This window comes from Gavia stellata, chromosome 2, assembly GCF_030936135.1.
Source record: "Gavia stellata isolate bGavSte3 chromosome 2, bGavSte3.hap2, whole genome shotgun sequence".
NCBI classification, from domain to species: Eukaryota; Metazoa; Chordata; class Aves; order Gaviiformes; family Gaviidae; genus Gavia; species Gavia stellata.
This window is the reverse complement of record NC_082595.1, coordinates 74,042,610-74,114,378: the sequence shown is the minus strand read 5'-3', so window position 1 is coordinate 74,114,378 and position 71,769 is coordinate 74,042,610. Positions and strand designations below refer to the sequence as shown.

Genomic DNA, 71,769 nt, shown 5'->3' with positions numbered 1-71,769 from the left:
GCTGTGGTTTGTAGTTTTCTTTTTCGCTACACAGGCTGAGCAGAGAGCTGGTTCTTTCATACCCCTGAAGTCTATGGAGAAAATCTGAGCCTCGTGAGAACTTCAGCCAAAGGCTTTTAGGCAGCAGCTTCGGGGAGCCCTCCCTGCCACTGTGGCAGTGGCTGTTGGGGGCTACCCTCTGTACCGCACATCCCTTGGTGCCTGCCACGATCACCAGCGCCCACAGCACACTCATGGCTCTTTCATCTTCAGCTTCCTCTTGAGAAGCAGCCGTAAATCAACTTCCCTTTCAGCTACATCATTTGCAGTTTTTGGATTTGCATCCTAATCAGATACAATGTGATTTACCAGATTATTTTTCTAAGCATTCGGAGAGCTGCAAACAAAGCAGCATTTCTGGGTTTAGTACTCTAACCACTGTTTAATGATACGCTGTGCCTTTACTCCCCCCCCGCTCTACAGCTTTTCTCTTCCCAACACTGAGTTCTGATCTTCAGGGTGTATTTAAGCCCTACAAAACTTAGCAGATTGCAAAGCAGGTAACTGTGTATCTTGACAGCAATTGCATTACCAGTCCTGTTTTCTCTCCAGTTATTACTTATGGTACCTATGTCAGGCCTTCCCGTAGAGACCCTGATTGATATTGACGTTATTGATGACTGCGGTTTGGGAACTCTGCCTCTCTGTTGCGGTAGGGCATTTCGCTCTCAGATCGCACCAAATACTAATTATAATTTTTAGTGTATTGAATTTTAAATTACATAGATGGGAGCGGATTATTTAAATCACTTTGCCTTCGCTGTGGAAATAGGCTTCCTACGGCTAGCTTACATCCATCACTGGGGTGGATTTTGGGGAGACATCACAGTGTGGCCACAGTAACCCTGAGCAGGTGACTGATGGGGTGGTTGGGGATCACTCAGTGCACTCCAGCAGTTTCCACATAAGCTACAACCATCTTCGGTTGTTTCTTTCTTGTCACATTGCACAATGACAGACAGTAGGTTTTTTTGCCTGGACTATCGTTGCTAACAAAAAATCACAACAAAAAGCTCGCTGCTTCATAGAATCATAGAACAGTTTGGGTTGGAAGGGATTTTAAAGGTCATCTAGTCCAATCTCCCTGCAATGAGTAGGGACACCTTCAACTAGATCAGGTGGCTCAAAGCCCCATCCAACCTGACCTGGAATGTTTCCAGGGATGGGGCATCTACCACCTCTCTGGGCAACCTGTTCCAGAAGCTTCAGAAAGCTTCACTTAATCTGAAGAACAAAATTGATGGCATGATGTGAAAGTGTCGAGAACTGGTTTGGTTCTCATGTACTATGGATGTGAACCTAAGCACCAGCTGCTTTAACTGAAATATTAAAATAAATCCTAAATGCTTTCTGCTGTCAGGTGGCTTTGTAAAACACTCCTCATGCTTTAATCAAATTGTCCACAAGAGCTAAGCAGGTAGACAAAATCATGTCCGGCTAAGAGAAAGGGATCTGCTCAGATATACTTAAATATTGCATTATACTATTTTGGACTTAAATTACCTGACAGCATCTTTCTAAGTTAACATACCTTGGAAGGCACACATGTGTGAGCTTAACTCATTCTTACTATGTTAGAGCATTCATATATAATCTTTCACTCTGGTTGAGTGAGACACATCCTCAAGGAAGTTATATAATACTAAGGGGACATATTAAACATGAACCTATTTTTTATAATTAATAGTTGTGCCCCCATTACAGATGAGAAATGTTAAAATATGTTGATTAAATGCTCACCTATGTTAGGCAAGCATGTGAAGCAGCTGAAGAGCAATATAATCATAAACATAGGTGAATTAGGTGAATTCTTCATCCTAAGGGAACCAAGCCAGCCCTTCAAGGAACTGCAAAACCTGGGAAGTCTCACTGACAAAGGATCTGTGCACAGGCTGAGAGCAGTTACTGGTCCTCCATGCCTGGTGCTTCTTTCAGCTGAGCTGTGGTTTTGTTAAAGTGTCAAAGATGCATAGCATCAAAACAACTAAATATCACAACTAAGCCTTTTTAGATCACTCTGCTTTTTATACAGGACAATTGCAGGTTCTCTAGACAAGCAGTGATTCAATAGAAACATTAGCACAAGTCACACATGCATTCATAGTGCAATAAAGCTATTAGTGTACATCTGGGAAAGCATTGCTTTTATTATAAAGCAAACCTGTAAATGCATTTGCTTTGTGTGGGAGCTCCTCCCCTCCTCTTTCCATGAGACACAGAGGGGATGATGAAAATATCAAATGAAACACCTCGCAGTTTGAAAAGAGAAGGTATATTTCCCTGGCTTCTTGGTAGAAATGTAATTAGCTTTCCAAACCGCCACCTACATCCTCCGTGGGTAGCACAGAGGATGCAAAAACTTACAGTGCTCAAGTAGAACCGCAAAAGATGGCACCTTGGCCTGAAACAACGGCAATCCCCCTGGAACGCTTTGAGTAACACGTCAGCAAAGTCTGAAATCAAAGGCAGTTGCTTTCTGTGAGCTGATCTGAACATGGGGAGAATAATATCTTTTCAATGATGCTTCCCCAGGGGATACCTATATGGGAATTATAGCTATAACATGGTACAGTTTATTTAAAGGGCAGTGCTTTACTTAAAAGATGTGAGACCGTAACTCAGGAGTTACTCCTCACTGGCAGTTGGTTCTGAACTAATGATTTGGTTGTAGCAAGTTTAAAAGAGATGTTAATCTCTAACATGTCTAGGCTAGTAAAGCAGGAAAAGAGAATAAGCGTTGAAGTATAGAACATGCTCAAATGAAACATTATCATTAAAAAACTTTTTTAATCAAGTGTCCAGTGTAAATAAGTCTGCACTAAAACAGGCTGAATGGGCATTTCTGAAGCTTTCTGCATGTCTGAGAACTTAAAAAGATGGCTCCTGATTTGTGACATTACAGAGCTTCAGCTTTTGTTGTCTTAGATACTCCAATACGCCTGTGAGTCCTGGTCTCCACTGAAGTTAACTAGGGGAGATTTAATCACACACCTACATTTTTTTCTTCTACCTTAGATTCAGTTATTAGGTTTCCATTTTTCAGATTTCTTATTTCTCCTCCTTCATATGATGAAATGTAACACATATAGTTGTACTTGCACAGCCAGCAAACCCCAACTTTGATGCTTTAGCGATTGTGACAAACATGAGATGATGAAAAACTTCAGGATAAAATGCCTATCAGGGACCCCCAAATTGAAGTTCTCAGGACATTGCTTTATTTTGTGCTGTTAAATCTAGCTGAAAGAAAACAGGATCTTTGTTTCTTAAGACTTTGTTTCCTTCCACTATTTCTTTCCTATACTAAGCCGCAGATTGTAATCCTGTTTGTCATCACAATCTGTCGTGGGAATTATGATATGATGCCGTTCTCACTGACGGCAAAACTCGTTTTGACTTAGGAACACAGGCAACCACATTGTATAATCTCTTTCCTCAGTTTATATGATACAGAGTCAGCCCTAAGGTATCAAATGGGATAAAGAATAAAACATTCAGTTCTCAAATAAGGAAAAGAATTAGAAAGCAGAATGTTCTAGGTATAAGAAAAATAATGTCAAATTGATCTGTTTCTGTGTCAGGCATTTTTAAAACGTGTCAGCATCCCTTACTTACTGAAAGCTAGTTTATTCAGCAGGCTCAAGGTGTTTGAATACCTTATGTAAGGCTCTTCAGGCTTGAGACACACAAAAGCAGAGGTTATGAACAAATATTTCATCCTGGGGTCTATGCTTTCTGCATAAGATTGTGCAAACTGTCCTGCAGAAGCACGTGATCTGCAGTGGAGCAGGATCCCCCAGTCAGAGAGGCACCAGCGCTGCTCAGCGTGGCATCGCTCATTGCAATGCAAAGGGATGCTCTGGGAACTGAATGAATCACCAGGACCAGCCTTATGTCATTTGCTTTCTTGTCAGGGTGTGACTCCAGTTTTGATATCATTTCATCATGAAGAAGTCTTGACCTTATTCGATCCCAACTGCTGTTTTCCTCCACTGCCCTCTTGTTAAATCAATATTAGCACAGGCAGTGAAATTTGGCTTATGAATGTTGGCATCTAATCTTAATCTATTAAAAAATTGGAAAGAAAGAAATCAAAACATCAATAACTGTACAGAATCTTTCTTATAGACACAGAGGATCTTTATCAGAAAGGAAAGGTTATACAAGAAACAATATACAGGGTATCGGGTGCAACAGAATGAATTACACATTCCCCACTATGCTTTTTGTGCACCTGGAGCAAGGAATGTACTTTCAATCTGTTTCTATTTTACATTATGGAAATATGCAGCCTAAGAAGAATGTTACACAAAATCTGCATAGGTTGGGAGAGAAGATAAAGATCATTGTCTGAAAGACTGCTCACCTTCAGTTTCTCCATAGGTGCTGCCCGACAAAAAGATAAGCAGTCTCTATATCTACAAGTAGTCATACTTGCAAACTCTATACTTTCCTCGCCTCTTTTTGTGCATTGTGTCAATTGAAGGTACAGCCAGATCTGCTTGGAGAATTGCTGAGGTTATCAAAATACACTCTCAAGGTTTACAACGAGGAAGAGAAAAATTAAAGGTTTCATACTAACATCAGAGATAATGAGGGAAGAGATTCAGACAGCTCACATTCAGCTTCTTTTGTCCGCTGATCTCCGGAGAAAAGGCAGGTCATTCTCATATTGAAGAAATGCCGACAGGCGGAGTTAAAATTGAAACTCAGAAACCCTGCACTGAATGAAGGGAAGGTGAGTGAGCAGGAGAATAAGGTAAAATCAGCTCTGAGAGTCACCGTATCCGTGACATGGTTGGCAAGGGAGGTTCTCAAGGAGGAAAAAAGACAATGTCAGAAATGCTTCTGCACAAGGAAGTCTTGAAAGCAAAGGAAAAAAAGCCATATATATTTGAGCTACAAAGTACATTTTAACTACTTAACCTGTGAATGAGGATCTTGAGAATAGTGTGACTTTCCTACTCCCGGGATAATCATGCCAATAGATAGAAACTGCATTTATGCATCTGACAGCAACCTCCTGACATGGACTGCAGGCGGAAGTTTCAGTAGTAAGGCACTCACACCCAATGGCTCTGTCATCCTCCTGCCAGCCCAGTGCCTCTGTTCTTCCCCCTGGCCCCTTCTAGGTGTTTTTTCAATGCGTCCCCCTCCTTACACCCATTTCCCTGGCCGATGTAGCTGATGTGCAGAGAGGGCTTGGGCTCCTACTGTTCTCTCATGACCTGTTCGCCTCTGCAGATTCAGGAGATGATTTCCTCTATCTTATGGCCAGTGAATCCTGAAATACTTTTCTGGACAACAGAAAGAGTGTCTTCAGAAGAGTTAGAAACCTTCTCCCTCCCCTATCAGGATGGCCTGTTGCCTCCCAATTAGGCCATTTTCTGGGGAAGTTGAAGACCTAAGTTTCAATTCTTTGAGCCTGAGATAACAGTTAAACAGATATATCCTGGGGCAGAACTCAGCTGACATCTCCCAGCTGGTTTACAAGAATTACCAACCCCTCTTCAGCTGATAAATAAGGCAGATAAAATGGACATATCCCGCAGCAGTCCATGGTCCACCCTGCCTTATCCCTGAATTTAGCCCTCCAAAGGCAGTTATTTGTTTTTCTGCTCAGTTCAAGATATACAACTCTGTGGATACGAATAGGAAGTTCCTGTGCACATTACATCTACGGCATTTCTAATTGTAATATAATTTTGACTTTCAGGAAGGCTGGTCAGATGTGAAAATGTAAAGGGAACTGATCCTGATGATAACGATAAGGACAACTTACTAACAAAGGGGCGTTTGGTGTTTAGCTCATGTTCTCTGAGACAACGGCCTGATAATAAAAGGAAACAAAAGAAACGTGATGAATGATAGTGGGACTCCTAAGAGGAAGCAAAACACAGTTGCAAACCAAGATAGTGAAATAATAGGGACCCTTTAAAGCAGTCCGTGCTTTGCCGCAGAACCTACAAGACACAAAATTCACATAGGGCAAAAAGGCTGATTGCTAAACATTTATGCATTTGTAAACAAGATGTAGTTTGGAGTCAGGAAAAGGGTAAGGACTAGATGATGTCTTGACTGAACAGAACATTAATTGGGTCAACTGAGCCTTCAGTGCTCATAAAACTTCAAAGACTTATTTAAATAATATGCCTATCCTGTATTTCAAATGAAAAATAATCTTGGATGCAAGCATTTCCCTATTTTCAGATTTTGCAACACAAAATTTGCCACTTAGCAGTAGAACACAAAATGACAAGCACAAAAACTCAACAAGTGAATGTGGGTTTTTGGCATCCAGTTTGGATGAAATAGAAATAATAAAGAGTATCATGGCAAGTAACCAAACAAAGGCCTGATGTCTTCCAATGCAAATGGGTGCAGGTGCTTTAGTTTCCTTTTACAGAAATACTGACAATTTAGAAACCCCTTCAACCTTCTCTTTCTACATTGTAATCAAAGGCATAAGAAACAACAAGAACAAAAATCCCATTTTACCATATTTTTACTGCTGAGTTTAAACATGGCTTATTTCAAAAGTGAAACAAGATCCAACTTCATTGCTCAGTCTCATTAACTCTGAGTTAAATTTACTGCATTTCTGATGCATCACTGCACCAATGTGCAACGCACACATCCCCGCAGTGCTCCAAAGCTGGTTGCCCAAAACCCCTGGGGAAGCATCACAGACCCTCCAGCAGGCCCACAGGACCTCAGCTGCGCTGCCACTGGTAAGCCATCGCTCCACCACACCATTGCGCCCAAATCCTCTTCTTGTGAATGAGTTAAAGAGTTGATGGCTGCAATGCTGTTCCTCTCTGAGTACGCCCTGAGCAGAGCCCTCCTTCCCCAAGAGACCCAGGAGCTCCAAACATGTGCGGTCATGCGGCACTTCCACAGTATCAGGATGGACAATTCCTGTACGGTTCCTCTGCGTCCCCACCTGCCCATCTCAAACACCGGTCGGCAGTTAAAAAACCAAAACAAATAAAGTGAATTCTGAAAAGTGGAGCGTTACACAGCTCCTCGGATTGGGAGAAAGGTCTGCTGGGGCACCATGAGCAAGTGATTGGTCTGGCACAGAGATGCAATCCCTGTGCTGATATGGCCACCTGAAATTTCTAGGAAATGCTGGTAGGCCAATGTTAGCGTTTATTGATCAATATATGAACTCATGTATAACCATGCATATGCCTGTGTACATGTACCTTTTACATATCCGTGTAAAATGTAGATTGGCAAGACAGAAACTTGGACACAAGTAACTCTAGCCCCTCCAGGCTGTGGCAGGGGGGGCTGTAAAAAATCTGACCTACTCCATGTTGCTGGGGAATATCTGCAGATTTAAGTTCTAGTTACTTGGGGGTGTTGGGTTTTGTTGTTGGGGTTTTTTTAGCTATGGTAGGACCAGTCAGAGGCTTCTCAGCACAGATCCCCCCCTCCTTATCCCAAAGAAATTATTTCATGTATTCACACAAGAGATTCCACTCACGAGGTACAGAACAACAGAGTAAAATTACTTTCCTAAGTGAGAAGTGTGATCAACACTTGCTAGAAAACCTTTCAGGACCATTTGTAAAAATAGCTGAAGTTGTGCCATTTGTATTCGCGCTCTGAACTATTCCCAAGCTGAGACCAGATCTTTGTGTTTGCTCAGGCGTAAGGGGAAGTGTTAATGTTTACTGAATCAGAACGCTGTTGCTTAAGGAGCTTAATTAAATTTATCATTCCTGGCTTATGGTGTCTCAAGACAAGTCACAGAATGCACTGAGCTACCAGAAAAAGGCAGATAAGCACAACACCATTTTCTGTGTTTTCTGAGTAACCAACTGCGACAAGGGGAAGCATCGGTCTGAAAATAACCCTGTTACTGTTAACATTTTTTCTTACCAAATTCTCACTATAACAGAAGAATGCGAAAGTGGAAATAATTGACTTGCGCATTGAAAGGGATATATTTCATATGAGTTAAAGATGTTTATCTTCATTGAAATAACCAGACAGGGGGCTGCTGTGCTTCATTCAGTTAAGAAAGACTTGATGTTCATGTTTATTTTCCATTTACAAATGAGAGGCCCTGGGATATGATAACTTAGCTGGAACTGTTCATCTTGAAATTATCACTTGGAATCCGGCCCAGTTTGCTATAATCAAAGGTTATTATCTGATGGGTAGAAGTGGAGAAAATAATAACTCCTTTTTTCCTCCAACTTTGAAGTGACTTTGGTGAGAATGTAAGAACAGCTCCCCCCGGCTAGGCAGGGCACCTGTCCAGTTCAGTCTCCGACACTGGATGCTGAGAAGGCTGGGATGATTCTGCCTTATCTATGTCTGATACTTTTAAAACTTCTCTATGCTTTTGGTCTCTGTGGCACCCTGTGGCAATGAGTTTCTCAGTTTAATTACACATTATATGAAAAAGCATCTTCTGTTAATTTTAAGCCTGCTACATGGCAATTTTAGATGATGCTTCTAGATCTTAGGTTATGAGAAATAGCTGTTTACTATCTCTATATCGTTAATGATTTACAGATATCCAATAAAATTCTTTAAGTCAGTTTTTTTCTAAGCTGAAGAGTCCTGTAATGTTTCCTTCCCTTGACTAGCTGCTGTTTCCAGTCTCTGATCCTAATTGCTGTCTTTCTGTACCTTTTCTAGTTCTACTGTATCAATGGAGCAAAAGTCCATGCAATACTCAAGATACAGTTTCACCAATGGCTCATAGGGTGGTATAATCATGGGGTTTGTTTCATTTTGATATCTGCACTTAATGAGTTATTAATACCTTAAGCAACATCTAGTATATTGGTGAAGTGTGACTTCAACTTTTACAAGCCATGCTTACTCCCTCACATATAAAACATTTACCATTACTTTATTCTTTTATGACTCTCGTAATTTACTTTTGACTAGCTTCATCATTTGTAACCAGCTCCCTTCTTGAACTTGGGATGTTGGTGCCTTTTCCATTTTTGCAGGGGTGCTGGATTTGAATACCTTGGACTCACCACTACAGTTATTCCTCTGTAGAAATAGCTCCTCCAGACTGCTCAGGATTAAACGTAGAGTGGCGTTTCCTCTTGTGGATCATCTGACTAGCTCGGCCAAGAAGTAAAACTGTCTAAAACTGCCATCTCTGAATAATACCGTGCTCTGAACTTTTCCTAATCCCGCTGCAGACGGCTGAAGTCTCCCATTGCACCTCCCTGACCCTTGCAGCCTTAAATCTGAGGGTGTTTTGCAGCTGTTGTCACTACCTGTCAAGTCACTAGCAGCACAGCCTCGATCGTCAGGTGGATTTATCATGCTTAAGTTTCCCCATTGAACAGGTAAGCATTTTGTCAGAGCTTGCCAGGCAGGCTCCTGAGCTTGTCAGCAGAGAGGGACGGGCAATAGCAGAGCGGGGCTGGTTCCCCACCTGTTTGGCACCCTGCCTTGGGACGGGGTGGGCTGTCCTCTAGATAGGCTGGTCTGACCTCCAAATACAGGACAACTGGTTTTTTACTATTGTTCCTTCTCGACTAGGGAATTTCGACCCAAACTGATTTTACAGCGCATTTTCATTCTGTTACCCACTTGAAACTTAGCTTTCTTTTAACAAGGACTACTGCTCCTCTAATGGCATAATCTTCTCTTGTTATTCAGATGTATTTGTGCTCTACTCTGTTACAGCACCCCAATGATGATCTTCCAGCCGATGCCTACTATTACAAACATTTAAAATTAAATGTTCCAGTTCACTAATCTCCATCCTTAGACTCCCAGCACTCACCCAGAGCACTTTTATGTAGACTCTTGATCTAATTGCTTTTTGTATGCCCGATTTTCTTTGGATTGTTTGCACCAATCTTTGTTGCTTCCTATCTGGATTTTGTCATCTTCTCTTCTCTCAGGCACGCAGAGTGTTTTCAGTTTTACCCTTTTGATAATGAGTCACTTCGACTGGCATGCTCTCCTGCATCTGCCATCCTGTCCTCAATCCTCCATTTAAAAATGCTCCTACGGTCTTTTTTTAATCCTGCATGCTAGCAGACTCCTTCTGCTCCACATTGAAAGCTGGGGTTTTCTCAAATTCTGCGTTTGCCTTTATTCTGTTTACTGGAATGCTGGTTTATGGAAACAAAGACTCTTAAACACAATACTGGAGATGTTCAGGCAAAAGAAATCTTAACTGATAAATATGAATGTATGTAATGTCCTTATGGGAAACTTAATCATAGCAGTCCAATTCAACAAGAGAGCAGAGAGATGTGGTGAGTCTGTCCATCTCACTGTCAGACTTCCTCGACACAGCTGTTTGGTTAGGAGGAACTGCAAAACCTGTTCGTCCATAATTTATTTAAAATAGAGATGTGTGGTTTTCAATAAACAAACAAAATTCAAGTATTTCTCAGCCTGTTCACAGTTATATTACAAAAAAAAAAAGAAGCATGGACTCTCGCACACACAGAGATGAACCTTTTGAAGTAAATGATTTGTTGAAAATTATATCCTCAGTTCCAGTGTTCACTGAAGCATGCTATTAAGCTGAGCTAATTTCTTTTGTCTACCTCAGAAAGCCATTACCCAAACTGTCGCTATGGTTTGCACGCACAGCACAGAGGAGGACACAAAATCCGTGCCCTCCTCCTCCAGGGATTGCTCCCAGAAAGCTTATGCCGCCACTGCTCTCTGTCCTTGAGATCCATCCAGATTTGTCCTGCTACTTGGCCTGTGCTAGGGAATCCCCTGTCCGTGTAAAGCCCATGAAAATAACAAAGCCTTATGCCACGCATGCCTCTGCTCTTTCTCCACCGTCAGCCTTAGATACAAACTGAAAGGGTGTGCTGGGGAGGCTGAGACTGATGCCGTGCATAAATCCAAGCCTTTGCAGAGTATCCCCGATGCTTCCTCTCTCATTGCACTACGCCAAGGGCATCTTGGATGCAAGGGAGGATTAAGCCTGGTCAAGCCAGTACTTCCCAGGGATATTACCTCCCGCCCCCAAAGAAAATTTGGAATTCTCCAGAAGATTAAAGCTATTAGCATAAATGCTATTAGCATTTATGATATGATGACTGAGAGCAAAGAACTGAACTCCGTGTGGAGCTTCCTATATGTGTTGTGCATGCAGAAACCCTTGGGTATTTTACACAGAAATGTTGATTATAATTATAGTACTAGAACATCTTTATCTGCCAAAGTGTCTGCCTTGCACCTGCTCTCCTGCCATGGAAAGAGAGCGATCAGAGAGAACAGAGGCTGCAGCAGGAAAGGGAAGAAAAATAGTAACGTCTTTAGAAAAGCTCCATCAGTTTTTCTTCAAAAAAATGACTTGGCCTCAGTGTGGGGAAAAACAAGCACGGCTCCTCCACTGTTTCCTTGCTCATGGATATAAGCAATCTTGTGAAGGGCATCTCAGCTCTACAGTTCTTTGAAGAATTGAAATGAAAGGATGGATCCTCAGAAGCTGGTACTTTCTCTTTGTCTGGTTGAGCAGGCACACGTCTTGCAGTGTCGAGACACACTTGCTTTCCCTTCCACTGATGGGAACGTGTTTATTGGCACTGCGGCATCAGCTGAGAATCGACATGACTCCCTTGCAGTTCAAAGTAAAGTCGCTGCAGGTTTCAGAGGGAGCCAGGGCAGGCTTTAAAATGGCATTTCCTTTTGAGGCCATTGAATCCCTTCTAGATTGCCAGCTCGATGCCAGTCAACATGAGGGTTTTTTTCTGAAAAAAAAAGGCACCAGGTTTTCAGCCGTTACTAATAGAGATCCAAATTCAAAGAAAAAGAATTTGTTTCAACAAGGTGCTTAAGAATGTACATGTATAAAAGTTGCTTTAACAGAGCATTCGCTTAATATTTGTACAAATTAAGTCCAGCAATCCCTATTCATGTCCTCTGAAGCCTCTCAAAGTAAATCAGTAAATAAATAAATCCATCATCAAATATACATGTTCCAATGTATTTAAAATACTTATTTCAGACAAAAAGCTACTCGGTGCGCATGTCAAACAGTATTTTATTTTGGAGTGTTTGCCGAATGCTAATGTCACAGACAATATGAGTGATATCTTGCAGTGCTGAGATAATGAATACCCAAGGTAATAATTTACATGATGAGATCTGAATTTCAGCTGGAAAACACTCCGTACATTCTTTGCCTTTTAAATTATTTCTTCATAGTAGCAGCACCATTTTTAAAAATCTATATTTGTCAAAACTTATGTATTTAGGAAGAGATATCTGACAAAGTTTAGATTTGTTATGTGCCAGTTTCCAACTAGGTCATATATATTCAGGTAAAAGTGAATGTAATATATATTTAATAGATATATAAACATACCACATATATTTTCATGGTGTGTGTATATATATAAAAAATTATTTTTTTCTGTGAAGGTAAGAATATCTATAGTCTTCTATAGCATATATACATTTTATACATATTTTATATATATTCACACCATATAGATATATAATCTGTGAAGGTAAGAAAAAAACCAAGAATTTACAATGTCTAGTATAGCCATACAGTATTTCAACAACAACATAAAATTATACAATATGAACTGTTATTTTAGATAAAGAACTAGTTTAAGAAGACAGGAGGTACATGTAACGGAAAAATTTTAGACTTTTTTTTTATGCTTACGCTGCAGTAATGCCTGGAGGCCAGAGAGATACTTGGCTGACTAACAAAATGCTATTTATTTGGAGACTTCTGTTCCACAGAGTAAAGCCACATCAGTAACTTGGGAAGTGGGATCTGTGGAATTCTTAAAGCGTACTAATGAAAAAAATCTGTCAGGAGAAAATTTAAAAGATGAGACAAGAAAATTTACAATAATGTGATATCACACTGATTTGCTATTCTGTATTTCATATTGTAAATGCTAGGATGTACAAGAATGCAATGTGTGATAATGAAACTCTGGCTGCAGGTCAAAGAGGAAAGAAATCAATAAAATGTTGAGCAGAGGAAGCTGATAAAAATATTGAGGATGCAGCTTTAAAAACATTGTGATAGTGATCTTCAAATTCTTTAAAAATGACAAATTTATGTCCATCAGAGAAAATTTGCTATCATCTACTTTAAAATATTTCCCTGCAGCAATCTGAGTATATATATTCATGCCAAAACCAAACATTGCACCTCATAGTTTATCACCCAATATAAAATATATTTAAAATTTTGATCTATTTTATAGTGAATACTCTAATATCTTGAATATCAAGTTGGGGCATATAAAGACATGCACAGAAACTTGTGAGAGAAATTAAAAAGGGGAGGATCTTAGGCAAAATCTCCAGATGGAATAAACCAGAGACACATCTGTCTCACACTTCCAGACAATCATGTGTCAAAACAACATTATTAAGACTGTGAGCACCAGAAAGTTAGAAAAATGCCAGAATCATGGTTGTCTACACAACTTAAATTCCGTTCGTGTGCATACACGCATTATGGCAGTCAATGGCATCACCATCTTCTGTTTTTCACAAGTCCCTTCCCTCACTCAGTGCCCAGAATACATGATGACAATGTATTGAATTTGCTATTCAATATATCATTTGTTCTCTGTACAGCCTGCACACTCTGATGGTTCTCTTGCATAGCAAAAACTTATAGACAGGATTTCAAAATGCTGCTCTGATGAGTTTTCTGCAGTCCAGCATGGTGGCTGCAGGAATTCATGAACAGACTTCACAGACCCTTTAGGGATTGGGGGTGCCTTACAACTGCTGCCATTTTATACATAGGTAACTAAGGACACACACTGATGTTAAAAAGGCTCTTTAAGCCTGGCTGGCAAGTTTGAGACAATGATGATCTCATTTTTCCATAGCCTTGAATTATATAGTACTGCGTTTAAGGCATGATTCTCATTAACTTCAGCTGCAGTCATGAGCCTCAGATCTGTAGTGGCCAAGCTATTTAGGACACAAAAATGCAAGAGGGAATTTGCACTTACAAACCTGGGGCGGGGGGGGGGGGTGGTGGTGCTGGACTTAAACATCTCTACAAATCATACTGCAGACTCTCATATCAGACACACAAATAGGGAAACATGTCATTTGGATTCACATTACCTAGGTTGAGACATCTAACAGTTATTTTCAAGCTAAACTAGACATTTCTAAGGTAAACTAGTAATCTTTTAGAGTCAGTAGAGAGATACAGGCTGACAGAGAGCTTGTCATCTTGCCTGCCCTGTACATTTTAGACATCCTAGACATCTCACCTTATGATGAAATGAGTTGTCCTCTGAAGGTTCCTCTCTAACAGCAGCCTGAATTCACCATCTTTAACTTCGATGACTAACCATTAAACAAATTAGATGAGAAATAACTCATATGTGAACCTTACAGAATTATTTTTTTTCAGAAGTTTCAGAATTTTTGAGTGATTGACTTTGCAGTGTTAAAGTGTTCCCCATCACAGTCTGGAGGTGAATTCCTATGTTTGTACGAATGCAAACAGAACAACTGGAGGGGGAGGAAATAATCAGGTAATGCAATAGTAGCATCTGGAGAGGAAAACTTCAGGTCTATGAAGCAGGCTCTTGTCACTTGAGCTAACAGAGTAACTGTTAGTGGTACCGACTTGGAGCCTCCCTAGAAGGTGATGGGACCTTGCCAGCAGGTTTCTCAGGCTTTGCTGGGGCAGGGTCTCCCGAGGTCCATCCCAGGCTTTGGAAAGGTGTACACTGGGCCCACAACTCCTATACCTATTTTTTGACAAACTTGATTCCTCTCTCCCTTCCCCTCAAAGGTACTAATATCTTAGTCATGTCTCTTCCCAATTTTGGCTCTTCATCTCACTTCTTATCAACCAGTCCCAGATTCTACCCTCCAGACCTCTCTCCAGACCAGCTCTGGGACCACGACATCCAGGCCCAATGTCCTTCACTAGGAAGAACCTGTCTCGTGCCTTTTGACTGTTCTCCCAGTTTTTCCCCCATTTGTAGGCACTTGGAGCTCTTCTTGTCCTCAGTCCTTCACCCCAGTCTTCTTACCCCAGTAGTGCTATTTCTCTCTCCCAGTTTCTCCTGCCATACGTCTTTCACCCTTCACACAGAACCTATTCCTGTCTGACATCACCATGTTACTCTTTTCCAGTCCAAATTGTCCTTCCCATGCTCAATGCTTTCTTTTGCCAGCTCCTGTTCCAGCCATTCTTGCTTTGCTTCTGCATCTCCCCCTCTGACCTGTCCTGCCCCTTCCCTTCGCCTGTTCTCCACTGCCCGTTCGGGCATGGATGCAGTTTCTTTGCTCGAACGTAGCCCATTCTTCCCACATCCTCAAGCTATCCTTCCCCACATCTACTAGAGCTGATTTCTCCAGGATTCGCCCACAGGACTTAAACTCTTTGGTCAGCCAGCCGCAATGTCCCTCATGAGCTCAAGCCGTGGTCCCAGTGGTCCCCTGGACTCAGCTCACATGGATCTTCCTTGCCTCTCTCCACACCCAGCCTGGTTCCAGTGTCAGGGCTCTGGGTGCACCAACAGGCTCTGCCATTCAGATGCGTGAGCATTATCTTTGTGGGCAGCCTCTGCCAGAGGGAGAAGGGTGACCCACTCAGCATGGAGGAAGTTGCTGTGACACTGGAGCTTTTGCTCCAGGATTTGATTGTCTCGGTCTGTCTGTGGAACCGGGGGTGGCATGAGTGGGAGACGTGAGTCGGCCTTAAACGAGGCCCAGGAGCTCCTTCCAAAATCTGTGAATGGGCTCCCCTGTTTGGTGATGATAGAATGTGGGAGGCCACGGCGTGGAAAAATATGGTTGGAAGAGTCAGGCAGTCAGCAGTGCCACAGGCAACGCCGTGAAGTTGAAAAAGTGAGCTGTCTTGGTGAACAGGTCTACCAATACCAGAATGGCTGCATTTCCTTGTGAGAGGGAGGTCTACTGCGAAACCCATGGGCACGAGCTGCCACAGCTGGGCGGGTGTGGAGAGGGTCTCCAAGAGCCCCAGGGCCTTTGCAGAGGTTGTTGGTTGTTGTCACCCAGTCCCAATTCCCCTTCATCTCCTTTTCCAGGCTTAGTCTTCCACTGGGCTAATTAAACCTCCCCACTGCCTCCCCTGAACATCATTTCTAGTCCTGGTTCTCAATATCCCACAAACCCCAGCCTCAACCCCATTTCCCAGTGTGTGTCTGCCACCAAAGCACTTGTCCACTTCTTCCCTTCTCCTCTTCCTCCTCTTTCTGCCACCCTCCTCTTGCTGCAGCCCAGGTGTTTGGGCTATGCAAAGGCAGTGGAGGAGAGCAGAAGAAAAGCAAGTGCCTCCCAGTTTGGATAACTCACTTCATGACATACCCCAGGCTCCTGCAACACAAAGCTTGGGTTGCAAGGACAGCCCTGGTCAGTTCTGGATGAAATGAGTCCCAGGCAGAGTTAATTCTTCAAGGAATTTAGTAAGTAAATTCTTGAAAGTCTTTTTAGTGAGCGACTCAAACTCTCATTTTTATAGACCTGGAAATTGGCTGAATTTGAGTGGATTTTCAGAGAAAAAACAAAAGGCAAATACCTGGTACGATAGCAAGCTTCACGGTCCAAAACCATGCAGCACTCGTGTACTTGTTAAACTCCTCCCCAAAAAAGGCACTAGAAGTTTTTTATGTTGCCAGATGATGTTTCTACCATTTCTCCCTCAGTCTTGGAAATGGCTCAATGACTTGAGCTGTCTTATTTCAATCAGTTTTCTCCCAGACTAAGCCTGAACAAACCTACCATGGAAAAATTTAGTCCAAATAAAATTTGGAAAGTTATAAACCATGGAAAATGTGATTTTTAAGGGAACTGACAGGCAGCCTTAAAAAGAAGTTATTCCAATATTTACTTTTGGTACCTCTGCTATTTATCTGCATCTTCATTAAGGCAGGCAGACTACTACCAGCCTATTCCCTGTCTTCGATGCTACCATTAAGGATCACTGGGATGTGAGTATGCAATGAAGAAGTACTGAAATTCCGCCACGATGGAATTTGCATCCTCATAACATCAGTCACCAGAAGCCAGGGAGGAACCACAGGGCTAGGGGCTCTCTGTCAGCGTTTATCTCCGGGCGCCTGTGTAAGAGCTCTGACATCCCTGCAGTGCAGTACAAGATACCGTGTGTACTCCTCAGGGCTGGCAATGCTATCTTTAGGACTCACGTTGCCTTTCTCAGGTGCTTGTTTGTCAGAGGTACGGCTCACCCATCGCTGTTTCTTGCAATTCATTCCCTCCTGCCAGAGGTTAAATGCTGCACTATATACACCACCAGCTTAGCGGCATGCATGCTTTTTGAGAGTTGATGCTGTGCTGATGTCTTAGAGATACAGGGGAAAATGAAAAACAACCACTCTGCCTCCATGACTATCTTTGTAGCCAGGAAAGCAATAAATCTGAAGAAACAGGTAACTGAATGGAACATTGTGAGAGGAGAGGTGACACGTAATACCGACGACTGTATTACCAGTCAGAGGAGTCAGATCAGGACATTCCAATGATTATCTAATTTCTTCATCTCTTCTGTCAATAGCTGTTGGGCTAGAGCAACTTCATTTCATTTGGCTGCCTCTCACTTCTTTTTAGAGGCGAGAGGGCAAATCCTGCCAGTGCCATACTGCAGCACCGTGCACTCCCACTGCAGCAAACACTGTGACATTATGCTGCATTATGCTGAGCAAGGCAGACACTTCTGCTGAGCCCCGGCATTAATGATGTATCAGTGTTTCACTGACTCCCATTCTATTAAAAGAGGTTACAAGATTGGTGTTCAGCACTGATGTCCCTGTTTCTTATCTGCATGGAATTTAAAGTGCCCGTAACTCAACAGCAAATGATATTCTTATTTTTAAAAAGATCCCCGTAACTGGTGGCTGATCCCATTACACATTCTTAGTCCCTTAATGTGTCGCTTTCCCATGTGGATACATTATCCTTTACCATTTGCCAGCCTGGGCCTGGGAGCGGAGTGCAATGGGGGAGGGAAATGAGGAAGCCCAACCTTCTGTGTGGAGTCACACCTTGCCACATGGACATGGGGGGCCTCAAGCAGGTGTGCGTGTGCCACACACACAAACACAAATGTATTGCTTATTCCCCAGCAGGTACCAATGATCACCCAAATGTGCTCATGTCACCACAAAGTTTATAACGGCATCAGGGCCAGGATAAATCTGGCAAAGTTGGAGGTTTTGGGTCTTATTGACAGAGCAGACTACAGGGCTGTGCCCCTTCGAGTGAGGCCATTCGCTGTTGAATCCTCTAACCCCAGGTGATGGTGCTCCCCAAGTCACCAGGAACTAGGTTCCCAATAGCAAAAGAGGGAGAAAAGACGTGTGCTTTCCTGGAAATGCATCCCTCCTTTTCACAAAGTTTTCCTTCCAGCGTTCATGCAACCCTTCTTGTCCAGTTGAATAGAGGAAGGGGAAGAATAATTTTCTCCACAAAATGAAAGAATGACATTTAATACTATCACAGCCTAGACAAAATCCAGAGAGATAGGAAGAAGTGGGATGGATATCTCCATGAAAGAGCATTTCATCTTAGGCCTCCAAACATACCTCTCTGTAGGAAACACCGGGCACTTGGGCTTTAGTGGAATTACACTGTTTGAATATGTGCTGCATCTTTGTATATAAATAAGATGGAAAAAATACACAACAGCAATAGGACAAGCATGGTCTTTATTAACCAAGCAATAGTTTTATAGCCATTGGTAATGTGAATAGACTGATCTGCTGATTAAGTTCTGTTCTTTTTTTTTTTTAATAAGAAAACTTAACTTGTATTTATTTTATTTCTTAGGACCTAGTTTGGATCCTAAATTATTTACTGACAAAAAATTTTATTTTGTGGAAATGTTGAACCAAGCCCACTTTCAGGTACATTAATGATATCGAAAATACTGTATTAAAAACAAATAATGGTGAGGATAGAGGTTGGTAAAACCATCTGTGCTGTTCTTTGTTCTTTACAGACTGATGCTTTACTTTCAAATTATAGCAGAAAAAATGCCCCGTATATCATATCACAGCTAAAAAATGCTTGATGCCTCATAAGACACTACTGCAAAGTTTCCAGTAAAGTAATTATAATTGCATACAGATGAACATCTACCAAGGTTGTGCACATAAATTTCCTATGCAAACTTTGCATTTACTGGCAAGAAATGACCCATTTATGAGCTAATAGAACAAACATGTAAATAAATGACATATGCTTCTAGAGTCACTCTCTGTATGCAAATAGCAGGCATACACTTATTTTGCAAAACCCGGTCCTGAAATGCTGCCAAAATTGGAAGCATCAAGATGAAGCTAGGCTATAAAATACTCAAGATCAAATTTTGTCTGTTAATCAGTTTCCTCAGTCCAGTCTCAGTAAGCAGAGAAGCAGTTCCACATGTTTGACCTTGCCTTTCTCCCTAAAATAAAGTCCTAACAAGATCAAGTCAATTCTCTCCCTATATAAACTCATGCAGCAATAATCATACAATGTCCCTGTTTTACTAATAAATGAGAGCTATCACTGCCTTCAGAGAGGCTAATACGAAGCCAGCTGAGTGTCCTCTGTCCAGATATTCCCATGTCCAAGTGGGATTAGCACTGTCTTGTCAAATTTAGCTCTAAGCCATTTGTGAACACCTTCTTTGTTTATAGTAGCACACTCAAATCTGTGCAGACTTCTGTGTTTGCTCTTCTGTGTATCCTATTAACAGTGCATTACATTTCAAGATGTCTTACTGCAGAAAGCCACAAAAGCACTTTTAATCAATTTAAACGAAACCAAGTTAATTACTTCTATTCTGGATAAATACTGCTTGGTATACGTTCTGAGAAAACAAAACTGGTGTTTTAGTTCTACTGCTGTAAATCCAGAGTGACTGTACAAGAATTATTTGTACCGCATTTGAAATTGTTCAATTTCAATTATACAAAAAACCCTACGAAAATCAAACTGTGGATAAACAGAAATGAACCCTGTAAATTGCCCGCTATGACCTGCTTGGAAAGTGACATAAGGAAATAAAAAAAATCTATGATCTTGAGAGAAACTTTCAAGAAGCTGAAAACTGATGGAATATCTAGATATTTTTATTATTACCTAAGAGGGTAAATAAAACCATACAACATCATATTTCAGTTTTCATTCCACTATAATACTTACAGCAGTGTATTAGATCCTGACTCCCGGCCTTGCTTTACTAAAGGCAGTCGAGTTATATACATACAAAAAAGAACAACCTTCAGTTCAGGAGTTATACTTTTTTTTTAAAGTTGAAATACAAAAAAGCAGGAACTAAGGCACAGAAAGGAGAATATAATTTTAATTAGATGAGTCAAGAATGCATGAAGGGACTGTCTCTATCAAACTTCATGATGAATTCAGAACTATGCTTTCCTCTACTATATGCAAAAAAACCCATTTTTAGGCATGTTCTATCACTCCTATTTGACCAAATACTTGCTCTGCGGCTGTATGCAGCTCCTGCATACAGAGGTTTTAGCACAATTAAACCGTGGCTCAGACAGTAAGTTACCAATGCGCTGGTACTCTTGTTCTGTGCACAAACTGAAGAAGAAAAGATAGCCATGACAAAGAATCTTCTAGCCTTGATTTAACAATTTCTAGCCTATATTTCAAGGTCAGTGGGAAGATGGCAAAATGTTAGGGTTTTTTTGGTTTTTTTATAGTGTCAATCATAACAAGTTATTATTGCAAAGACAGACGTTTGTATTTCTCTCAATAAACAGAACTGCATTACTAAACTATAAAGCCAAGAAGAGTCATACAGTGTGAAAATATGCAGGGGAACAACAGCTGTTAGCCATTATTTTCTCCTTATCCTTTCAACACCTCTGTTTCAATTTGCTCTCTAATGGGTAAATCACACTTTCTCCCTAGGATATTTTCTCATTTCGGGCAGGTACTAAAAAGAATCCTGAGACAATTAAGAGTCGTTGGCCAAAGACACCCTTTCTTTTGTTGCTTCTACTGTAGACGTTGAAACTCATTTTTATGCTTTATCAGACAGATAAAGCTTATGTTGCGTTCTCTTAGTCCTTTTTCATTACTAATGTGATGGAGGATGTTTCTGCTTTTCTTCTTTAGACAATGAACCTAGCTTCTACTCTTTTATTTTCTTACACAGCCTGTGTTATATTTCTCAAAAGAGAAATACCAACTACAAAAAATATTTCTCTCACTTCATTTAGGCAAAAGAAGAATCTACCATCAGACAGCTTTTAAACATCTGTTTTACGCTTTACCTCATCTGACAAGGTTTCACAGTAGCCATTTGGAAACAGAGAAAAAATGGATACAATTTTGCTTACCATCAAGCTCAACTTACTGCACAAGCTACTTTGCTCTATTCTCCATTCCTTAACTGCAAGATGAATACTTACCTGGAGTTTGAGCCTTTTGTTCACTTTGATTTTAATTAATCTGACCCTAGGCCACAGTGACAATGAGGTGGGGAAAAATGCAAACAGCTACAAATATCACAGTGCAGTAAAATTACTCTGGAAATCTTACTCTTTTAAACATTTGGCTTAACCCTATTGTCCTACTAAGTTGGGTTTTTCACTGTGAAATACATTTTCCTTTAATAACTCCTAAAGTCCTAATAATTATAAATTTTTCTAAGCAGTCAAATGGCAGAAACCTCTGAAATGACAGAATACATCCACTGATGAAGTTGGAATGTGTCACAGCATGCACAAGTTTAAATGTGTACACTCTTCCATCTGTTTCTCTTTCGAAGTGAGATGTTGCTTTTCTTCAGAAAGGCAACTCAGTCTACATCTGGTTTTGACTTAAAGATCTGAAAAAATGCTATTAATCTAATGCTATTAATCTGATTACATTTCCCACACAGCTTCTAATACATAACATTTTTTACAACTGGTACTGCAGATACTACTTAGTGAAAATATTAGCTGAAAATATTGTAGAGAAGGCACAAGCAACCTTCTAGCTGCAGCTGTTCTTGGGCAGTGCTAAGGCAGACACACTCCTTATGGCTATGCTCAAAAAGGCAAAATATTATTCCAAAGAGTACAGTGCCTCAGTCTTTGTGGTGTCTCAGTAACGTGAGTCTTTAATGGGCCAATAAATCACCTGGGTTTGAAGCCCTCCTTCAGCATCTAGGGCAACTTCATCCTTCCAACGCTCCTAGCTTCCCCAGCGCTGATATTATTACTGTTTACTAGCACTTATCTACGATCACTGTTGTTTCTGTCCCCCTCACATGCATCAGTGATTGCAATCTCAGAAAGAAAAGGGGGGGAAAAAAAGGAAAATAAAAATAGAAAGAAAAATAAGCTCCCTTGGTACCGGGGAACATGGAAACGATACAAGTTTGGCATAAAGCCTTGCGCGTGTAGCAACAGCATCTGATGCTGGCAGAGGAATGAAGTGTCGGCACCACATGAAAAAGAATAAAGGAAGGTACGTTTCCTCGGTAAAAATACCCTATTTTAAAAAAAAAAAAAAGCCACTATGCTAAGATAGCAGTGTTGTCTTAGGGGGAATGTGTTACCGAGCGTATCGGGGGAGGGGTGGCGCGCGAGGAACCAAGGGCCCTTCTAAGGAGCGTCCTTTTCTCCACGAGCCCAGCGAGAAATCCCTTTGTGCCTGCGCACCCTGCGCACCCTGCGCGGGCGCCTCGGAAGCGCTCCCTGCTCACGGCAGCCGTGCTCCCGCCGCCGGGGAGGCGGGGAGCGGCGGGCGCTACCGGCCCGGCGGCGCTGGCCCTCCCTTCCCACAGGCCGTGTCTCGCCGCTTGAGGGGATGAAGGAACACGTTTTTAACAACAAAAGGCCGCGCCTGCGGTGGCTTGACCCCGCCGCCGGGGCGGGAGAGCGGCCCGGCCAGGGCCCCGGTGCTGCCTTGCCTCGCCCCGCGCCCGCCGCCCCGTTCCCACAGGGGCTGCCCCCCCGGGCAGCAGCCATGTGTCTGCTCAAGTGCGATTAACACCGACTTGCCAAGTCCCCCCCACCCCCCCCCCGGGGCCATTTGGGGCATGCACGCGTCCGCGCCCCGTGTTTACACAGCGGCGCCTTCGCGCGGAGCCTTTTTGTTGATGGCGCTGGCAAATGAGCCGGCGGAGGTGGGCGCCGCGGAGCGCAGCGGCCGCCGCCGGCTATAAAAGCCTCCGGGCCCAAGGCGGGCAGGCTGAGGCGCGCGGCCGCGGACCAGCGGAGGATGGAGGGAGGAGGGACGGGGTGCGGGTGCCGCCGCCCGCCCTCGGCAGCCCTGCCCCCGCAGGGGCACTCGCCCCTCGCCCCCTCCCGCTGCGGGGCGCGGCCCGGCCGTGCCCTAACGGTCCTGCCCTCGCCCCGCAGCTCCGCGCCCTTCTGGAGGCCCTGGGTGCCCGCGCCGGGCGAGGTGGGCCGGCGGAGCGGCACCGGCCCCGCCGCGGTGAGTGGGGCGGCGCAGCGGTGGGGGGCGGGCGGGGCGCGGCAGAGCGCCTGCCGCCGGCATCGCCGCGGTAACGTCTAGGGAGTCCCGGCGGGGTGGAGGCGGGGGCTGCTCGGGGTGCGGCCCCCCGAGGGCTGGGTGCCGTGCCGGCGGGCTGATCTCTGCTCTCTCCTCCCCAGCCTCACAGCCCCTGCGGGCAGGCGGAGGCCTCCCGAAAGCTGGCGCAGTACACGCACCCCGTCAGGTAAGTGGCTGTCCCAGGCCGCCGCTGGGTCCCGCGGGGGAGCTCCGGGCACCCGGCCCCCTCGCGGCCGGGAGGGAAGAGTCCTTTGCTCGGCAGTGTCGTGCCGGGCTGGCCACACGCTGGCTCCCCCGCCCCTTGTGATCCCACCCGTTTATTTATGTAGATATTAAAGTGCCTTCGGAGGGATTGAGCCATCTAAGTGCTTTTGAACTGACAGGTCCTTGGGCAAATGATTGCCAGCACTTGAGGACTTACCAGACCTCTAAGCTGCGATGCTGACATGCTTCTGTGGTGTGGGACTTAGGCACACAGTTATGTGGGTGTCTTTTGTGGTGGCAGAGTTGGCTGAAGCACCTTGCTACTCATTCCTGTGCCCAGGAGTAAAAAAACGGGAGGTGGGGGGGTAGATCCTAGGCTGTCTCGCTGTGCAAACCTCCAGTGTCCCCCTGGTGCAAGGGAGCAGGTGCAGGCATGGGAGAGAGTGGCAGGAGGAGAGGGTATGGACTGACTTAGCCAGCATTGCCAAGAAGAATGCTTGTGTAACTACTGCTTTAATGATGAAGGTAACGATAGTATCACGCTGTCAGTTCTGAAAAGGAAATAAAGAAAATAACCACAGTTGAATCTGTAGGACAGTCTGTATTCAGAAGTACTAGTAGGTGTTGCAAGGTGCTTAAAGTAATTGTACAGGTAGTTCTTCCAGACAAGATGCAGCTTTCGCCAAAATCTAGGCTCTGATCCTTCAAATACTGATGCACAGACCACCTAAGCAATTGCACAGGCCCTGACTTCACTGTGACTGCTCCAGTGCTTAGGTACGAGTGAATGCCCCAGGGAACAGCGGGAATGGAGAGAAGTCATAAAGCAAGTGTCAGTTGCTTTGTGCCACAAAGGAAGCAGTGCTCTCTTTTAACAGTAGCCTAGAAAGCACTTCTTGTAATTGCTAGAAAACCATCTAGTTCTGTTTCTTAACGTATAATTACAAACAATCTGTAGTCAGCATTTAATTATGTTGCAATGTGCTAGCCTCTTAGCTCTTGGGACTTCTATTGTCTGTTTCTTCCAGCTACTTCCAAACTGTAAGCAAAAGAGGATGCTAGTTGAAAAGGAACAGGAACTGTGGAGCATGTTAATTGGAATATATGATCTCACTAGCTGGTAGCCCTTGCTACATCATGATATTGTCAGTGATTTTTATGTTAATTTCTGGATACAGCACAGACTACTTTAAAATATAGACCCATGGGGTGCCTTCTGTAAGGAGTCTGTTAAATGATTCTTCTTGGAAAGACAGGGGTGAAATATCAAGGTCTGATCCCCTTAGACCTTTAACATTCCTTTCACTTTGAGATTTGTCTCAGACCATTGTAAACAATGACTTAGGTTGGGGACCTTCAGTAACAAAACTACTAACTTAATCCAAGTAAATTGGGGATCCTGTTTGACGCCCATTATATTACCTAGGAATAGTTCCAGTGAGGGCAGTACTACTTGGATCAGATCCGCAGGTAATACTGTTAATGAGGTACTGGAGTGGGAAGTTTCAGATGCAGTAGATCGTTGGCTTTAGAGTGGTTTTGCTGCAAAACTAGCACTTTAAGCGCATCTTTATCTCTTCAGATAAAAATACAGAATCCAGAGAATATTTTTTTATTTAAATGTAGAAAGCTATTGAGCATGTGAGGAAAAACTCTGTAGGATGCTTGTCTTAGCAGAATTTCACTGCTGTTTCTTGTCTGTCAGCCTCCAAGTAGAACATGTAATAACAATAAGCAAACCTATTGTATACTTGTTTCAGACTATTTTGGCCCAAATCAAGGTGCTATGATTACTTATATCAGGAAGCTGAAGCACTTCTGAAAAACTTTCCAGTTCAAGCTACAATTTCCTTTTATGAAGACTCGGATAGCGAAGATGATGAAGATGAACCGGAACAAGATTCAAGAATAGAATCAGATTGCTGATTCCAGGAAAGGCCAACACAACTTCTAAGACTTAATTTAAACTTAATATAAAAATGTATTATAGTATTTTTAAAGATAATTTATTTGTATGTAAGTTATTCTTAATAAAACTGAAGTGTTTTGTAATTTTTATCTGAGCCTTTTTCCTTTCTTCTATTCCTGTCCTGTTTTAGGCAGGAAAGGTATTGATTAGTATTTTTCATCTAAGGTCCTATTATTTGGTAGACCATAACTTGGACATCAATTTTAGGAGCAGAGAATGGATGCCTTGCTTTAAAGTGCTCTATAGTTATGTGATTTCCTCAAAGTTTGAGGACACCAGGAAAGCTTTTTTTATTGTGATTTAGGAGGCTCCAGGTGGAAGCATATCGAGGAATCATTGGATTAAGTGTTCTAATGTTGTGCCTGCTGTTACAATGGAGTTTCAAACATAGAAAAGAAACAGTATAGCTCTCTTCCAGATGGAGAGAAGGGTCCAAATTCTACTCTAGTATTTGCTTTTGAAGAAGGGGTTTGCCTTAAGTCACTCATGCTCTCTCATGCACATGAGCTGTGTTGTTATAGATACATACAGTATGAAACTATCAGTTTTGTTTGTAAAGTGGACATGAAGAAATGAGGAAAAAGGTCCAGTGTGAGTTGTCTTGATTGCGAGTTTGTTTTTGATAAGTAAAGTTTGGTATTGTGTGGCCAAAGCTCCTAAAGGAACAAAAAGATCTGAATTTTAACTCAAAGGCCGGTGCCTCTACCAGGCACAGTTTGTGTACATACCTGAACTTGTCCTTGCTCGTGTGTGTTGTTGTGGGCTGGGCTGGCTCAGTGTGTCAACTGTGTCCCTGGAGCGCTTACCCCATCGTATCTCCTCCCATGGGCCTGACACAGCTCGGCAGGAGGGAGCAGGTCTTCCCACACAGCCGTTCGCACCATTTTACTTTCGAACCGTGGGTGGCAGCAATAGCGCCCGTTACAATAACCTTCAGCCTCGAGCACCATACCTGGATGTAAAACCACCTTCAGTGCAACGGCAGACAAACTCGCAGGTGACACAAGGGGTCCTACGCGGTACCTGGTGCTGTCTCCTCAGCACCCACCCGCGCTGCCCTGGGGGAGCCCGCCCTGCAGTGGGACCCCCGCGAGCCCGAGATGGCAGCAGGGATGTCTAGTTCCAGGCGGTTTCCACCAACAGTCGCCCCGAGGCGGCGCGGCCGGGCCGGTGCCGGTAGGCCGCCGACGCGCCTTAACCTCCCCCGGGTGCGGGCCGGGGCCCCGCCCGCCGCCGCGCCTGCGCCCTGTGCCGGAGTGCTCCGCCCGCCCGCCGGGGCGCAGGCCGCGGCCCAGGCCGGGAGGATGCTGAACGTGCCGCCGCAGGCTTTCCCTGCGCCCAGCTCCCAGCAGCGGGTGGCTGCGGGCGGCCGCGCCAAGGTAGGGACAGCTCGGCCGTCGCCGCGGGGGTCAGTGGCAGCCGGCGCTGGGGCCTTCCTCGGCACCGCGGCCTGGGGCCCTGCGGGGCTGCTTACGCTCCGGCCGTGGGGCTGTCGGTGACTGTCGCTCGCGGAGGGCGCGGGTGCGGGCCGGGGCTACGGCCCGGTGGTGTCAGGCGCTCTCTCGCTTCGTTCCGGCCGGCTGCGTGGCCTGGCGCCTCTCGGCGGAGCCGCTGTGATTTCCCGTCGGCTCCCGGTTGCGGCTGGGGCAGGGTTGCCTCTGGCCGCTGCCCTGGAGAGGTCTTGTGCTCCAGCAACCGCCGAGGGGACGCGGCGGCGGTGGTGACAAGGCCCCCGGGCGAGGGGTGGCTCTGCGGCGTCGCTAAAAACTACTTCGTACTTCTCGTTTTAGAAGGCGGTGCTGACAGTGCTTCCTGCTCTGCCTTCCCAGGCTCTCAGGGTTCCTCCTGTGCAGAGACGGAGACTTTCAGCTTGAAATTAGTGCGAACAGCGTACGCTATGGGTCTTCATCTTTGGAGTGCTTTTGGGGGCACTTGGTGTCTGCAGACCTCACTTGGAAAGCAAACTCCTACTTATACTAAAGTAGCATCAAGTGGTGTGGGTCTATTTGCCCTTTAGTTTTCTTGCTTCTGGTTTTGCTGTGGTTTTGTAAGACCATGATTCTTTAACCCTGCTCACTGCTGTTAGAGTTTGGATCAAAGGGGTTCCCAGTCTGTGGTGCAGTTGAAAAGGAAGATGCTAGACACCTTGAAGATTTGGCTCTGCCTTTCAGGCAGGCCACGGATCCCCTGGTAAGCTAGAAGAGTTTGGTGCAAAATTTCTCTGGGTGAGATTTCCAATTGCTGTAGGGCTTGCAGAAAGCCTTTATGAATGCTGTGAAGGTGAAATTTCCTACCTTGTCCTACCTGGCCATGATTTTCAAATCTCTCTTTGTTGCTCGCATGTTTCCAGGCCATAACTCAAATGAGACTGATAAAAACTTTCTGCCATCACAGGAGGACTTGGTATCTACAGTTTGCTTCGGGAAGAGTTGACTAAATGTTTGTTGGCGTTCAATAATTCCTTTGCCTGCGTTACTATGTTAGGAAGCTTCCTTAAGGAGCCTTACTGTTGAGTAGGGCTTCGAAATATCAGTGAAGAATACAGGTTGTGTTATTTCTTGTTTTGCCCGAGTCCTTCTTGGGAGCTTAAAAAAGTGTATTGAATAGCTGTTTCTTCCTCTGGAGTTAGTAACACTTCTACACTTGTTATTTTTTAGGTACCTTTAAAACCAGGAAGGAGTCTTATGGATTGGATTCGACTAACTAAAAGTGGGAAGGACTTGACTGGTTTAAAAGGGAGGCTGATTGAAGTGACCGAAGATGAGCTTGCTAAGCACAACAAAAGGGAGGACTGCTGGATATGTATAAGAGGTTGGTTGCTGTGATGTCGCTTCAGCTTTTTTTTGTCTAGCTTCTCCTGTACTTAAAGAAGCAACAAACCCCAATCAAACAACAACAACAAATGCCATATCCCAAAACAAACTGTGCCATTTATGTTTAGGCCGGGTGTAATCTTGATGTAATAGGATGTAACTTTGTTCAAGTTAGAGGTTTTATGTAACAAAGCTTTTCTTTGCTTTCAAGCCTTTCTTAAGAAGTCTTCCAAGTGGGCATATTTTACCCCTATTTTATGATTGCATATGAAAATAACAAAACACAAGATTGTAAATGGTGCCTCAAACAACAAGGGCTTAGCAAGAATAAGGTATTGAAAATGCTGACATGTACTTACACTCCTCAGTCTTGGAGAGTTTATTATCCTTAGCAGTTGAATAGTTTTAGGGGTAGCTTTAAAGCATCTAGAGACATATAAATATTAAAAATGTTACTTAAATGTGTAGAATGGTCTTTGGGAAATAAGTGTGTAAGCCCATGTATTACTTCATAACATCTAGTAAGGCAAATGACAGTTGCCACATAGAGCAGTTGTAATCTGCATCTAGCATAACAAATATCTGTGGTAACTAAGCTATTCTATTTGTTATTTTTATGAAATTTTAGCTCAAAAAGTGAAAGTATTATATGTAATAAGTTAACAGTGTGTGAAAGGTGGTTTGGAGCAATAGCCCTGGCTAGAAGAGTATTTTCAGTGCTGAAGATAAAAGTTCCTAGTTGCCTTACAGAAAGGAGTAAAATGTTTACTCTCTAGTTTAATTATTTAGAGGCTAAAATACATTAATATCTCCTTAAATTTGTTATGCGATAACAGCACTTCCCATGAAGATAGATTAAGAAGATCAGAGTAGCTATTGTGACCTTTCTGTAGGAAGAGTGCTTCGTGTTAGTGGTAACAGTTAAGAATTTCTTTATGAGGGTGACTGTGTTTTTGTTGGGCGTTAAAGGGGATGAGAGTGAAAGTAACAGTAAAACATCATGCAGTACTGGCTTTTGAACAAAATAATAGGATTGTTAATGCTCTTTGTGCTGCTCTTGCACATACTGGCAAAACTATAGTGGGAGGAGAGCTGAAGAAAACTTACTTACTGTAGAGGTCTGTTCTTTTTTTCTCTCACAAAAAGGAACATCTACTACTGCAGACAGAATCACTGCTTAAAAACATTTGTTTTGGTTTTAATCTCTTTTTTCGCCCCCTTGATTGCATCTCTGAGTTTAGTTTTTACAAGAACTCTGTCATGCTGCTTCTGTATCTGTCTCTAAATTTTCCCATCTCAGCCTCTTCTTTGTTCTAGAACTACTGATGAAAAAAACTGCATAACTGAGAATCCTGGTAGATTATCTGTAGAGCTGATATGTGGACAGGTAGTAAAATAACACCGTTGTGGAAAAGCTAAATTAAGTCTTTGCTTTGGTAGTTAGACTAGCTCTATACAAAGAGCAGAAATTAATGAGAGGAATGCAAAATGGAAGAAGATTAGGAGCTAACTTTGTTCAAAGACCAGTATGGTGATTGTCAAAGAAAGCTGTCGTATAGGCCATAAATATATAAAGTGGGATGTCGGGGGGGTAAAAAAAGTGAGGGATATCTATATGAGATTTCTTTTGCTCCTGCAGGTTTGATGTTAAATTGAACATTTGGCTAATATTCAGGAAGTCCTAACTATGTAGATATTTAGTTATATTTTCTTGTGTGCAGTAATCAGTGCTGCACACAAGATGGCATAGTGCATACATCCATCAGAAGATCAGGTCAGTAAAATATGCAGAGATCCTTCCTTTGTTGTCTGGGATGGTTGTTCTTGCCAAGTAGGATTGTCCCAAGTATGTCTCCCCCCGGCCCAGTGCTGAATGCCTACCTCTCCTTCTGAAGTAATTAATGTACACTTCTTAATGTGTTAAAAGCTTCTTATGAAAGCAGTGGCACAGTTCCGCTTCTGGTAGCTTCCTGTTTTGATAATGTTATATATCTTTAAATATTCTGCTAGCTAAGCCTGCAATAGTCCTCTAAGCAACAATATGCCTGTAGTTAAATCTGTTTATAGCTGCATTCTCCAGGCTCTGATTACTCTTGTTGCATAGCAACAATAATTAGACTTCATCATTTCAGACCTATGAAGAAGCATTGTTTTATCTCCCTGGAAATGCTAAGAATTGTACTCGCGTAGAAGGAATGCTGAGCCCTTTTACTGGGACAAATCTGGTACCAGAGTTGTAAGCCTTTAATAAGCATAGGCTATGTTTAGTTTTTTATATTGCTGAATCTGAAAAATGAAAATGTTGTTGCCGATGGTAGCAGTTTTTCCTTATGGGAGACGGTTCGTTCCCATAGGCATTTTATTCCATAGGTGATGGGTGGTAGGGAAACAACTATGACAGCACTTCAGGAGTAACTTAATTGGAAGGGAGAGTGAAAACAATTCTGTGCGCTAACTGGCTCAATTTTATGTCTCTATTTAAACCAGCCTCTGGTTCTTTTACCCCCTAGCTAGGATACATCATATTCAACTTCAAGTGTTTATTTTGTTAAAGTCTTAACCCTGCAGGTTTCTCCAGACGTTCACTAGGACAAGTGGTATGGCACTGTAAAATTGGCCCCTCTGTGTAGTAAGATACATCTTGTGCTCTATATGGTTGTGTAACTTACCTTTCTGTTTTTGGAAAGTCATACAGTTTGTTCTGATCATGTCTACATTATGCTGTTCAATATGCAATAACCTTTCAGCTGATTTTGGAGATAGGAGTGGTTGTAGAAATGCTTCTCATGTTCCTTTATTCCATTTTCTGCAGGATTTGTATATAATGTCACACCATACATGGAGTATCATCCCGGTGGTGAGGATGAACTAATGAAAGCAGCAGGAACTGATGGTACAGATCTCTTTGATCAGGTGAGAACAACTGGCAGCGAATGACGCTTGCTCACTGAAAGGTATTTTGAAAAATGCATGTTTTCTGATTATTTTTAGGGCATTCCAGTGGAAGTGGTGATTTGAACTTTTTCAGGTCTAAGGAAAGGCAATGGGTTACTACTCAGAATGGCACTTAATGTGTGCTGAAAGAGGCATGTAGTTTAAACTTTGTACCAAAAAACAGTAATGAAAAAGTGACTTTATGTTGTTGGAATGATGCTGCAATTTGACCATTTTATTAAATTAATTTTTAGCTTTTAATTTTATTAAATTAATTTTAATTTTTGCTTGCAATAAAGCTAGCATCAACTTGAGATACCACCTTCTTAATAAATTACTACAATGGCTAATTGCTGTTGTTTGAGAGGCATTTTCTTCTCAGAACTTTCGCTTCTTGAAAAATGCTTGTAGTATTCTTTTGTCTATTAACTTGGCTGCTGCACTATCAGCAAACAAAGTACTAAGAAAAAGTGCTGGGCCTGTTATTAACTGATTGTGAACAAATCACAAGATGACAGTTGGTCACTTTTGTTTACCACTTTTTTAAATGTTTTGAAAAGACTGCAGCGTCTGTAGAATGGGTGTACATTCTGTAAGGAATCGCTTGCAAACCTGGTGCCATAAAAGATGATTCACTGAGTTGGTATTTTTTAGAAACTGACATTCCTTGAATCGCCTTGGCTCACAAGGTTTGTCTGAGAAACTGGGAGAGAGGAGAAAGGAAATCTCTTCTGTTTCTGAAAGGAAATCTGTTAGCCCTTTACATTTCATGCATCACAGTATGTTATGCCTTTATTTACAAAATGTTTTTAACAATGAATGTAAATAAAGAAGTGATGATGTTTTAGCTTTAAGTTTGTCTTTGGTTAATCCTTTCACAAATGAAGTGTTGGGTTTGAGCATAATTCTCTGGTTTCAAGAAATTTGGAGTTTCTCTCCTAAAAGTTTATCCAGTATCAAGTTGTGGCCTGGAATTCTGCAGCTGGATCACAGTACATCACTGTACTGTATGATGTACTTGGAAACACGAGTCTTGACATCAGGAGTATTTGGGGAAGCCCCTGAAGTTGTTACTAAGTTCAGATACATACTTGCTATATTTCTTTTTTTCTAGTTTGTTTTGTTGTAGGAGTGGAAAACAGTGTTTAGATCCTTAAAATACGATGTTCACATTTTTGCTTCTGGCTGATGCCTTTTCTGTTCTGGAGGTATTTCTGTAGTTATCCCCTCTGCCTTAGCATTCTGTGTCTGTCAGATACTGATCTCTTAAAGAGTTTGGTAGATTGCTAGCATTTCTTAGATTTCTGGAAAAATTAACTGTCATTCAAAATCCTTCATTTCTTTCTCTTATCTGTATATGAGGAAACCACAACTTGTGGATGGGATTCTTCATCTCGTCTCCCTAGCTTGTCCAGTTTAAAGTTTTTATTTTTAAATCTCTACATAACATTCAAATCTGTCATGCAGCACTTTGTTTCCTTTTCTCTTCTTGTGATGTTATCCTGGACGCCCTATCAGAATTGGCTTTTCTGCCATCCATTTCCCCTGCAAGTTCTCTAGTTCTGGTCTGTAAAGCTACTGCTTTTTCTTCACTTCATTTGATTTTCTAAAATAGGTAGTTTCCAAATAATTCAGTGATAGTACAAACAGAAATACACCAACTTGGTAGGAGGTGTTTGTGTGTCTAAACTACTATTCTTTATCTTTGTTTCCTTCATCCCTTCTCCCTTCACTTTTATCTAAACAAGACTAATTACCCTTCTGGTAAAGACAAGTTCTTTATTCTGTTAATTGCATAGCATACATCATAAAAATGTTCTTCTGAAATATTTTCTGTAGCTCAAGGTTATGATGTTCAGATACTGCAAAACATAAATGAATAAACTAAACTGTCACTTTTTCATGGTCCTATTTTTTTCATTTGATTACATGCTATCTGTAATAGAAGTAAAAAAAAGTACTGAACAATGCAATAATGAGTGTCTGTTTAAAAAAAAAAATCTGCTAAATGAATTATACTAGCCCCTGTACAAAAATGAACTTTTCTATTTCAGTGCATAGAACAACATAGTAAGAATTACAAATTTTGTGAAAACCAATTTTGTTAATATAGGTTCATCGTTGGGTCAATTATGAATCGATGCTGAAGGAATGTCTTGTTGGGAGAATGGCTCTCAAGCCTATTGCTGCTCCAAGAGGTGAGGGTTTTAAGAATGAAATTATTTCTATTATGCTTTATTCCAAAGTTGTCTGGAAATTATGAGAAATCCTAAATCATCATATTTACAAGGAGACTCTCTATTCTTGCATAGAGGTGAAGGCTGTTGCACATACTCAGTCTTTTTACAGCAGATATCTGAAGATGAAACTATTTTATGCATGAAGACTTCTATAATTAATGTACTGCTACATTTCTTCTTTTGTTTTTAGTCATCAGAAAACAGGTGTGTGTGTTATGTGCATATGTATATAGAAATAATTTATTTATCTTTTTCCCCATGATCCCTCTTTCTTCTTCTGATCCCAAGGTACAAACTGTCATAGGCAGCTCTCTCATCTTGAAATAAGTCAGTATTTTCAATCTGGTGATTTCAGCACCAGACATAGGTCTGGCAAGTTGCATATGTATTGAGATATTTGAATACGCTTTATGGCGAGAACACTTTATTGGGTCCTTTAGTTTGAATTTACTTGGCGAAAAATCTGCTGATACAACAGACTCCTCTGAACCAGGACAGCAAGAGATGTAGTATATTGTCTTAAAATGCTGGTGATGGTTTCCAGAGACTTTAATCTTTGGTATTTGTTTTTGTTGTGGACTACAAACCAAAATTTCCTATACCTAGGAAGCAGATACTATTACTGAATATTGACCCTTAGCAAAACTACAGTGAAAACATGAAAAAATTGGTGTTTGCAACTCTTTTTCCTCAAATTCTGGGGCATCCTTTGGTTCACAAATTAAGACATCTCTTGTAGCTCTTCAACTTCTGACGAGGTGCACTGCATATTTGCTTAGTGCTTAGATCACATCACCTAACAGTTAGGTTGAGTTTGTTCTATACGTGAAGGGGAATAGTATTTTACATCTCCATGTTGCTAGGTAGCTAATTCCAGCGTGGAGCTTTTAAGCTAAATGCTGCGAAGTATGCAGAAACCTCGACAGCATAACTGCTTCATGAAGTTGAGGTATTACAGATAAGTTACTGCCACTTTGTCAGCTGGGTTAGAAATTTAAAAGTAAACCTGACTTTTGCTAATTTCATTAATCTAGCTTTTCTGCAACTGGAAGGAATTCTTGTGACAGCCAGTCAGTAAAAAACAAACATATCTTTGCCCCTGCCAGCTATGACAGTCCATTTTCTGCTGTTCACTTTTTCTTCTGCTTTCATCTGTAATAGGACTACTTTATCCATTTTGCTATAATAAAATTTGCAGGATAAAGGTTGCCAGCTGTGTAAAAAACCTGTTCTGTTGCCTGTGTCTCTTTTGGCCATTTCAGGCTTGAAAACATGTAACTTCGCTAATTAAGAATAAAACTGATTAGACTGGATTTGCTGAAATTCTTCATTGTAAAATTCTCACAGTTTACTTTGATTCCTGATAGGCTATGTATCCTCCTCTTCTGAATAGTGAATTATCAGAAACGTGATTGATGAACTTCACCGTCAGGCAGCAATAATTTTTGTCTTGTGTCCTTCCAGAAGACCGTGTTCAGCAAAGTTTGCATTTGAAAATGAAAGAATAAAATACAGAGTTAAGATGCATGGTTTTGAATATAAGATTAAATAGGCTCATAAGTACAGAGGAAAGACAGGCCTTTAAATTACAGTATAAATTGCTTTCTTTTTGTGGCAGAGGGTTAGGGTTTGGCAGTAGAGCAAGCATCAATACTTGCTGTTTGGTACAGTCTCAATACAGTGCAAGTAAGGCAGGTTTGTTGGGGCACTGCTGGAAGACTTTTGGTTGTTTAGCTTAGTTTTGTTTCCTGTGATCTTGTGGTTTTTTGGAAGATGGTACAATTACTTGCTCACTGAACTGTTTAAGGAAGCTGAAGCTTGTCCTTGCATACTCCAGGGTGTTTTTAAGAAAGAAGAGTCTTCTGAAGGTGCTGATGATAGTTAATGTTTTGCTAGCTTGTCTTTTGGGAGTGCTGCTTGACGGTATGGTAGTGACTAATAGGAATTTCTGGCATGTCCCTTCTGTGATGTTTCAGAGCAGTGGAGCTGTGCACTGAAATGTATAGTGTTTGCACTTGCTGAGAAGGCCAGTGCAGCAACTACAGCAGTACCCAGGCATGTAAGAGATTATTTCAGTATCTCTGTACAGCATTAAGCTGCTTGCCTTCCCTTCAGGGTACTCAGCTGTAAACATTAGCATGGACATTAGTTTGTTGTCTGGTATCTTTTAATACTGCTAGTGTTTCTCATAGATACATCTTAGTATATGTCCCTATGTTACTTCAGTGGTAACATAACTTGGGAGTCAGAATGCATATTGTATTATTGATAATTCAGTGAGATTAGGCTGAGAGCTGTGGTGTCATCCAAGGAAGAGAGGTAGGGCTGTGTCTTGGAAATGCCTCAAACTGTCCTTAAAATTGCAATGCCAATTTTGGTGCAGTGTGTTAAAATGTCGTGAAATGAGAGTAGACATCTGTACACAAAAAATTACCTTTAATCAGAAATAAATTTTTGTGAATGACTTGCCTATCCTGGTAGAAAGCTTGAAGTGGTGTATAGCAGAATGAACAGACAAATATAGCTTCAACCAAAAATTTGGGGTGAACTGTCCCACTGATGAGTGGAGACAGTTTTGTTTTGTGGAGAGTTTTGTTTTTACCTTATAGTGGCGCAACATGAAAGCCTCTGATGAAGGCAGCTCTTGGTCAGCTCTGAAGTCATTTTGCAATACTGTATGCTTGGTGCTTTGTTGCAGGAGCCTTTCCTTCACTGCTCTCATAGTGGCATTTTTCTTCTAACATTGGCTGCTGTGATGCAGAGCACTGGGAGAGATTCAGAAGAACAGGGGAGAAACATTCACATTTTGGTTTTCTTAAAAGGCAGCAGGAAGAACACATTGGTTTCTCCCACTTCCTCAAACCTGGCTCTCATAAAAGAGAATATAAAATGGGCCTTCATATTGGGACATTCTGAGATGTGCAATGTAGAGAAGGCAGAAAAGGGCTTTGGTACATCCAGAGGACTAGTTTCCCCATAGATTTGCTATGAGCAGGGTACGTGGCTGAGAGGTGCAGTGCCTTTCCCCTTGAGTTGAGCACCTTATACATGAATTGAAATTATGTAATTCACTTGCTTGGTATTTATCTTCTTTTTTTCTGCTTTTGTTTGTTTGGAGTAGTTGCAGAATGGTGTAGATTTAAGGAAAAACTCAGGTAATAACTCGTCAAGTAAAACCATTTCACAGAAGGAGCTTATAGGAAGATTTTCTTTTTTCCTGGGTTTCTGCCAAGGATTGGGTTTAGATTGCCAAGGATTGGGTCGGTCAGATTCAGTGTCTACTCTGTGCTGTCGTGAGACAAGTCTCATCAAAAGTCTGACAGATTTAGCGAGCTCCTTAGCTATGAAGTTTATAATTGCACAAGATAATCTCTGATGTTTGTTCTGAAGTGCCAGAGTTCTTGCATTTCCTACCCTTTAGTGCTGTGCAACTTTTGGCATTTTTAACATAGTATTTTTTAATTATACATAATCTTTTGAAATGGTAATCAGTGCTGCATTTATTTGTGACTTCTTGATATCTGAAGTGTCCTGGTCAATTTCTTAATGTTTTGGAAGGTTTATTTGGAGATCCTTACTTTGGTTTAATTCTTTAGCATGACGTATGCAAGTACTGTGCTATAACTTCTTACTGTCATGCTCGTTGTTTTTTCTTAATGCTTCCAGAGATTTCTTCTACTCTATCTGAAGAGAAGAAACAGCTTAATAGTAAGTATTCACCTGGAGTGAGGTGGGGAGTAATTCTTAAACTTATTTGAGTATTATCGAATGAGCAGTGTTTATCCAGACTTCTGTCTGTCTTTATATTTAAATCTGATGTTGAGGCTTTAGTAATCTGTGGAAATTACAGAAGGCAAAATCCTAATCAGGTATTATGAATTCAGTGTTGAAAAGTATTCTAGACTGCAGTAGAGTAGTATAAATAAGGGAGGTATGAGATGGACAAGCTTTCTGCTCAAGTCAAGAAAAGATAGGTCACAAATTACTGTGTGCTATGAAATCTGCCACTACAAAATTGCCAGACTTTTTGATCTTTATCTGTATCAGAAAAGCTAGGTGGCCATGGGGCTGGAGTAGCAGAGAAAAGACAAGATCTTGGGGAACACTTAAAATTAGTAAGTCTCTACTGAAGGTCATCACTGGGAAACGACTTGAAATGGAAGTGAATTAGCTGATCACAGCATGACTGAACTACTTGAGATGTAACTGTGAGAATGACTCATCTGACAATTGGTGTAGCTCTAAGAGAAGCAAGTATAGTCCTGTGAATGTATCAGGATGTTGATGGTAGTCCTTGTAGAGATGGGGAAGCATTCAAGCCTTCACTGAGCCCTTCCTTGAGTGTAGCTTTGGTTGCTAGTTATCAAGAACTATGCATTTGATTATGATGCTTTTAGGGAAATGTTACAGACTGATTAGTCGTATTAGTATAAGAGGCTTCCTAAAAGAATATGGCTTATGAAGTCACATCAAATGAGGTGTGATGGGGTATGTTGGTGGGGCAAATAAGATGAACACCTGTGACAGGAAATAATACAATTTGAACTCAAGGGTGACCTATTGGCATGAAAGGGGACAGGTGCAAATAGGTCATGGAAAAGCCTAGGCTGAAGCTTTGGAAGAGGAGTCTAGAGCATTCAAATTTCAGAGTGGCAGGAGGGGCAGAAACCGAGATGTGTCTTAAGATGAAGCCAGAGAAATGCTCAGGGTGGTGTCTCAGCAAGTCCAGGCATAATGAGGAGAAGGTAACTTGTTCATGCTTTTTCTGGTGAATTTGAGTTCCCATTTGTTTTCTTCTTTCTCATGCTGTCTTCCTTGCCCTCCCTTTGTGTTCTGTGAATGTTGTATTTGACTTCTAAAATGCAGTTTACCTTTCAGTATGCACAAGCATTGAGCTACACAAAAAGTCAAACATACATCATATAAAAGTAAGCAAGACTGATTTTATTTGTTCCTATTTTGCTCTTTAGCCTTATAAGATGTTACGCTAAACTTTCACAGGGTCTGCTGCCTGCCTGACTTTTTTTTTTTTCCTTCAGCAACAAACAAGTTGTTGGAACCTGTTAATCTTGCTTTGAATGACAGGGAGAATTAGAAAACAAACTCTGTTTTAATCTATCAGAATGATACCACTAGCAGCTAGTAGTCATTAAATACACATAAATATTTTGTATTCAAGTAGAAGGCTAATTTTACCATCTGTTTCTATGTTCTTCTCCTCTTGGTTATTTTGGTTCATGAATTCCTTAGTTTTTGTGCTTGTCTAGCTGTCCAGAGCTTTCCTATGTGTCTTTCATAATCACAGTCGTTCCAGGTAAAAAGAAATAAGTGTTATTCCCTTTCTCTTCCATCTTGCTTCCCCTCCTGCTCCTAGCAATAACTTCTGTTCAGATTATGTGACTTGTCAGAAGACATAGGAAATTATTCTGATGGTAGTTTCCAATGAAATGGCCAAAATACTGTTGCTTTCTTGTATTCAGTTTACTTGTTCAGCAAGACTTTTTCCAAAATAGGATAGGTCGGTTCCTGAGGTTACTTTCCATGAGGTTTTTCATATTCAGTTGTTGCATCTCGGTGCTTAGCACTTGTAAATTTAAGTCAGAATTAGTCTAGATGTAAGCATCACTGTCTTAAAGTGTGCAAGAGAAGCATATGCCATGGGCTCTGATTTTTTTGGAAGTTGTTGGCACTACTGAAGACATTTTTGTCTTCTCAATCTAAAATGTATAAATAATAATCATATTTGGAGTATGCTTAGATCAATCAACTTAAATGTATCCTTGATTTTTGTGAACATCGATTGTATATAATGTTAGGGGCAATTAAAGTTGAAGTTTTCAGAATATATTGCTAGTGATAACAATCAACGTGTGTGTAGCCTAATGTGCTTCTGTTCATACTTGAGTTTCAAACAAAAGACATCAAAATTTCAAAATGCTGCCATTACCAAAGCATGCCTGAAAACTTCATATTTGTTTGAGAACAAATATGTATCAAAGATATATTTTAAAAATTGTTTTCAGCCTTGCACTTTTGAGCGAACCTTAATTTTTCTTTCACCCAAACTATTATGATGATGAATTTTGTAATATTAATAGTAAAAAAAAAAAAAAATTACTTGGGCAGTTCCACTGTCTGAAAACAAGCTTATGTTTGAGTATATACACATCAGACCTTGAAAAAACTTAGAGTGTGGAAAAGGGTAATGGGAGGAGAGTTTGAGCTAGAGCTTCAAGTACAGAAAACTAATCAAACAGCTGGAATTCTTTAGCATAATATAGGTGTTTCTATTTTTCTTAGTCATATTTGGAGTTTATAAATATGTGTCAAGCTTGTTCTGGGCCTTCTAAGAACAAAGAAAACAATATGTACAGAAAGCTTTCAGAGCATCCTAAAGTAGTTCAGATTGGAAGGAACATCTGGAGCTTGTTCGGTCCAGTCTCCTTCTCAAAGCAGGATGAACTTCAATACTACATCAGATGGCTCATGAGCAACCCCACTCTCATGGGAAGGGAAGAGGTGTCGTATTTTTGTTTTTCTTTTGTTGTTTTGGTGTTTGTTTTTTTCCCCATATACATAACAAAAATTTTCGCTGCTACTTATCTATTGCTTCTTGTCCTTCTGCTGTGCCCCTCTGAGAATAGTCTGGCTATCTTCTCTATACTTCCTTCTCTCCCACCCCCTTCTCTTTAGGTAGTTGAAGACTGCAGTTGGATTTCCCCCTTAGCCTTTTCTTCTGCAGGCTGAAGAAACACAGTTCCCTCAGCCTCCTTTCATATATCCTGTGCTCCAGCTGCTGACCATTTTTGTGGCCTTTCCCTGGACTTTTATCTGGTATATCAATGTCTGTCCTACACTGGGAAGCCAAAACTGGATACAGTACTCCAGATGTGATCTCAGAAATGCTGAACAGAGAGGAAGAATCACTTCCCTTGAACTGATTGTTATGCTCTTGCCCAGGATAAAGTTGGCCTTCATCACCACAAGGATGTAGTATCTGCCCAAGTTGTCTACTTGGGCATGTCTACTACTCTGGCAGGTTTTGTGCAAAGCTCCTTTCTATCCAGGCAGGCTCCCCACTTACTTTGTTGCATCAGATTATTTTTTTCGCAGGTGCAAAATTTTGCATTTGCCTTTGAGCTTCATGGAGCTTTTGTCAGCCCATTTCTTCAGTCTGTCTTAGTCCCTTTGAATGGTAGCCATAACCTTTCGTGTTTCAACTGCTTCCCGTGATGTGTTATTGCTCACATGCTTCCTGACAGTGGGACAGTGTGTGCCCTTCAGGTTGCTAATGACAGTAGCGAAGAGTATTGGCATTCCCTGTTCCTTAGGGAATACCAGCTGTAACTAGCCACCAGTTGGACTTTGTACTGTTGATCACACCTTTTATGCCTGGCAGTCCTACTGATTTTCTACCCAGATTGTAATCCACCTATCAAACCCAGCTCTCTCCAATGTGGCTATGAGGATAATGTGAGAAACTATCACTAGCCTTGCTATCCCATGGGATTCTGCAAAGCATTTGCTGGAACAAGCTGAAGTTTGCTCTCATTAGATGCAGAGTTCTAATTCTGCTGTTCATCCCGGTCATCTTAAGCTACTTCATTTCATGCCTGCTATCAGGCTTTGGCTTCACCACCAGCTTTCCTTTCTTTATGACCACCATGACCAGTAGAGCACTTTCCTTAGTTGGTTCATTGATCACCTGAATCATTGTATTTTTATTGCAGTGTGACTTCTTGTTTTCACATAACACCTTACAGTATTTCAGAATAATTCATAAATAACTTGGTTTGCCAGAATGTTCTATTTTATTTTGGCTGTTCATATATTTCTGTTGACCTGCAAAAGCAAACAGGAGTGTGTATGACCATGAATTCCTCTTATCCATGGAGGCCAACCTAAGCATATGTCCTCAAGAAAGGCTTAGTCTTTGGGAAGGCTTTTATCATTAGGTGATTGCTTTTTCTTTTGCAATGCTCTGACTGCTCTGCCATTTAGCTTCCTTGGCAGCTGCAGACTGTGTGTACTTAGGGGTAATTAAGGATCAAAGAGTAAGTCATTCCAGCGAGTTTTAATTGCTTTGGGTTAATTTCCCCATCTGGATGATCAAATAGTTTTGACAGATTGGATTAAACCAGAGTGGCTGTCTTTGTTTTTATCTATTCCCACTCAATTACTGTGTTTAAGTTTGTAGCCAAACTACAAAATTTACAGGTGTTTAAAAGATAATCATCTAGGTAACCGAGAATTCATATGTTAATTATTTTATGCATAGCCATTTCAGCTTTGCAAGGTTTGCCTTTGAATGGGCTTGAAACCAGCACTTGCCAACTGTCATCTTAAACCTCTGCCTAACCATTGTCCAGGAAGAGTCCCGCTGTTCATGCGGTGTTACAAATCATACTATATTTCAGTCTGTGCAGCTTCCTCCATCATGGTTCTCTATAACTTCTTTGTGTTAAAATTGATGAAGGATTGCAGTTGCTTTTATCTGTCATTTCTGCTCAAGTTTTTGCCAAATATGTTCAGTTTCTATTAGGCCAGAGATTAGAACAGTTGACGTTTTCAAAGACTGACCAAGTGTGGCCTCCCAGCAAAGGCTTTTTCAGACTGTTTCATGTTATTTAATAATTAAAGTGAGTGGCTGAATTCTGTGAAAATTCCTAGCAAAGTGCATAGTAGAGAGATTAAGGTTGATATCTTTGCTTAGCTGACTGAAATTTTACTTGTGAATTAGGTTAGACCAGACGTCCCAAATTGAATTAGTTCATCTGAATTGTTCTAGCAAATAGCTCTGTTAAAGGAAATTCATTCACATAACCTTTTTTCCATGCTTCACTATCAAAAGTGTGAAAGCACAAGCTAATAACAGGTGGAACTGAGACCAAGCTATATGTACCAGAAGGGCTGCACAAACAGATTCTGTGGTATATGGAACTCTTAATTTCTGAAGTAGAACTTCATGAATAAAAACAAAATTTAAAAAGTACATGGATACTTCCAGCTGCCTGTGGAAATAAAGCCACTAAATATTGTGGAGGGGTATCTAGAACATTCAATTTAAAAAAAAAAAAAAAAACAACCCCAAAACATCTCTGATTATGATTTCTATTAAGCAAGCACCATAGCAAATATTTTAATGATTCTCTGCTCTTTGTAGGTATGTTTCCTGAGAAGAAAGTACTTAGTGCTTCCGCTAAAGATTTAACTCCAAGGTAAACCTTTCTCTTTCATTGTCTGTTGAACATTCTGTTTAATAATTCTGTGCAGTTCTTAGTAAATGCAGGCAACTTCTTCCATGGTTAGTTCTTGATGTTTCAGCTAAATGAGTGTATATCATTACCATCTTCTTATAAGTTCAGGTTTAAACAATTTGCCAAAGGTCATATCAATAGTATAGGCAGATGAGGATGCAAGGTTCTTGGCTTGCTCTGTTGGTTTCCAACACTTGCACTGCCTTGCATTGTATACAAATGTATGGCTTATACTTGCAGGCTCCTCAGCCTTGCTTCTTGATAAAACTCTTGGAAAGTGATTCCAGCTGGACTGATTACTTTTCTGACTTTAGTTAATTTGTCCATAAATGAATGAGTTGGCATGCCTTGAAAAAGTACTTCATTTCAAGCTGGAATATATTAACATGTGATAGCTGTATTCAAGTTTCAACAATATGCAAAGCAAAGCAGGCCCTAAAACCCCACTGTGATAGGCCTGCTGTTGTCACTGAGCTATCATTTAACTCCGTGATGCCTTGAGTCACCAAGGTTCAGTTTCTCACTTTGCATCAAAATCTCCTGTGAATGTGTAATCTCTGGGCTAGTTACATGCAATCATAAAATACTGTGGCTTGCGAACACCTGGAACATGGCTTATCTTCTGGAGTGCTCTCCAAACCTTGCTGCCTTTCTTCCCATGTATGTCTGGCATGTTCTGGTGTATGACTGGAAGGTGTGCATCCTAGAACATGTTGGCTGTTAGGAATGTCTGCTGGAGGGGGCGTCTTCCCCCTCTGCCTTCTTTTCTGGTCCAGGAGTCCAAACAGTAGACAGAAGTGGTTAGGACATTGGAGAAGGGAGAAGACAGCAGTAACGTAGATGTGAAGGGTTAATTTTTGTTGTTGACTTTCACTGGCTGGGATTGCAACCTAGCTGGAAGTCAAGTGAGAACTATAGATGTCTGTGGTGGAGAGCCAGGCATGACATTGTCAGATGTATGGTCCCCATGAAAATGGGTAGAGAAAGGAATAGCTTTTCTGGGGTTGGGTGGGTAAGTTACTTCTTGGCAAGTGTAAGGCCATACAAACAATTAGCATTTGAAGGCTTTCTGTTTCTTACCTTACCATGGATTTATTACAAGGTTTGGGCAGCTTGGGAACATCAGAATGTAAAACCTTGATTTGGGGAGATGAAGGGAACTGTGGTTTTGTGGTATGTGCACGGAATCTATAACTCTTGGAAGCCACCCTGGCTATTTAATACTTTTCTCTGGAGTCAAGGATTTTAATCATCTTGTTAGGAAGGTTTGTATGCTGAAAAGAGGATGCACGTGCTTTTTAAGTAAAACCAATGCCATATAATTTTAGCTACAACGTGCTGACTATCAGGATGCATAATTAGACTGTTCTTACTTTAATGGTATTTTCAAAGTTATTGGCTCTGTATTTATCTCTTAAAAAAATAGTAAATAACGTATTTGGCTTGTAAATTCATAAAGGAAGCTCTGCTTGAAAACTTCTAATTAAGTATGTTTCGGTATGCCCAAAGAAAGTATATGTTTCTTCTTCACTGTATTCTTTTGTTTTACAGTTATGACTGGTTCCAAACAGATAGTTTGATCACCATTGTCATATATACTAGGCAGAAGGTAAGTGTACTTTATGAAAGGGAGAATTACAAGATGCAGTTGTGATCCAGCTCCAATTCTGGGAGAACTTAATTAATTTTTTTTTTCCTTGCTTATGAAAGGATATGAATGCAGAGTTGGTGATAGTTGACTGTCAAGACAAACGATTAAGGGGAGAGATCATCATGGATGACCACTCATATCTTGTAGAAGTTGGTAGGTACTGTAATTTTGCAGTTGAAAATACTGAATTTTCATTCTACTTTATTAAAATCCTCTCATCAGACCATATGTGTTTTACATATACCAATTAATATTTTATTCCTCTTTCGTTAGAGATGAGTACTTTAAAGTGCCTTGGTGTAAAGGAATTACATTGTTTATCAACTCACATCTTCATTTGTTTAGTACATACTGAACTCCTTACATGTGGAATAAGGTGTAGTAAGAAATTGATGTAAAAGTCGTGTAAAGTTTTTCTTCAAGTGTGTTTTCGATGGTTATTAAAATGCCCTTATTGAAAAAGGGCAAGTGGAATGATTTAGGTAAATGCAGATTGGTAGCTTTACATGAGTCATTTTTAAAAGTAATGGGGAAGATAATGCCTTGCCTAATGTTATGTATTAGGCCTGCAGAAATCACTGGGACTGATATGATGCACAAGTGGAATTTCAGAGCCAGATAAAGATGCATAGGGTTCTAGGCTCATTAGTTCACTCAGTATTTCTAGCCATATACTGTATGTATATATGATGACTAGAATGTAATTTTGTTTTTGCTTAAAATAGAGTTTCTCTTTATTTCAGACTTGGATCATGCAGTTCAAGAAGATTTGGCTGGTAAGTTCTGTCTCTTGCAGCACTTCTGTATCTCTTCTAATACCAGAATGTGGGATTTCAGTTTATTTTGCTGACTCATCAGATACTTTAGCTTTGCTTACCACAAGGTTCTGACACAATCAATCAAATCAAACCATAATGCTGAACAATTTTTTTTTAAATTGTGGCATTTGGGCCTGTGAAAGTAGTAAGTTGATGGTGCTCTGATCCCTCTGAGTATGACTAAATGTTAAAATAATTAGAAGTTAGTTCTGTTGTGTATTTGTGAACTGTTCTTTGCTTAGACTGGGATTTTCTTGGATTTAATTTTTCATTCAAATGCTCTTGAAAAGAAAGGAAGAAGTAAATAGTGGTAGTTACCAACTTCCAGTAAATAAGGACTCTGAATTCATGAGCATTTTTTTTTGACCAGATGGGCTGTGAAGCTTTTCACAATGTATTTAGTAAATAAGATACATTAATTATGCATATTAAGTCAGTGCTTGTTGTTTTAAATGCATTGTAGAACAATATAAAAAGCTAGCTGGAAGTACATTTAATTTGATATTTTAATTGAACAGATTAATTCTGTGCATCTTGAAATGACTAATCCTTCTAAAATTTCATTATAATGGAAGGGTAAAATATTTTTTTTTGTACAAAATGTAACTAAAAGTAACAGTGTGAAACCTTTTCTCTTTTAGTGAATATTGCTGAAAAAGTTGGGAAAGTAGAGATAATCTTAAAGAAAAAGGATAACATTCATTGGAAAATGCTGGGACAGCCTTTGGAGAATCATAATACGTTTATCAAACACGTGGACAGAGGTAAGCAGTTTCGTGGCTGTGTTACCAGTTGTTTTAAGACTTTTTGGAGCATGTTAGGCATATTTGGTTTCTCCCAGCATTTTCTTTTCCTGTAGTCATACTTCATTTTCTTCAGGAATGTTCTCTGGTCTTGTTGAAAGCTGCTCAGGAATTCTCCTTGCAAGGGTTCACCTTAGATGTGTGGTTTTGCTTTGCTTTGCTTGGTTTGTTTTGTCCTGCCATAGAAATGGAGGTCTTCCAGTCTTGTGGAAAGACTGGAAGAACCTAGTAAGGGAAGGTGAAGACTGCTTGAGTGTTGTTGCATCTCCTGGCTACCTGTGTGCTTAATAGCCTTTCTGTCCATATAAAACCTCAGTAGACCCTGAGGAGATAATGACTGACGCAAGGCCATACACTATAGGAGTTAACTGTGGTGAAGGAACAAAAACCTCCACTTCCAACTGTTAGTATACTGTAGTAACATCTTTTAACGCTGTAATGTTGTTCCAGCACACTGCATCTTTGTAACTTGAGCTGTGATTAAATAAGGCATTTCAAGCCATGTGTAGGTGTCAAAGCCAGCTCTGAATAAGCTGATGTGTCTGCAAGAAGCAGTAGATGTTACATTGAGAGTTCATTTTGTGGTAGCAGAGTAGTATGAACTTGATGCAGCACCAAAGTGTCTTACCCCGATCAGTGTACTTCTCTTTTTTTTTTTCTTTAACAGTTAAATTAAAAATTTCTGCACAATTATATTATATAATATAAGCATGCTCCTGATGTTATTGCAGCTGTCCAGTTTCTCAAAAGCCCTCTTGGCCCTCTGTCTAATAATGCTCAAAAGTTGACTGTTTGATGTTAGTCTGCCTTATTATGTATGAAAGCAAAGCTGTACATTTTAAAGAGCTAATTAAATGTTGATCACCATGTTGTACACCTCTTACTGGCTCTCAGTTATGCTACTTAGGCCTTTAAAGTTGAGAGATTACTGTGGTACAAAAAGGAAGACCGACTGCATAAAAGCACATCTCTAGCTACCTTTAGCTTATGTAGAATGTAATTTTCCTTATGAGAAACTGTTGAGTCATCCACTTTATTATTAGATTTTTTGATATAATCCTCTATATTTAAGGTGATACAGCCTGGACTAATACGTTGTCCGCTGTCTGTTGCTCATTTTCTCCCTCGTTATTTATCACTTTCATGATTATGGAAAACAAAATGAGAAAATAACCTGAAAGAACAAGAGATGTAGGATGTAGAATATAGTGGATTTATAGATCCTTTGCAAATGAGGAAGGTGAGGATGATTGGATGCAATTGTCAAAAATTCAAATTGACCATTAGTAACCAGTGCTTCCTAGATGATGATTCTGCAGTTTTTTCTAAGTCAGTCTCCAACATAGCGTTTATCATATTATGCAGAGAAGTGTTATAGGTATTGGATAACTTTATTATGGATCACTGACTGACTGAGTTCAGACCAGTTTAAATTGAATCTCCAGAAAACTTAAGTTAAAGGGCTTGCTAAGCCTGAGTTTCTCCAGTTCCCTGATTACAGAGGTGACAAATCTAGCAAATATATTGATAACTATGGGTTTTGAATCCCTACTCCAGAAACTTTTGTTCTGTAGGTTTTTTTAATTTTAAAACCCCCAAATTTAAAATTGAACATGCCGGAAGGTTTATAGAGGAAGAATGTTCAGCCCTAGATGTCTTTCCTTTATTCCAGCCCTGTGCTTTCCGCTCGGCCATAAAATCTACATGTTGGAGGCTTCTCTTCACTCAGTTTAGTCTTAAGTAGCCCCTCTCTGTTTCTGCTTAGAATTGTGCTCCCTTATTCTAAACTGCAGTTTTCAGTTTTGCTTCCACTTCTGTGGGAGCAAAATAATATTACGGGTGAAGAAACTCATACCTTGCACAATGTGAGCACAGAAATAGTAATTAACAATTCTAGGTAATTTCCTTGTCTTTATTGGGTGTGCAGTTGGTTTTGTATGCAAACCTACTTTTTCTGAAGCAAAATAACTTTATTCTGGAAATAAAATAACCAAGACTTCCAGCCTGGTAAGTAATTCTGACCTCATAAATGAATCGATGCATTTTATATATGAAGTTAAATAGATCTTTGAAGAGAAGATTAGATTGTTCTTTGATAAACTGCAGAAACGCTTAGTATGAAGTGTGTTGCAGATATAGAAGTTCTCCTTAATACTACTTACACTTTAGTTTATTTTGCATGCTGGGATAGTAGTATTATCAAGGTAGTACCCGTGCGGTTTGCCTATTTACCTGTGCCCACACTAGGAGTGCTTTCAACACAGGCAGAACATGTCAAGTACTAGTAAAGCACAAGTAAATCCTGCAGTAAAGATAGCATAAATGTGTATGCTGCTGACCAGAGTCTGATTTGCTATAGATACTTAGCCACTTACACTATGCTACTGTGTAGCTGTGATGAGACAAGGATCAGCAAGGACTATAAACAGGGTGGAGGAAGGAAGTACTAGCTTTGGAAATAGCTGTACTTACATGATATATCGGTTGCTATTAAAAACCCCCAGCGATGTCTGTGCTGTAAACGAAGTAACTTAGCCCTGTTTCATTGAGAAGTAGGGTTCCTCAAACTTTATCATGGCTGGAAAGAGCATGTGGAACAGCTGGCATAAGGTATACTGGGATTTGAGTGTGAGCAGCAGAAGCAGTATCACAGAATCACTAAGGTTGGAAAAGACCTGTAAGATCATCAAGTCCAACCATCAACCCAACACCACCATGCCTACTAAACCATGTCCCACAATGCCACCTCCACATGTTCCTTGAACACCTCCAGGGATGGTGACTCCACCACCTCCCTGGGCAGCCTGTTCCAGTGTTTCACGACTCTCTCGGTACAGAAATTTTTCCTAACATCCAGCCTGAACCTCCCCTGGCACAACTTGAGGCCGTTTCCTCTTGTCCTGTCGCTAGTCACTTGGGAGACGAGACCAACACCCACCTCTCTGCAACCCCCTTTCAGGTAATTGTAGAGAGCGATAAGATCTCCTCTCAGCCTCCTCTTCTGCAGACTGAAACAACTCCAGTTCCCTCAGCCACTCCTCATGAGACTTGTGCTTCAGACCTCTCACCAGCTTCGTCGCCCTTCTCTGGACACACTCCAGCAACTGAAGTAGTTCCTTGTGAGAGCTACTTTGCTTCCAAGACCTCAACTGGCTAGTTAAAGCTATTTTATAGTTTTATATCTGGTATTTCTATGCAGCACTATATATAGGGTAGCACAGATGCGTTGCCTTAAATACTCTGATTTTTTTTTGCTTGGATTTATGTATCTTCCACTGCTTACTCTCAGCATTACCTTTTATTTCTGATGAGAGTATTGTTTGAAGACAGTGTAACTGATAATTTCCACTTCTTGAAAGTACCTGAAAATCTGGGAGCAGATTGGAAAGTGGTTATGTTATCTTGTTATATCTGTTTTATATTTATTTCATTCAGTTTTTGTGTATTCATAGTTCTTTTGCTAAGTTACTGACACTTTCTAGTAAAAGTAATCATTTTACTCAGAATGTTTCCACACTTCCAGTTTGGTGGCAAGGTTATTCTGAGTCTGTGAACAGTAAGTGCTTATGGGAGCACAGATGTTTAATTCCTTAGATTTTTCTTGTCTTTGAGTTTTTCCTGTAGTATTTCCTTGTGTATTGATAATTTCAAACTTTTCCATTGTATTCAAAGCACAGGAAGAAGGGCTGAAAACCAGGCAGGATTAACACTTGAAAACTATACTTGATTTTTATGTTGTTATTACTTGTTGATACGACAGCATTCATGAGTTTGTAAACGGGCTATGTGTGTGACCACCACACCCCCCCAAGTCCCTATACTTTTAAGTTATTTAATCTTTATTTTTATGACTACAAAAAAGCGGTGAAGCTCTTCTTCAGAGGCAGTGACTTAATGCAGAGGTGATACTGGAAGCCTGTGATAACTTTATGCTATGAAGAAACAGTTAGCATAAGTTCCTACTTTTTTCCCCTTAAGCTGGGAAAGTCATACTCCCAGATACATTGCCTACGGACTCTCAAATTCCTGTTGAGTTTAGACTAATGTTTTGGCCAGTGTATCTGTTAGTTAATTGGGAAGAAATCACAAAATTGTGGAATTTCTTCAAAGTTGAGGGGGATTTTTTAAAAATTGTAATGTAATTTCAGGGAACTACACTGTATCTTAGGGTCTATCAGTAGATTCAGAGGAATATTCAATACTGCTTCTGCTCCTTAAGAAGGATTAAGTGCTTAGTTTTCTGGAGGAATAATTATTTATACCCAACAGTATTGCATAGAAAGCACAATTCAGTGTAATTAGATTGTCAGTGTAGGGAAGTTGGTGACATTAGTCTTAGCTAGCTATTATGAAACTGTTCATTAGGAAGCATAAACAAAAACTAATGGTTGTAGTGCCAGCATCCTGTGAAATTTAAATGCAGTATTAAAAAAAGGTAGAACTTTCTCATTTTAAAAAAACAAAGCCACACAGTGCAGTGACAGAGTGCAGTTTTTCTTGTAGATATTAAGACATGATTTTCTCGTAGGCGCCTCTTCTGGGAAGTAAGGTAAGGAAGCCCACTCATGAGGGGACAGGTTGTGATCACCACTGCATATCATGCCTCTGTATCAACGTGGAATTGCAGCCAAGTCTTGGAGGTGACAGGCAAGCACTGTAATACCGTTACATAGACCTGCAGTTTATCAAAGATTGTTTAAAAAGACACCAACTGGAAAAATGTTTAAAAGTTAGCTTTTTCTATGGAATTATTTACAAACAAAAATTGAACTTGAATTTCAGCTATCTTTGTTCATGTTAGTTGCTAAAAACGGATCTTTTGACTTTGATTTTTCTGTATTAGTGTGCTAGTTGTTTTTGTGGAAAAACTGAATTCTGCCAAATTAAAAAAAGATGTTCGCTGCTGACCACTTAAATTTCATTGTTGCGTATAAATCTGCTCATGATGTCCCTTCAAAAAACTTCTTGCTCTGAATGAAATAAGAAAACATTGCATGTACATAAAGAAGTATTTCTGTGTATCTAAGGCTTTACAAGCTGTACAATGGTAGTTGTGATCAACAGAAAGTGAAACTTTGAATTGTTTGAATCAAGCACAATTTTTTACATATTTTCTGGTTTCTTAGCAGCTTTAGCCAATAGAATAAGCAACTGATGTTGGGGCTGTATGTGATAATACCAAATATCTTTGTCCTGAAATTTGTTTCTACACAGTAAAAATGAAATTTAAGGGAAAAATTAAGTACTTAGCATGCCAGTTCAGAAAATGTTTTAGAATGGCTATGTATATAAAAGCAGTAGCCGTATGCAAGTAAATAATGACATGTTAGTAGGGGTGACTTATGGGTGGTGTGTGTGTATTTTTTCCCACGGAGAATAAACTCTACTTCTTCCTTCTGAGTGCGATTCTGAACTTCTACTCAGACCCCTGTTTTGGAAAGTAACCTAATTACCAACTCCTCTCCTAAAGAGTGTGCAACTATTGGCAGTTGTGTGCAACTATGGGCAGATGCTTAAGAGGGTTCAGTAAAGAATCAAGGTGATGTTGCCTCCGAGGACTGAAATGGGAGAATGAGAGAGTAGTGAAACATTGGAATAGGCTGCCCAGGGAGGTGGTAGAGTCACCCTCCCTGGAGATATTCAAGGAGCGTGTGGATGTGGCATTGTGGGATGTAGCTTGATGGACATGGTGCTGTGTGGTGTTGGGTGGGTTGTGGCTTGTTGTTGTTGTGTGGTGGGTTTTTGGTTTTGTTTTGTTTTGTTTTGTTTTTTCCAGGTTGGACTTGATGATCTTACAGGTCTTTTCCAACCGTAGTGATTCTGTGATTCTGTGATTCATAGTTTCGTGTAGTGGTTTTAGCCACGTTAAGTGGAAGATCATTAGACTTTTTCTGTTGGAAGTAATAGAACGGAGCAGAATGCTGACGCAGCACTTGAGGTGTATAAGCCAGACTTGCGCTGTGACAGTGTGCTATTTACTGCATAACCAGGGAAAGTTTAGAAGGCATTGATTCCGTGTTATTTTGGGAAGGGAGGGACACCATCTGGGAAGAGCATGGCTGACCTCTTTGGATAATAGGAGCTAGCTTGTGAAACCTAGTAACTAACTGAAGCATTTGAGGGTACTGATAAATTGATGGTCAGCATTAAGGGTTCGTGGTTGTCTTAACTCCAAGACTGGGCTGCTGCCAGGAAGCCACCTTCCTTCAGCTGTGTGGTCTAATATCCATCATGTTGGCACTAACAGTAGTTGAGGCTTGGTAATCAAGTAACCTGAACAAAATAAGGATTAACTTTCAGCTGGCTGATGGACACTGTTGGGTAGTACATGCTTGCTGGGCGTGGAGTGGAACTTCGCTGCAAGAGATGGAGGGGCAGTGGAGGGATGTGGCTTTTATACTTTGAAACTGTATCCCAAGCAAACAGGCTAAGGTTGCTGCCATAGCATTACTAGGATTATGGCTAACAAGTAAGAAATAAGAATTGTCACTTAAGTCTTAATTGAAGAAAAGCAAGAAACTTCATTCAAGGAAAAATTCTTAAATTAAAATCCCTTTCATAATGAGGAAGAACACGGTAGGGAAGAGGAGGATACTCTCCAGAAGCTATCATTATCTGTGTAGCAGTTTTGTTAATAAAACTCTTTTCTTATGCATATGGATCAAGGTGCTGTAGTTTTTGCTTCCAGCAGAGAAGGAAGGTCAGTTTAGAGAGGGATGTCTCTAGCCTGTGATTGTATAGGGTTTACGTGGCAAGGTTTTGGTAGCGGTGGGGGGGCTTCAGGGGTGGCTTCTCTGCAAAGACATCAGGAGCTGTGACGCTGACACTCAATGTCTGTAGAAAGTTTGATCAAATGTAGCATCCTCACTGATTACTTTCTCTACATTGAAAATCAGGATTTGCTGCTGGGCACTTGCATCATGCTCCAAAATTGAGAGAGTAGTGCCTTTTGCTTATGTATGGTAGAAAATTGTATGTCTTTAGCATCTGACAGTTACTTACCTTGGCTTCATGGGTTGCTGAAAGCAACTGTTCTCCTTCAGCTTGCTACTAGAGGCTGGTGTTCTCTTGTTGAAAGGCTCTTCTGCATTGCCAATTGTTCTTGCTTGTGGCTCCAGATTTTACTGGGGCCACTGATAATGAACTAATTGTATTTAATATAGCAAAGAGGACAACCTAACTTAGGAGTTTTCTTAGACCTAGAAAGATCTCTGGTTTAAAAAAATCAGATTGAGTGAACCGGGACACAAGTTCTGTATGGCAAATTAAAAAGAAAAAGGGTGAGGTAAAGATGAGTTTGTTACATGTGGAAAAGGTTGGAATTTGTCAGGTTGGAAAGGTCAGAAAACTGTCAGGAAACAGTGAATCAGTTGATGAATCAGTTTTTTAACTTCTCCTCTCCACTCTCAAGTATCTGGAAGAGTATTAGCTGATCAGTATTGTGGGCTACATTACCAACCTCCCATATCCTTTCAAGTAATTCTTAAGTCCGCAGAATTAAATCTACAGCAATCTTTGCATATTTATTTGTATACTGTACTTTATAATCTTAGTATGTACGGTTTTTCAAACGAATGGTAGAAAAACAAATTACAATAAACTTTTTATAAAATTTCTTTTAGATAGCTGGAGTGCTGCTGATGTTTTGCTTCAAGATTGGTATGAAATGGAATTACTGCCTTTCATTTTTCAGGGCTGTAGGCATTTTTTTTGGTACATCTGAAATGTTTGCTAATTCAAAATAAGCAGTTTGTAGGATGTTAAATAAAAGATGCGAGAAAATATTAATAAAGAAGGATTTATTCCATGTCAGAGGCTTTACATCATGTCTCTGTAGGCATTTATAGTGGATAACCCACTAGTAGGTATTTGAATAATTTAAGAAAACAAGTGTATGCAGAAAAATGCCATGGCCACCTACTGTGGCAATAGTGGTATGTAATGAATTTGATGCTAATTTAGTCAGTGCACAAATTGCATGTGCAGCTGAGATTTAGTAACCTGAATGTATATTTCCAGGCATAACTACATGTATTTAGATGTTTGACTGTTCTAGCAGAATTTATTTATACCCTTGGAAATAAAGCCGATTAGAAAGAAGCATGGCTGAGCCGCAACATCTTGTTTAAACCCTTAACTTTTAAGCATTTTGTGGATAAATATTGTTTGTTTGAAAGCTTTTCTCTGTTTAAAATTCTTTTGTTTCTGTTGTGGTTGAATCGACAGGTTGTGATCCTGTACTTACTGAAGAAGGGAGTGGTAATAGTGATGGCTGTTCCTTCAGGCAGCAATTGACTGCACTGTTGCAGACCACTCTGTAACTAGTCTCCAGCTGTCTTGATCTCTCTGGCTCTGTTTTTAATCCAGAATATCTGGGAATAGCAAAATGTTTGGGGTAATAATGCTGCTGTAAGGAAACTGCAGTACAGATAAGTTACTTGGAAAATGAAAATTCATGAGATGAAATTACTGAAATACTCAAAGCGGTCCTTAAATGACTCTTGGAGAATTCTGGGGAAGGAGAATGGACAGGCTAGCTTACTGAGACCCTCTCAAGCCTTGTTGTTTTTTTTTTTTTTTAAGTCCAGCAACTGGTGTTTGTTCTCAAACTGTACCCATAATTAAGAATAAAGTTCAGCTAGCCTTACTGACTTGGGCTTCCCTTTAGTGGTGCTGTTGGAGGTAAGAGCAAGGAAGCAATGGCAGTGGTCACTTGAGCTGCAGCAATGCCTAGAATTTCCTTTACATTTTGTCTTGCATTTAATGAAGACTTCACTGGAAACTTGCATAAGCCCTCTGTCAGGCAAGACTTGCTTAATAAGAGTTGTTGTGTTGACTCGAGAGAGAATTTTGGCTGAGTTCAGGATTTAGGCCACATTTAAGTGCTATACACTTAGTACAGATTTTCTGGTAGTCCTTTCTTGTTCAAAAGAGAATCAGCATGTGATTAAAGTCAGGAAGTAAAGAAGCATCTGCTGGTGCAGTGGCAAAATACAAAAGATCAAGGTGCTTCTAATTCTAACTATTAAGACCTAAAGAAATATTAGAATCATAGACTAACTTAGTTGAAAGGGACCTCTGAAAGTCATCTGGTCTAACTTCCTGCTCAAAGCTGTCCAGTCGAGGTTTGAATATCTCCAAGGACAGAGATTCTGGGCAGCCTGCCCCAGAGTTTGACCAGACCATCCTCATGGTGATGCCTAGTTGGAATTTCCTGAGTTGCAGCTTGCGTCCTTTGCATCTCATCCTGTTTTGTAAGTAGCCCAGCTATTTATGGTAGTGACTTGAGTGTTTTTCAATAACATGAGAAAAAGAGGGGAGAAGAAACATTGCTTCAACGCAGAAAGTATTGTTAGAAAGGTGTCATGCTCAAGTATTCTCATACATGAACCTGTCAAATTTTGAGAGGCTTTACATGAAAATATTCACTGGGACTGGTTACAAATTTTACATTGAAAATGATAAATGACATGGTGGGATTATTGTAGGGAAGAGGCTTCTTCTTTCTGTCTTGTCTTTGGCTTGTTTTGGAAGTATGAAGTTTAGGTAGTGCTGCTCGTGGAGTTTTGTTGCTTACTTGCCTTTTTTTTTTTTTTTAATTCTTTGCTGGGCTGAACTTCCAATATCTTACAGTCCATGAAATTTCTCCTAAGTTACAGACCTGTTTAGGCACTGCGGTACTGTCACCACGCTGATATTACAGGTTAGAGCTAAAACACTGCAGTGCTGAAACAAAGGCTTAGCTGAAAAATGCTCTTCTAAAGGTAGAAGAGGAAAAATGACTTCTGGTGATCTTCAATTTACACTGCTAGTTTTGTATTTAGATTTCTACAATATGCTGTCACTTGCCTTATACAGCAATTGTTATTCCCATCAGTATTTTAGGAAAGCTGGGATACCTAGTAGTGTCAAGTAGTCAAATACTAACCTATGGTGGCAATGACTAATACCACTATGATGGACTTCCGGAGGGCAGACTTCAGCCTGTTCAGGACACTGGTTGAGAGGGTCCCTTGGGAGACAGTCTTGAAGGGCAAAGGGGTCCAGGAAGGCTGGACCTTCTTCAGGAAGGAAATCTTGAAGGCACAGGAGCAGGCAGTCCCCATGTGCCGTAAGAAGAGCCGGCGGGGAAGACAACCGGCCTGGCTGAACAAGGAGCTTTTGCTGGGATTCAGGAAAAAAAGGAGAGTTTATCACCTTTGGAAGAAGGGGCAGGCAAGTGAAGAAGAATACAAGGACCTCATTAGGTCATGCAGAGAGGGATTTAGGAAGCCAAAAGCCCAGGTAGAGCTCAATCTGGCCACGGTCGAAAGGAATAACAAAAAATGCTTCTATAAATACATTAACAACAAAAAGAGAGCCAAGGAGAATCTCCATCCTTTACTGGATGCGGGAGGGAACATCATCACCAAGGATGAGGAAAAGGCTGAGGTACTTAATGCCTTCTTTGCCTCAGTCTTTAATAGCCACACCAGGTATCCTCAGGGTATTCAGCTCCCTGAGCTGGAAGACAAGGATGGAGAGCAAAATAAACTCCCCGTGATCCAGGAGGAAGCAGTTAATGACCTGCTATGCCACCTGGACACTCACAAGTCTATTGGGCCTGATGGGATCCACCCAAGGGTACTGAGGGAGCTGGCGGAGGAGCTTGCCAAGCCGCTCTCCATCATTTATCAACAGTCCTGCTTAACAGGGGAGGTCCCAGATGGCTAGAGGCTTGCCAACGTGACGCCCATCTACATGAAGGGCCAGAAGGAGGATCCGGGGAACTACAGGCCTGTCAGCCTGACCTCGGTGCTGGGGAAGATTATGGAGAGATTCATCTTGAGGGTGCTCACAGGTCATGTGCAGGATAACCAAGGGATCAGGCCCAGCCAGCACGGGTTCATGAAGGGCAGGTCCTGCTTGACCAACCTGATCTCCTTCTATGACCAGGTGACCCGCCTAGGGGATGAGGGAAAGGCTGTGGGTGTTGTCTACCTGGACTTTAGTAAAGCCTTCGACACTGTCTCCCACAGTATTCTCCTGGAGAAGCTGGTGAATCGTGGCTTAGGTGCACTCTTCGCTGGGTAAAAAACTGGCTGGACGGCTGAGCCCAGAGAGTGGTGGTGAATGGAGTGAAATCCAGTTGGCGCCTGGTCACAAGCGGAGTCCCCCAGGGCTCAGTTTTGGGGCCGGTCTCGTTTAATATATTTATCGGTGATCTGGATGAGGGGATAGAGTGCACCCTCAGCAAGTTTGCAGACGACACCAAGTTGGGAGGAAGTGTTGATCTGCTCGAGGGTCGGAAGGCTCTGCAGAGGGATCTGGACAGGCTGGATCGATGGGCCGAGGCCAATTGTATGAGGTTCAACAAGGCCAAGTGCCGGGTCCTGCACTTGGGTCACAACAACCCCATGCAACGCTACAGGCTGGGGGATGAGTGGCTGGAAAGCTGCCCCGCAGAAAAGGACCTGGGGGTGTTGATTGACAGCCGGATGAATATGAGCCAGCAGTGTGCCCAGGTGGCCAAGAAGGCCAACGGCATCCTGGCCTGTATCAGAAATAGTGTGGCCAGCAGGAGTAGGGAGGTGATCGTGCCCCTGTACTCGGCACTGATGAGGCTGCACCTCGAATCCTGTGTTTGCTTTTGGGTCCCTCACTACAAGAAGGACATTGAGGTGCTGGACCGTGTCCAGAGAAGGGTGACAGAGCTGATGAGGGGTCTGGAGCACAAGTCTTATGAGGAGCGGCTGAGGGAACTGGTGTTGTTCAGCCTGGAGAAGAGGAGGCTGAGGGGAGACCTCATCGCTCTCTACAGTTACCTGAAAGGGGGTTGCAGAGAGGTGGGTGTTGGTCTCTTCTCCCAAGTGACTAGTGACAGGACAAGAGGGAATGGCCTCAAGTTGCGCCAGGGGAGGTTCAGGCTGGATATTAGGAAAAAGTTCTTTACTGAGAGAGTGGTGAAGCACTGGAATAAGCTGCGCAGGGAAGTGGTGGAGTCACCCTCCCTGGAGGTGTTCAAGGAATGTGTGGACATGGCATTGTGGGACATGGTTTAATGGGCATGGTGGTGTTAGTTGATGGTTGGACTTGATGATCTTACAGGTCTTTTCCAACCTTAGTGATTCTGTGAATGACAACAGGCCTATGTCAGTTAATGGAATATTATAGTTGAAAGTTGAGGAATACCTTCCTATATTTTACATTTGTTGCTAAATTAACCTTTGTAAGTCTGTTTCTCTCCAGAATGAAAGCTACTAAGAGGTTGTTTTTGCATCCCTGCCCTTTGTTCTTTGAAGTGCTTCTTCCTTGATGCTTTACCCCTACTTGTGTTCTGCAGTTTCTGGCTGTAATCAGCAGGGCATAGCCTTCTATTTTGTTGTATTTTCAAATCCTCTCTTAGACCGTGAAATGATGTAATGATGCAGATTACATAGATCAGGATGGCTGCTTAGTTAAAACTGGTGGAGGTCTGGCCAGCCTTACACTGAGTGCTTTGCCACAGAGATCATTTCCAGGGTAAGGGATAGGTTATTGCTCCTGTCATAGTAGAGGCAGAGTAAATGGCTTATCTTGCTCTGACCCTATTCTGGGTATAGGAAAAACACACTGCTTTAAACTTCCATAAAGTATTGGTGAAACTGCTATAGTTTTTCCCCTTTGTCCCTGAGCAAAGCTAAATATTCCAGGGTGTTCCTTCCCTTTGTCGTCTTTTTTTTTTAATCCCCAAGGGTGGGTTTTTCATAGTTATTCGGATTATCAGTGTTCTTTCCCTGATTTCTTTCTTAGTTTCTTGAAAAAAATTGGTGGAAATGCAGACCTTGCATAGTGATTTTTTTAAAAATTTTTTTTAAGGCTTTCTTTTTCTCAGTTACCTTTTGCCCTGCACTTAGTTGATGCAGAGGTTGAAAAGCACTGTATTTGAAACCCATGTTCTCACCTCCAAAACAGCACAAATTTTTGTTGATACAACTGTAGGTATGACATTGTAGTTGATTTAAGTAAGCAAGTGAACATATAACTGGAGTTCGTAATTTCCAGTTAGCCAAAAGGCACCAATTTTTGTCTGAAATGTTTATTGATAATGCTAAAGTTTGCATTGCCTATGTAGGCACAGATGTTAGTTTCATTTTGTCAGGTGTAAGCATTTGAATATTGGTATTGTGTACCTGAAGAATTGTGCAAAGCTGTATCAGAAATTCTTGGTGTGCTAATAGCAGTGAAACTGCAGCAATGCAGGATGGTCAGCCCAATAAGTATCTGGGATGCTGGGTGGGTTTAGATAGTCTGTTACTGAAGACTGTGGTGCTGTGCCTAGCTTATGTTTCATTTGCATTAACCAAGCTGGTTTTAGGCTGTATATATGTATTCATGTTGTAGTGGTATGGTGAATTTAGTACAGGGGTTCTGGTTTCTGCTGGTATTTGGTGTTTTTCTGCTTCTTCCCAGCTAATAACTTACAGATTAAGTCTGTTATAAGCCTAATGTAAGGCTATAAATGAGTCCTTAGTCCAAAATTAAAAAAATAATTATAAGTAATGATACAAGAAGCATCTGTTTATAGTCTTTTTATAACTGTATATAGGGAAATACATTCCTTTCTCTACCTCTTATTAAAAGATCTATAAGAATAGAAAGACCGATTGAAACAGAAGTAACAAGTAAAACCATGTTTTTAGGACTGTTCTTCAGAAAATGCAAGTTGGTTTCTAAAACGGAAGTTACCCATGACACCAAGCTCTTCTGTTTAACGTTGCCTAAAAGCACACATCTCCGTGTTCCCACTGGACAACATGTTTACCTCAAACAAATCATTGCAGGTAAGAAAAATTGAGAATGCAGCCATCGATATATTAACATAAATCCCTTTTCATGGTCTTGGGAGAATGCCAAGTCCATGGCCACTAATTCCCTGGTTGTAGTTAGAAGGTCTCTGCTTCCAGGATCACAACCAGTGCTTAATAATGAACTGACTGGATTAATATTGCTGGAAAACTAACTATCGAGGTGGCTGGCATTTACTGTTGACCTTATCGGCTCTTCTTTCAAGTCTCCCTTTAAAACATTCCCTCTGCTGAAGTAGTGCTGTTCATCTTTGAAGGGGGTGAAGCTCATTGTGTATGTGTTACGTATGATTAGTCAGTTCCTTTTAGTTTGCAGCTTTTTTGGCACGTGGAGGATAATGTTGCAATTTTGCTTTTTTTTTCTTCTTCTGAGGGATTTATAGCAGTTGTGGTAACATTACTTTGCACTCCAGTTGCACAATATAAATGATAACATGAGGTTGTAAGAGGAATGCATCTTGCAAAGCATTGTTTAAGCGCTCTTCTTCGAAATTTTGTAAAAGGTGAACTTAAAAAATATAATGGGAGGTCAAAGAAATATCCGTTTTATTTTTTTAAGGGTACTTTAAAAAATTTGCAAATTAATGGTTATACTGGTCACTGTACTTGCATTGCACTAAGCATGGTGGAGAGATTTCTCAGAAGAATTTTTAAGTATCCTTTAATTGCGAACTGTTTTGTCCTCCTCCTCACCACCTACCTCTTTGCTGGTGTCCAACTCTTGCAATATTTCTTTCTATCATTATACAATAGCTTTTTGAAATGATAGTGGAAGAAAATATAATCACGCAGGACTAAAAATCTGCTATTTTAATTTAGAAAAAAATCAAGCTGTGGTACTTGAAATTAAATGCAACTGTTTAGATTTTCATGTTCTTTGTGGATGACTCTAGATCTTTTCTTCCAGTGTTTTGAATTGCTAAGTAGTGTAGAAACAACATACTGTGCAGTGGCCTGAAGATTTTAATTGGAACTGGAAGGCTACTCTAGTAAGAACTGGTGCAGTGGAAAATAACATACTTGCATAAAAGCATGCAATGGTGTTATTTTATGGGATATACAGATTATTTATTTACTGTTTGTTTATTTTGGTATTTGTTGGCAGTAAATTTGCTGGATGTAGAGTACTTTTCATATTATTTCAGCTACCTTTTTGTCTTCTGTCTAGGGACAGAGGCAGTGAAACCATACACACCTGTATTGCCTTTTTTCCCACTGGATTTCAAAGAACCATCCCGCCATGACAGTGCACATATATATTTAATGATTAAAATTTATTCCTGTGGACTGTTCACACAGGCACTTGACCACCTACAAATTGGTAAGTATATGTTGAGGTTTTTTGTGTTTGGTTTTGCAGCAATTGCTTTATCTTTTCATATTCAGTGTCTGGGTATTGTGATGTTCTTATTGTTTACCTACTTACACATCGCGACATACCTATAACTTTTTTTTTAAACCTTATTCTCTGTGCCCCAAATGTACAGGCTTATCCTCACAGTAAGTAGGAGTTGTCCATTACATAAACACCTCCTGATTGATCTTCCAAATGTGTTCGTGTTTAACAGCTGAGATATGTCAACCGTATCACACATTATAGTTGATCACTTTGATTGTATATACTCTCAGAACAACTTTTTGTACTTTCAAAAAAAGAAAGCTAGGTCTATTTTATTAGACTTAAGATGCACTTTCTTTTCTGTTTCAGATATGGAGGTAGAGTTTTCACATTAATTTTGCAAATGTTTGTGTATTTGTACAGTAAAAAAATCCATCAAAACAAGACATTTTAATTGAACATCTGTTCTTTTAACAAGGATGATCCTTGTGTGAAATGTATAGTACCCTTCTGAAAGGAACCCTAATACTACAAAGATGAAGGCAATATGAAAGGGCCTTTAAAAAAATCAGAATATTAATTAGCTTGTTTTCATCTCACTAATGTTTACCATTCTATTTTTTTTTTAATAAAGGAGACTATATTTCTGTCAGCAATCCTGAAGGTAACTTCAAGAAGTCCCAGGTTCAAACTTCAGAAGATCTCTTTTTATTGGCAGCAGGCACAGGCTTTACACCAATGGTTAAACTGCTGAATTTTGCTCTGACTGAAGTTAGTTGCCTCCGGTATGTACACTTCTTATGATTTAACCCCAAGCTAGAGTAATCCGTAGGAAGGATGAAACATAACGGGTGAGCCTCAGTGTTAATAAAACAATTAACAAAATAAAATGGTATGAAAGCATTTTTCTTCAACTTATGCCAAAAGCTGTCATGCTTAGGAAAAAGTCTGTCAGAGTCTTAGGGAACTTACACATATTTGGTTATTGGCTACCATCAACAAAATGGACTGATTTGTATTTTAGATTTTAGTTGTGATACAAATGAGCTCACCAAGGATTTTTTGGGTGTGTTTTTCTTTTTAACTAGCTTTGCATCTGAGTGCCTTTTTTTGGTATTGAAATATTTTGCTGTAGAAGTTGTTTTTTGGACTGAGGAGGCTTACAACTGTTTAGTTATGGCTTCTCTTTCATCTGTTAGAATAGCTAGCATACTTTTATATTGTTTTCACCTGCTAAGCAACAGTAACACATTTTTACCAGATGAGTTCTAGTTTTCATAAAAGTGAGACTTATGTAAGCATAGCATTATGCAGATGCATAAAAAGGTGTGTATTGCATATGCATTCTGTACTCTGCTTGTAAAATCAACAGAAAGAAGCATTACTTGTTCTTGGTCAAATGAACAGGTTGTTTTGGCCCCTTATGTCCTTGAGAACCCCAGAACTAGTACTTCTGCTTGATGTGATTGTCCATTTACAACTGTAAGAGAGTATACAATAGCTCAACTTTAAAAGGAAATGCAAAGTGTTACTGTAGGGGCATACTTTGATAGAGGTGAGGTATGCTTGCATTGCTTTTAGCAAAAATCATCCTCTAGAATCACGTCTTGCAGAATTTCTTAGTGTATTACGTTTTTGTCAATGTGAACTATAGTAATTTAGGAGAGTATAAAAATGAAAAATATGCCTGAACTCTACTTTCTTTAAAGCTGTTGCAGAGGACAGTTCAACACACTTGCTACTGTTTTCCTGTACCTTTGAATTTGGACTCTTGTAATGGAGATTAATTTCTAATACTGAGTTTTATTCAATATAAGCACAGGATGTTTTGGTTCATTATGTCTTTATGAAGCATGTTTTGAAACAACATGGAGAGATTAATTGGACACTAGTCTTCATAGTAAAGCTAAAAAGGATGATACGTACTGCAGAAATCTGTTTCTAGGAAAAAATCTAAACCCAGACATTATTCTTGTATTGTTTATTATTCAGCAATTACATGTAATCCTATTTTGTGAGCAGAGAGACTGTGGCTCTTCCAAAGTGTCCTGTATTGTCAGTAGTGAATAACATGTGGCTGGCTGGCTTTGTGAATCCAAAAGATAAATCTATCATCTGACAAAATGCTTGGGAAGCACTACTAAGTGAATTTGGAATAAATTTATTTTATTTTCTTTTTGAGAGGAAAACTAGTATGTCAGATAAAGGTAGTTGTGATAATATGAAAGCAAAACTAAGGAGAGCATAGTAAAAGATGCAAATATTGTCATTTTGTCCATAAACAGAGTAGATAATGTGTGAAAGACTACTACTGCACAGATAGTGTTTGTATCTACTCTGTCCTCGAAAGATGAGCAGAGTTGCTTGTTTTAATTTTCTTCAGCACAATTTCTTATGGGAACTTAATGCTGACAGTTAGCTTAGGATGCAGCAACATCTGTTTTCTTACTAGCTGAAGTAAACGAATTTTTCCTTTTCGCCATGGAGCCTTGTTAGGTGCTGGAATGACTTGATATGGTACAGGTTCTGTTTACATGCAGACACTTAAAGCTTCGTTTTTCTGACTGCTCTAGGCAACGTAGTTTCTTGGCCTTATATTTGCTTTTTAACCCTCACTTTCTCTTTTGCGAAAATACAAGAGTATTGTTAATATATATGTGTGTATACATGTATTTATATTATTTATATACATGAGATTATATGTATATATAAACAATATAAATATAATTTGCATAAAATTATCTTACTATGAAAAGTAATGATTGCCGTAAACTTGGATTGCACACGCTAGAACACAGATTGCAGAAAGTTGAGGAAGGATCTGAATAATGACAGACTTGTCACCTGAGGGTGCAGAAGCAGCCTCTGTCTGTGGTGCTGGGCAAGTGCTGCTGAACCTTTGGGGCTGCACTGCAAATGCTGGAGAATCTGCAACTTCCCTTGGCGGCATTTGCTGTGGTGTAATGGGCTTGGATCATTGGATTTCCATTCTTACTGTCTAGCCAAAGTCTCCCTATTATCTTTTATGTCTGTTATATCTTGCCTATGGTAAATGTGGAGAATGATTTGTTCTCTTCCTGTCTGCAGTATCCTTTTGTTCATGAAGTCATAATGTTCTTCCTTCAGTCTTGTTTCTTTTCTTACAGGCCAAATTGTATTTGGCGAAAGTATTAATTTAAAAAGAATATCGGTGCTCTATGCTGTGTCTTCCTTTTTAAGATGAGATTTTTGCTCCTTTTTACTGGTGGTGCATAACTGCTATCAGATGGATACATTTCTTAATGAAGACGGAGGCACAAAGGCACTAAATACTAGCTAGAGGGCTAACACTCTTCTCAAGTAAGTATAGGATGCTTGCAGTCTAATCTTAATTCTCCTTGATAGTTGTATCTTGTTTTGTCTCCAGCTTTTAGTTCTTAAACTACCAGTCTGTTCTCATATTCACTTTTAATATAGTGTTCCACTTTGATCATCGCTTTTCTGGTTTTGAAGGTGATTTTGTAACTTTTTCTACTTCCTTCTTCCTCTGTGTTAAAATCACCTAAGGATCTCTTTAACTCCTCTCCCTATATAGCTTTCCATAAGACCTTGCATACCAGGTTTTGAGTTTATGAAAACCGGCATCCCTTGTAGTATTTACCAGTATGTCAGATTCTCTCTATTTCCTTCCAAAAAGCTGATTAAGTTTCTTATTTGTTATCTAAACTTCTGTCATTGTTCTCTCAACCAGCTCATCTGTACTGGTGGGGATCATATCTAAATCTCCACCTGTTCTTCTTAGCTGTTTTCTCCCTCATTTCTAGCAAAACTGTTACCAGTTCATTCCAAGTATTGGAGTTTTCTGTTCTCTTTATAGTGCTGAGTACTGAGCAGTACTGCAGCATATATGTTTATCTACACTGGGGAGTATCAGCAAGGGTGTCTCAAAGCGTTATTCTCCAAATAACCAATTTCTACCTTTGTGCCTAATGAACAAAAGGCATGGCTTTCCTCTGCACTTTTTATTGACTTTTTTCCCCCACCTTAGTAACACTTGACGCTGTGGTGCACTATGCCAGTTTTGACAGCGTTATGTTCTTGAAGTAAGCTTTATTTTACATGTTTTCAGGGAAGCGGGCCCTGGGAAGCATGTAAGGAACCTAGATTTTTGGCATATGCTACCTTCTGAGTAAGTTGATTTTAGTATTTAAAGAGGCAGCATAGCTGATTTGGAGCTGTTTTATTCTATACCAAACAAGTTTTCCAAAGCTTGTACGTTGTAACTCATTTTGAGTTGTAATGCATCTGGAACTTGTTTCTCTCAATAACACTACAGATGATGTGTATTATATACAACGGTCATACCTCAGTTTTATATTTTGGCAGCAGAAACTGAACGTGCTTCTCAAGTAGAAGGTGATCTCTTATCTTTGGCATCTGATGTAGCTTGTAAGAGATTTCCTGGTTATCTTGAAGTGCTACTAAACTGCAAAAGGCGAAAAGGTTAGAAGTCAGAAAAATGTGATATCTTCAGGCTGGGAGAATATAGGCTTTTAAATTGCAGTTGAAGAACAGCTGGAGATCATGAACTCTCTGCAGAAGCCCTAGCGTAGGTGATACACATGCATGAAAGATGGCTCTCTGCAAGGTACAAAGGATGAGGTGTGATGGGAATTAATAGTTTGAGCACAGCATCATATAAACTTACTGTGTCTAGTGCTAGTCTCTTAGAAACAAGGTCAGCCACATGTAAAAGGGCCACTGGGTAATGGAGTGCCTTGTTATGGAACTGGAATTGCAGGACTGTGTGCTGTTCAGGACCAACAGGCTTAGGTCAGCCCCAGTGGTGGCCCTGACAGGTACCCATGTGGTTCTGCATGCGTTTCCGTGCCAGGTATCTCAGTGCTCCAGATTCCTGCAAGTACGGCACTGAACTTACTGCTGCTGGCACCACAGCAACATGCTCTCTCTGCTCAGAGCTGTGCCTGAGTGGAGAAAACAACAGTAACTTAAAGCCCTGTGGGGTGCAGTTCAAGAACTGCTTGCATTTAACAACAGATCATCTGTCTTATATCAGTTGTCCCCAGAGTATTAGTCTGTCATTAGCAGTAAAGGGGAAGTTAGGTTTATATGGCTTCATCAAATGGTAAATTCTGTTTTGTAAAGTCAGTCTCTGTGTTTTACCTCCACTATAACATAAAAAAGCTGAAGAGATTATAGCACTGACCTTAATGACAGAGCATTTACTTTTTACATGAACAACCTGGCAAATATAACGCTTGTAAAGAGTAGCTTTCCAGGTAAACAGATTTTATAAATCAACAAATAAAGTAGGAGTGAGATAACCTGGTACAGAGCTGTAGTTTGCTCTTCGAGTTATGAGTTAATTTTCTCTTACTCCTATGTGTTTAGCTTCCATCTTTATGAAATTATTACTGACATAACCTTGAAATTCCAGTTTCACCTCTACAAGCTGGTGTATGTAATATTAAAAAGGTGTATATAGTTCATATACCAGCTATTATTTGAAGTAGTAGTGCTCAAACAATATTGAGAAACCACTAGATAAAACTTGACAGGCTATACTGTATTCTTAGTCAGGTCTTAGTAACTTCAAGAGACTTTATTTTTTTTAGGACAGCAGTTCCTGAACTAGAGGTTGCAACCGCAGACAGGGTTATGACATTTAGAAGAGAGGTCACGAGTTCAACAGACTTGCAGGTACAGCAAGAAAGATACTATATTGGGTTAGTAGCAAAAAGATTTGAGGATTGCAGAGTTGCAAAACAAACAAAATGTAAGTAAAAGGCTTCAGTATAATGCAGTAAGTTGCGATTCTTTAACAAGTGTTTCAAATACAGAAACAATCTGCAGTTAAATTTATTTTTTTAAGGACTGTGAAGCTGATCTTCTTCAACAAAACAGAAGATGACATACTTTGGAGAAACCAGCTAGAGCAATTAGCTCTTAAAGATGAAAGGTATTTAAAAGTCTTGTGGAGAACAACTTGTACAATCCCACTGTATAGAAGAACAAGTTTTGGGGCTTAGACTAACTATACAGCTTTAGCACAAAGACAGATCCCAATTCTGGAAACTCTTAGCTAAGAATTTAATGGGACCTAAGGAGTGGAAGATGTGCTTATATCGGTCACAGATGCATAGCAGCAGGCTACGTCATTATGTTCTGTAGGTCCCATAGGAAGCCAGGGATTTGATATGACAGTGTTTAATAATGCTTGTTGGAGACAGTATGTTAGATGAGATGATCGTTAAAACTGAGAAACTTTTTGAAGGTGAAGAAAATTAGCCTTAGCAATAGAAAATACGGATATGCAGAGAGAAGCACAGAAGTGATAGACAAGGATAGTGTATCCTTGCAGCAACATTCTGAATTTACAGAGGAGTCTTGAAAAGTCTCTTTGGTGTCGCTTAGTTGAGAAAATTATTATCTAGAAATTCAAAGTTTATCTAGAAATTTAAAGTTTAAATTAGGCCTGTTATTTTCATTTTTACTTACTGTCTAATTGTCGCATTTTTTCCTCAATTACAATGTAATTATGGATTAAAGTGCACTAGTACATATGTAATGTTAACTTAGTTTAGCAGGCAGTTCTGTCAGGAGACATAGGAATATCAGGTTGCCTTTTAATTTCAGTACCCATGTTTTTGTCACTAGATAAATTGTCACTGCCTAGATTTTGCATGATAGAAGTATGTTTTGTTTATACTTACTTAATTCTTAGTTGAAATTGTATGAAAAATGAATTTCACTTGTTCTTTCACAACATTGAAGTGGAAAAATCAATATTATTTCATAACCTGGTGATGTCTGGCACATTCAAAACTTCATAGTCTAGACATTGTGCAAATTTACAGTAAAAACCCTTTCTCCGTTTGACTAGGAGCCTCAGATACACAAGTGCTTGTTTTTTACTCAATAACTATGCTGTTACTGGGGTTTTTAAACAAATTCTATTGTTTTCTCCTTAATGGAATTGCACTGACATTTTCACAAGTTTGGCTAAGCATTCTTATTTCACTACTTGTGTATTGAGCTACACTGACATTTGTGTAAGTGAATAACAGAACAATAAAATCTGTGCTTTAGTATCTTAATTGGTACCAGCTGTTTTTCTTTGTAAGGTGAAATATACTGCTAAAATTTTTAAGATTGAAAGATTGGGTTAAATAATTAAATGCACAATACTGGAGGTGATTCGATTGACTTGATTGGTAGGAACAACTAAATGTCTGTGAGATTTGATACTGTGCCAGTGGGAGCTGAGCAGAACAAGAAAGTAATCTCAGGAAACAAAATCTGCATTTTGTGTGGCAGACTTCTAATCAGAGGCAATATTTCTGAAATATTCTTCTGCTTACCAGGTTTGAGGTTCAATTCATACTTTCACAACCAGCAAAGGACTGGGTGGGTAAACAGGGGAAAATTTCTTCATCTCTTCTCTCTGAGTTCGTGAAAAGAAGCAGAAGAGACTCCAAAGTGCTTATCTGCATCTGTGGTCCAACACCTTTTACAGAACAAGGAGTACAGTGAGTATTTTAAATGATGAACTAGAGACTGAGGAATTTTTTAAAATTTGATCACCTAACTAGCTATAGTGTTTCTGACTTGGTAGTCTTTAAAAATGGCCTTCCGTTTTCTGCTTTGTAAGAAAAGTTTTTAAATTTTTTAAAAAGCTAATGTAAAAAAAACACCTGGCATCATACCTTAGGAGTATATTTAGTATGTAGAGAAGTAAATATCAGCAATATTTAAATTTCATGAGCTCTAGTAAGTTGTCCAAAACTTTCTAAGAGCATCTCTTTAACAATGACCTTTTTTCTCCAAGGTTTTAAATGCTGCTTTTAATTTGATGTTCATTGGGAAGTTGTTACAATAAGAAATAAACTTTCTATGTTGATGTTAGGTTGACAAATTAAGTTATTAAAAGTAAAATTCAAAGCAGTTGTTCTATCACAAGCACTTCTCTCAGTTTTTATTAATGCATGCATTTACGTCTGTAGCTAATACTTTCCTTATTTTATATGCCATATATTTAAAGATAAAAAGCCCTCTAACATTCTCTTGCGCAGCTTCAAAATGTTGAACCAATATGGACATCAGTTGCATTTCTGCAGCCCTACTGAAGTCGGATGCGTGGAGGGTGGAATTGACCAATAATTATACTACCTCCTGAGAAATCTGAGATACTTGAAATAGATGTCTGTATTTATTTTTAGAAATTCTTTCAGTATTGTGTAAGATAATGTAGTACATATGAGCTCTTGGGCATGAAACGTTTTCTAAATGTATTTACAAAGGTAAACTTCATTGTGAATGTCTGAATAAAAACAACATAGTAGTGCTGTAGTTATGCTTCGGCTGTGTCTGTGGTGGGTTTTGGGTTCCAAATATTAATATTAAAAATTTGATTTTTTACTTTCAGATGTCTGAAGGATCTTGGATACTCCCAGGAAGAGATACATGTCTTTATTGCATAAACCCATATGAGGATATCGATGTTTGTTTGTATAATTCAATCTTATTTATTTACCTTCATGAATTTAATTAAGTGAGAAGCAATTTTGTAAGACTTGAAATTTCACTCTTGGTACCAAACTGTTTCTTGGAAGAAATACATCTTTGAAAAAGTTTTATACTGTATTTTATCTTGTCTTTGTAAATATTTTTGCTAATCCAGGGTATTAATTTATTGTAGAGGCAAGCAAAAATGTATGGTATACATTATGTAAGATACTTCATGTTGTTGGTTCATGAGAATTCTTAAATTTATGACAAGCAGTGATTTTAAGTTTTGACTTTCTTACTGTAAAAAGTCTTAAGAGCGATACTGTCTGAAATGAAATATTGCACTGTAACTCAGGTAACCGGTTGATGAAAAATGTTCTTTTTCATCTGAAATCTCTATTTGACTTGCAAGTGAACCAGATACATTTTTGGCTTTGTAAACAAAGAAGTACCTTTGGTAAAATATAAAAATTTACATCAAATAATAAAAAATAACAACTTTACTTTATGCATGATTGTAAATTTTTTGTATTTTCAGTTTATAATGTCATACAGAAAGGTTTGCACAAGCTTAGGACACCAACTGAGAACTCAGAACAGAGGCTCAGAGTCTTGGTCTCCCACAAAACTTTCTGGGTGACCTCACTGGTATCAGGCATCTCTTGTTTTTACCCTCAGAATGGCTCATGACATGACAGCTTATGGCCTGCAGATACCAGAGTAAGGAACACAGAAGTACCTAAAAATATTTGACAGGTTGCAACAGTATTAAATGAGGTTATTTGAATCAGTGGAGTTTTTTTACTCCATACCTAAAAGTATGTTATCATGAGGAAGTAATCTGCTGTGTAATAATAGTTTGGAGAAAAAAGCAGCAAAGCAGCTCCCCCCATTCTAGATGTCAGTAATATCTGTAGATGTTATTTCATATGACATCTAGTACTGTTTGCATTCTCCTGTTATATTGAATGGATATTTCTTCCTCTTAGGAAGCCAGACTTGCAGTTGTGGCATTAATACTTCAGCATTAATGAAAAATATTTTAATAATACCCTTTAAAAAGGTTAAGTTGCTATCTGACAGTGACTGGCTGTGCTTAACTGAGCTGTCATCTCTTCAGTGCCCTCTCGTTTATTAGACTTGAAGTTAGAAAAGGATCTGGTTGTCAGTCATCGCCCATAGGTCACAAGTTATTTCAGAAGAGACAGTGGTAGTGTCGTCATTTTGTCATCTAGAAGGATCTAAATGTTTTCAGTTATAATTTTGCAGTGCGTTATTTGTGGATATTTGTACTACAAAACTCTGAACAGGTTTCTCTTCCCTGAGCAGAAACATCAGTGCTACGCTGGAAGAACAAGCACTCATTAAATTTTATCCTTTTTTTTTTTTATGTTACAAATGCAAAATTACTGTGGTGACTTAAAAAATTATATTTTGGTGTTAATGACTAAACCTTACATCTTCCATAGGATACTGAGGAATTTCTCATGTTCCCATCATCCAAGACCTGATGGGATGGTCTCCTGTGTAAAAGAATTTCATTAATTGCCTCCTTCTCAGGCTCTTTGGTTTTAACAGGCTGCTTTGCCAACATGGTGCCCTTTGTGCTTTTGTGTTTTGATTGTGCTTATCTGCCTTTTTCCAGAAGGACAAAAAGCTTTTTGAATAAGTAGCTGTTGTGACACAGTACATCAATGACTTTATCTTTTGCCTTAGGACATAGGTGCTATTTGTCAATAGATGATGACTTCTTGAAGACTTTGTGCTGTCCAGGTGGCTATCATGGATATGGAACTACTTCAGAGTAGGTCTTAAAGCTTGTGCAGTTAGTGTGCACCCCCTTTGGTTTCTGAAAGTTTGTTTCCAGTCTGGTTACTAGTGGTAATTGCT

At 40.3% G+C, this 71,769-nt stretch overlaps 2 protein-coding genes across 2 annotated transcripts; both read left to right on the top strand.

Moving 5' to 3' along the window:
* Positions 1 to 23,208: 23,208 nt before the first annotated feature.
* RIPPLY2 (ripply transcriptional repressor 2) lies at positions 23,209 to 25,647 on the top strand. The gene is made up of 3 exons (XM_059835886.1): positions 23,209 to 23,439; positions 23,619 to 23,683; positions 25,482 to 25,647. The coding sequence occupies exons 1-3, from the start codon at positions 23,224 to 23,226 to the stop codon at positions 25,645 to 25,647; spliced, it is 447 nt and encodes a 148-aa protein (XP_059691869.1). The 5' UTR covers positions 23,209 to 23,223.
* Positions 25,648 to 26,994: 1,347 nt separating this feature from the next.
* On the top strand, positions 26,995 to 70,310 carry LOC104256404 (cytochrome b5 reductase 4). The gene is made up of 16 exons (XM_059829174.1): positions 26,995 to 27,069; positions 28,348 to 28,501; positions 31,316 to 31,416; positions 33,551 to 33,635; positions 37,344 to 37,385; positions 42,841 to 42,895; positions 44,486 to 44,543; positions 44,645 to 44,738; positions 45,329 to 45,361; positions 46,045 to 46,167; positions 59,868 to 60,008; positions 61,201 to 61,353; positions 62,006 to 62,156; positions 67,244 to 67,330; positions 68,736 to 68,900; positions 69,797 to 70,310. Exons 1-16 carry the CDS (start codon positions 26,995 to 26,997, stop codon positions 69,849 to 69,851), a joined length of 1,572 nt encoding a protein of 523 aa, XP_059685157.1. The 3' UTR covers positions 69,852 to 70,310.
* Positions 70,311 to 71,769: the final 1,459 nt, after the last annotated feature.

Excerpts from the sequence above, each read along its gene's own strand:
- RIPPLY2 (XM_059835886.1), top strand. The coding sequence starts at position 23,224 with ATGGAGGGAGGAGGGACGGGGTGCGGGTGCCGCCGCCCGCCCTCGGCA. Across the intron at positions 23,440-23,618 it reads GCGGCACCGGCCCCGCCGCG|CCTCACAGCCCCTGCGGGCA; the intron begins GTGAGTGGGGCG and ends TCTCCTCCCCAG. Across the intron at positions 23,684-25,481 it reads CAGTACACGCACCCCGTCAG|ACTATTTTGGCCCAAATCAA; the intron begins GTAAGTGGCTGT and ends TACTTGTTTCAG.
- LOC104256404 (XM_059829174.1), top strand. The coding sequence starts at position 26,995 with ATGCTGAACGTGCCGCCGCAGGCTTTCCCTGCGCCCAGCTCCCAGCAG. Across the intron at positions 45,362-46,044 it reads AGTTCAAGAAGATTTGGCTG|TGAATATTGCTGAAAAAGTT; the intron begins GTAAGTTCTGTC and ends TTTCTCTTTTAG. Across the intron at positions 67,331-68,735 it reads TTAGCTCTTAAAGATGAAAG|GTTTGAGGTTCAATTCATAC; the intron begins GTATTTAAAAGT and ends TCTGCTTACCAG.